We start from the raw sequence: 72089 nt of genomic DNA, 5'->3' as shown, positions 1-72089 counted from the left end.
AAAGTTATGTAATTAAAATAACAGAAAGTCTATTTAATCATCACATCATAAATTACATGAATTTAACTCTACATTGTTTTTGAGCTAAACTTTTTTATTATAGGTAGAACTCATTAATATGGAGGTGACTGTTATATTGGATTTTGCGTGTTCTTCTATGTGTTCCTCGGAGAAGATAGGAGGAGTGTCCTCGATTAAGCACTTGACCGCTTCTCGGTTGAGTTATTATTCCTCGAGAAGATGAATTCCTCAAACTACCTCGATAATGGGCCCAAATGGTTTATTCTCAATGGGGGGCTCGTTGGTCATTTACTGGTCTTTGGGCCGAGCCCATTCAACAGATGGAGCTTCTCAAGATTTTCTCTTTGGGTCAAGGTCCTTGGGGCAGATTAGGTCCACTCCCCCACCATTAGATTTCTCAATAAATTTCAAATGATTTTTGTATTGGATGATAAAACACAAACATATTATGTATTCAAGAACAATAAATTCAATACAAATAGGCGTACTCCAAAAGTTACAAAAACAAATTTGATTTTTTTTCTCCTTTAGTAACAATTTGCAGGGATTGGGTAATCAACCAAAAAAATTGGTATGATCTCCGAAAAAAGGTCTTATTAGTTACATATAACATGGCATTGTAATTTAATTCTTTTATCTCCATGTTACTGCTTTAAGTTCATCACTCCATTGACACAATGGACATTTATAAGGACTTAAGAAAGTGGAATAACTATTGCCCCCCCCCCCCCCTCCCAAAAAAAAAGTGGACTAACTTTGTGTTCATATATTAAAGAACCTAGAATAAGAAAGTGGGGTAGAAATTAGTTGGGCTTAAATGATCAGATTCACTGGCCCAAAGACTAGATTTAGATTTGTTTAGCCCAGGCTTTTCTTATAAATGAGCTAAGCGGGAATTGTTTATGGGACTAAAATGTGCTCCAACCCTAAAGATTCAACAACTAGGATCCGAGAAAAAAAAAGGGGGGGGGGGGAGAAGTGAGTGGTTAGGTCCATGTTTATGGGCTGGCTAATCACAAACCATTGTAATGTTTAGAACTAAGTTTGTCTACTTATTTGGTAACGGGCTATACTACTGATCAAGACAAATCAGGTTAAAAACAATAGAAGACTCAAGAATGTAGAAACTAGACAACTGTTGTGTTGTATTTCAACTTCAACTCGATAGGTTGAAAACTCAAGAATGTAGAAATTGGACAGCTATTGTGTTGTATTTCAACTGCAGCTCAATAGGTTGAGAGTCATTTGACTTGACCGGTTGAACTATATGTCTTGACCAATCAAGACTAGGGCAGATTGGGTATTCAACAATTTTTTTTTTTCAACTGTTGGATGTAGGGTTTTGTGCAACTCAAATACACTATATATAAAACCCTAGACCATGTTTTAACATCTACAAGAGGGTAGTGTTTTTGTACACAAATCTAGAATTTTTCAAGCTCTCTTGAAGCATTAATCTAAGACTTGCACGCATACAAAAGATGTTACTAGACAAATCTTTGAGATTAGATCTCAAAGTCACAATCTAAGAGTTTGTGTGCAACAAATTAGTATAGAACAGTCCGTAGATCTTGGAACTACAAGTAGTCATGTCAGTACGCACTACATGAGGTAATCTTCTATTCTATTTTAATGAATTTGCTGTCTTGAGGTTTGATGATTTAATCCCTTCAAGTTTATACTGTGAAATGGTTTGTTTCATCAATTTCCCTAAGTCATCAATTTGGTGTCTTATGTGATTCATGTTTGTGTGATGTTAATCAATTCATATCTAAAACATAATTAATCTAATTAATTACTTGGTTAAGAATTGGTTAATATTGTGACTACTGGGGCCTAAAACCCTAACAATAACAAACAAGAAAAAAAAATTGTACATATAATTTAAAGAATAAAGTAATAAACAAAGACAGATTTAAAATAGTTTATTAATTTTAAGGTCATGTTAAAAGGTGTCCTTAGGACAGTTGTTAATAAATCATTTTAAGAAAATTTAACACAACTTTTATAAGTGTGAGGACCCGAAGATCCGAAGACCCGAGGACCCAAAGATCTGAAGACTCGAGGACATACTGAAAGGCATAAGGAGTAGAGGAGAATAAAAGTCACTGTCCCGAGGATGAAATGGGGTGGCCGGACAAAGGACGAAAGGTAGATTAATGATATATGGGGTATATTGCAAATATCTAGGTGGGGGCTGGGTAACTATGAACGTTGCATTGAATGTTCTACACCAACCATTCTGGCCGCATTGAATAGGGAGTACCAGTTTTATCCGTTGCATTAATATAGAAATGACCTGAACAGTACAGAGCTAAAGCTTCTCTTCATTACCGATTACAAGGGAATGGACAAGTGTCAGTAGAAGGGGTGGAGTAGATGAAGAGGTGTAGGGCTGAGATAGTAAGGGCAAAGAGTATAAATAAGAGAGGAGAGACACGGGAAAGAGGGACGTCAAAAGCTTTGTTGTTGCTACCCTCTCTACAAATTCATTGTTTTAGGATCTTTAATCATAATACGTTGTGGTGGTTGCTAAGTCTTTTACATGATTTTTGGTCCTTACAATTGGCGCCGTCTGTGGGAACAATAAAGTGGGGCGTTCTGGTTTAAAAGTATATGGCGGAGGCAAGTCAAGAAAGGGAAGAATCAGTAAGTTCACAAAGGAGAACCCTAACTGTAGATATACAACGGGGAATTGGAAAGAAACACACCCCAAGTGTGGTGGTAGAATTGCATCATAGTGGTCAAGTAGCTGGGCAACGATCATCGACCGAGAGGCCAATGTATCGCGATGATGTGTTGCAACAAATGCAGTCCGAGATAGATTACTTGTGCAAGCGGTTAGATCGTTAGAAGCGTGGTAGAAGGAGCCCGTCTTACTCTTCCAGTGATAGTTCTGAGGAAAAACCTGGAGGAAAGGAACTTCCTGCACTTGAGTCTCTTCACAGTGAGGCCCGTTTGGGCACTTCTTCAGGTGCTAGGGCAAAGAGGCAGGAGGAGGCGCAAGGTCAAAATGGGGCATACCACGGTGAGGGGAATGATGTAATGGGTAAAGCTTTGAGGCAAATTTCTAAATCCCCTTTCGTGGCCAGGATAAATAAGGCAAAACTCCCCCGGTAGATTTTCTCAACCTATATTTACTATTTATAATGGAAGGACTGATCATGTAGAACACGTCAGTCATTTTAATCAAAAGATGGCAGTCTATTCGAATAATAAAGCGTTGATGTGCAAAGTGTTTCCCTCCAGTCTGGGACTGGTGGCCATGCGGTGGTTTGATGCTTTGGCGGAAAGTTCCCTAAAGTCCTTTGAAGAGCTGACAAGGGCATTCGGGGCACGGTTCATAACTTGTAGTAGGATCCCAAAACCCTTGGATGCACTACTATCTATGGCTATGAGGGAAGGAGAAACGCTCAAAACTTATTCTGATCGGTATTGGGAAATGTATAATGAAATTGACGGAGATGTTGAAAATGTGGCTGTAAGAACTTTTAAGGTGAGGCTTCCTACGGAGCATGGATTGAGGAAGTCCTTGACAATGAAGGCAGCTGTAGACATGCGCCAGCTTATGGACCGTATAGACAAATATAAACGGGTGGAGGAGGACCAAATTCAAAGCAAAGGAAAAGCGAAGATATATCCCGAGAAGAAAGATCTTCGGGAAGTGGGTTTCAAGGCAATCGGCCTAGGCGAGACTTTCTAAGTCGTCCATTGCCAGCTGAAACTCCTTTGGTTAATTCACTGTTCAAGGAGCCTATGCATCACATATTGGAGAAAATTCGAAATGAACCATACTTTAGACCACCTAACAAGATGAGTGGAAATGCATCTACGATGAATCAAAATCTTTATTGTCATTATCATCAAGATAAGGGACATACCACAAAAGAGTGTCGGACGTTGCGTGACCATTTGAACCAATTAGCCAAGGTGGGAAAAATCAATCATTTCTTGTATTGGCTAGACGGGCAAGTGGGACATTAAGGTACGCGAAGGTATGGTGGAAATACTCCTCAGCCGGCTTTAGGCACCATTAATGTTATTTTGGCGCAGCCGAGAAGAGAGGTCGGGGATCCTTCTCGGATCATGTCCGTGCATAGTAGCTTTGGAAATGAAGTCATGGAGGGAAACAACCAACTGGCTAAAAGATTGAGGTTCTCGGCAACACCAGTATTGGGTTTTTCTGAAGAAGATAAGGAGGGAACCTCTTAACCCCATGACGATGCATTGGTAGTAACTATTCGTATCGGGGGATATGACGTGAAACGAGTCTTGGTGGATGATGGAAGTGGTGCAGAAATTATGTACCCTGACTTGTTGAATGGTTTAAAGTTGAAAGAAGAGGATTTGGAGAAGTATGATTCCCCGTTAGTAGGCTTTGACGGGAAACAGGTGATTCCTCGGGAGATGATTAGGCTGCCTGTACAGGTGGAGGGTACCGAGGTCCAAGTTAATTTCATAGTAGTCAGGGCGTATTCACCTTACACGGCCATTTTGGCTAGGCCTTGGCTCCATGCAATGGGGGCAGTTTCTTCAACTTTGCACGTAATGGTGAAGTATCCTATCCAAGGAAGTGTGGGGATATTACACGGCAGCCAGTCGGTAGCTAGGCAGTGTTTGATGTCTGCAAGTATTAGAACAGGGCAAGGTTTATCAACGAGGACGACTCCGGAAGCATTATAGCAATTAAAGGAACCTGCTCGGGGAATAGGTGTCAATGGGAATGGAGGTTTCGCTGAAGAGCTGGACAAGATATTTATAGGAGAAGATAAGGAGAAATATTTTCAGGTGGGATCCCAATTACCAGTGCCGGAAAGGGAGGAATTAGCTAAGTTTTTACAGGATAACATTGATGTTTTTGCATGGACGACCTATGACGTCCCGAGAATTGATCCAGATTTCATTTGTCACCATTTGAATGTTAGTCCCAACGCAGTGCCCCGTAAGCAGCCTCCTCGGCGTGCGTCCCAAGAGCATGCCGAGGCAGTTAAAGAGGAGGTTAACAAGTTAAAGCAAGCGGGGGCAATTAAGGAAATTTTTTATCCTGAGTGGCTGACCAACACTGTTGTGGTTAAAAAGAAGAACGGAAAGTGGAGAGTTTGCGTCGACTTCACTGATCTGAATAAGGCATGTCCAAAGGATCCTTTCCCTATTCCGAGAATTGATCAGTTGGTGGATGCAACTGTTGGGCACCCCCGGATGAGTTTCCTGGATGCTTTTCAGGGTTATCATCAGATCCTTATGCCATTAAGTGATTAGGAGAAGACAGTTTTTCGTGCTCCTAATGGCAATTATCATTATCGAGTAATGCCCTTTGGTCTTAAGAATGCAGGCTCCACTTATCAGAGGATGGTGACTAGAATGTTTGAGTTGTAGTTGGGGTGTAATATGGAGGCATATATCGATGACATGATGATCAAAAGTAAGGAGGTGGGAGACCATGTGAAGGACTTACACGAAACCTTCTCAATCCTTAGGAGGTACAAATTGTGTTTGAATGCTTCCAAGTGTTCTTTTGGAGTAAGTTTGGGAAACTTCCTCGGGTACATGATAACGCACCGGGGAATTGAAGTTAACCCTGATCAAATCAAGGCTATCTTAGGGTTGCATCCTCCTCGGAATCCTAAGGAGGTATAAAAGCTAGCTGGAATGTTTGCAGCCTTGAATCGGTTTATATCACGGTCTGCGGATAGGTGCCGACCTTTTTATCGCCTTTTGCATAAATGGAAAGATTTCCAGTAGACTGATGAGTGTAATTTGGCCTTTGAGGATTTGAAGCAATATTTGGCGAATCCGCCAATATTATCACGGCCGGAGAAGGAAGAGGTGTTGTATGTCTATTTAGCAGTCACGGACTATGCTGTAAGTCTTGTCCTAATACGGAATGATGATGGGGTTCAAAAACCGGTATATTATATTAGTAAATACTTACAAGAGGCTGAGCAGCGATATTTACCTTTGGAAAAAGCTCTTCTAGCCGTCGTACATGCCACAAGGAAGCTTCCCCATTATTTTCAAGCTCATACGATAGTAGTACTTACCCAATTGCCTTTGCAGACTATCATGAGGAAATCTGACTACACTGGTCGCGTGGCTAAGTGGGGAACTAAGCTTGGAGCTTATGACGTTAAGTATATGCCCCAGACGGCTATTAAAGGGCAGGTTCTTGCCGATGTTGTGGCCGAATTCACTGAAAGTGGCACTAAGCAAGAAGATGTTATGCTAGCCGTAATGTCTATTGGGATTGGAGATGTCCTCCTTTGGGAAGTGTATATGGATGGGGCATCCAATCGAAAGGGAGCCGGGATTGGAATTGTGCTGATTACCCTTGAGAAATTGATTATGGAAAAGTCACTACAGCTAGGATTTGTAACCACTAATAATGAGGCCGAGTATGAAGCTCTCTTGGCAGGTGCTCAAATGGTTAGGCATCTGGGAGGAGAAGTAGTGGAGTTGTATTATGATTCCAGATTAGTTGTCGGGCAAGTTAATGGAGAGTTTGAGGCACGAGATGAAAGAATGAAAAAATACCTCGAACAAGTCAAAAGGGTGTTAGGTCTGTTTAAGAGTTTTAAAGTACGACAAATTCCGAGAGGGCAGAACGCTCATGCCGACTCGTTGGCCATGTTAGCCACATCCTTGGGCTCAAAGTTACCATGAACAGTAATGGTAGAGGACCTGTTGACCTCTGGCCTTACTGGCATCCCGGCAGTCGAAATTCATAGTATTCGCGTTGGCCCGAGCTGGATGGATCCGATTGTGACATTCCTACAGTGCGGTGTGCTACCCGAGAATAAAGTGGAAGCCGAGAAGGTACGGAGAAGTGCCCCCCGATATTGGCTTTCTGGGGAGCATAAGTTGTACAAACGTTCCTACTCGAGGCCATATTTGCTCTGCATACATCCTGAAGTTGTTGAGCCTTTATTGGAAAAGTTACACGAAGGAATATGCGGAAGTCATACGGGGGGAAGATCATTAGCCCACAGAGCCATGACTCAAGGGTATTGGTGGCCAAATATGCAGAGGGCCTCTCAAGAATATGCAAGGAAGTGTGACCAGTGTCAAAGGTTTGCACCAAACATTCATCAACCAGGGGGAGCCTTGAATCCATTATCTAGCCCATGGCCTTTAGCTAAATGGGGCTTGGATATCGTCGGACCTTTTCCTCGGGCGATCGGTAATAGAAGATGGCTCCTTGTCGGCATGGATTATTTTACTAAGTGGGTGGAATCCGAACCATTAGCTAATATCAGGGATACAGATGCTAAGAAGTTTATTTGGAAGAATATCGTAACTCGCTTTGGGGTCCCGCATACTTTGATTTCTGATAATGGACTTCAATTTGATAGCAAGGCTTTCCATAGGTATTGTGCGGATATGGGAATAAGGAATGGATATTCAACACCGGCCTACCCTCAAGGAAATGGTCAAGCTGAGGCTACAAATAAAGTTATTCTGGCAAGATTAAAGAAGCAATTAGACGATGCTAAAGGAAGATGGGTAGAAGAGTTGCCTCATGTGTTGTGGACTTATCGTACTACCCCCCGAAGATCAACAGGCGAGACACCCTTTTCAATGACATATGGAATGGAAGCGGTAATCCCATTGGAATCAGGCTTTCCCACCTTGAAATCTGATCAGTATAACGATACGAGTAATCATGATATGTTGTGTGATAGCTTGAATACCATTGAAGAAAGAAGGGAAATAGCCAGTGTAAAGACGGACAGTTACCAACAGAAACTCAAGCAGACATATAACAAGGGGGTAAAGTTAAGACCTTTAGTACCAGGAGACTTGGTATTAAGAAAAGTGGTAGGGACAGTGAGAAATCCTGCCTGGGGTAAATTAGGGCCTAATTGGGAAGGACCGTATCGAATTACATCTGTAGCAGGCGTGGGGGCTTATCGTTTAAAAGATTTAGATGGAAGGGTAATTCATCGCCACTGGAATGTAAATAACTTGCGACGTTATTACTATTAAAGGAAGAGCCTTCTTTTGTATCACTTGTAGGCTTATTTTGTTCCATTAGTCTGTGTGTTCTCTTTTACTGGAATAAACTATACTCAAGTGTTAGGCTGACCTTAAGCTTGTCCGGCTCCTCGGGCCACAAGTCTAAGAGAAATTAACAACCTATAAAAATTTAAGTGTTAAGCTGACCTTAGGCCTTGTCTGACTTCTCGGGCCACAAGTCTAAGAGAAATTAACTACTTATAAAAATTTAAGTGTTAAGCTGACCTTAGGCCTTGTCTAGCTCCTCGGGCCACAAGTCTAAGAGAAATTAACTACTTATAAAAGTTAAGTGTTAAGCTAACCTTAGGCCTTGTCCGGCTCCTCGGGCCACAAGTCTAAGAGAAATTAACTACTTATAAAAATTTAAGTGTTAAGCTGACCTTAGGCCTTGTCCGGCTCCTCGGGCCACAAGTCTAAGAGAAATTAACGACTTATAAAAATTTAAGTGTTAAGCTGACCTTAGACCTTGTTCGACTCTTCAGGCCATAAGTCTAAGAGGCATTAACAACTTATAAAAAGTTAAGTGTTAACTAATCCTAATTCTTGGTCATTTCCTCAAATTATAAGTGTAAGACAAAAAATGAACATCGTTTACTGTTGGCTTATATTTCAAAATTGATCATCATGATCCATGTTATGTGTGCATGAAAATTTATTATCTTTGCGGTAAGGCATTATACTTGGCAAATAAATAGAAACAAAGTAAATACTTGAGTATTGCAATTAACAACAATATGCACGGCACGGCTATTCATTCCTTCCATTCAGTTTATAAAAAAAAAAACGGCAATAAGAAAACAAAAAGAAAAAATAACAGAATTAAGTGCTTGTTTGTTTGTCTTTAGGGATCTTCTTCTCTGCTTCTTTCCCTTTTTTCTTCTTTTTTGCCTGTCCCACTTCCTTCGGGTTGGCTTCATTTCCTTCATCCACTGGCTTGGTATTAGGAGAAGGGTTTTCAGCTATTTCTTGGCCCTGGGAATGAACAGCAGATGGATTAGGATTCGAAGTAGTTGCAGCTGCGAGAGGGTCACTTGTAGGTTTAGAAGGAGCAGGAGCTAAGTGCAAAGCAGAAGGGTAGTAAACACTGTCGGGAGCTCGAAGCTCAGACTCAGTGTATACTCCGGCAGCGTCTAATGCCCACCCCACACTTCTAAACAGAATGCACGAGCAACCCCTTTTAGTAGAGCGATGAGGCTGTCAGTAGCCTTCTTCATTTCGGCATCATATGCTGCTTGCTCAGCATCAGCTTTTTCCTGCTCTTTAGAGGCTAGTTCCCTTTGTGCTTGCTTAAGCTCCACCACAGTAAGAGCAAGTCTGTTTTGAGCTTGTTTTCGGGCTTCAAGAGCAAGATTAGCCTGCGACTCATAACTCTGCAAGGCAGACTCTGCGTTTTTGTGAGCTTTTTCTACCTCGGCTAGGCGAATGAGGGTCTCCTTCAGGTTCTGTTCCGCTTCATTCTGAGCCCTCGCAGCTACCTCGGCATTGTGCTCGGCTTTCCCAGCTAAGTCCAAGGAATGGTCCACCCATTCCTCGGCCATGAATGAAGCCTGGACGGCCTATAACGTACATAAATTACGAGAGTTATATGAGTAATACTTTTAAGAATAATGAAGATAAAGTGATATAGAACCTGGAAAATACCTTAGCCAAGTCCTGTTTTAGAGACAGGAATACTTCTCTTTTGCGGAAAGACCGCAGTTCAGCCATGTCCTCGGGAAGGCATAAGGCCTTTTCCAAGCACTCGGCCACCAAGCTTGAGCTTCCCTTTTTCGGGTCTCTGAGATTGGCATCATCAAGAACGGGGCTGCCTGAACTTAGGGTAAAGTTGGGGCGCCAAACCGTTGCTTTTCTTGTTGGCTCGCCACTAGTGTCCTTAGAAGATCCAGTATGAGCAGGCTTCTTGGTACGGGCTTTCCCTGCCCTATTATCTTTAGAAGGAAGGTCGGGGTTCTCTCCTTCTTCGATTTCTATGACGTTTTTGCTACTTTGACCGCTTTTTCTTTTTTTGTCCACGACCTCGGAGGGAGGGGTGCGTGTCACGGCGGGGGTGATTGGACGAGGGGGTATGGCCACAGCAGGGGAAGAGCTGCCTGCATGTGCTTGTAGCAAGGCCAGAAGATCGGGTTCTTTTTCCTGGAAGCCCATATTGCTGGTTGAAGGATGTGAAGTGCGAGGGGCATCTTCGCGGTAAAAAACTTCAAAGTCTTTTTCCGCCACCTTGGGGCGACTGGGTTTGGGAGTTGAAGCTTTTTCTTCTACCACTAGATCGGTGGATTGCTCTTGGGGGTAAAGTAATTTGGCTGCAAGAGGGGCTGGAAGTTGTGCGTCTTGGGTGCCTGCTGGAGGAGGTGTAGGTAGTAAGAAGCCAAGAACTGCAACGTCAATACGAGCTAGCCGAAAATCCCTGGCTTGTATTACGTTCTTTGGACTTTGAAATCATTTGGTGGAAGGGGTGTAGCCGAGGATGACGTGGGCTGCCCGGAGTTGTCCATCTCTGTGCAAGAACATTTCTGATCGAAGAATTCTGTTAAAATCTTGACGGTTCACAGCAGCTATGTTTGGAGCGGTGTGGTAGTCGTCTGCAGTAAGGAATAAAAACCATTAGGAAGAGTTAATCAATGTTAGATCATAAAAAGAAGACGGTTATTCCTAAGTATTATATCGGTCCTCGGGAACCCTACTTGGCACCCCATCTTGGGTAGGGCAGTGTAAGCCGTCATGCCAATTCCCCGAGATGATGAGGTAATCCTCGTCCATGCCTTTGCTTGAGTCAGGCAAGCAGGAGATCAACCTAACGGCGGGGACCCTACACTTCATGTAATATTTGGTTTTTTCCCCTTTCTGGCAATTATACACCCAATTTACGTCATGCCAAGTCAAGTTGGTTCCCATTTTACGATTTAGGGCATCTACACATCCTAGAATCCTAAGGACATTGGGAGAACATTGGACTGGGGTAAGTCTATAATTCATAAGAAAATCCCGGGTCACCCTACTCATGGGAATTTCCATTCCGCCTTCGATAAAAGCGATCATGGGAATTAAAACTGACTCGGGTGGCCGTGATACAAGTAGACAATCTTCTTCCTCACAATATTGAATGTCTACATCGTCAGGAATCCTATATTGGGTCTTAAAGGCGGCCTTCGCCTCGTCTGTTTTTACTAGTTTAGCATATCTACCCATTAACCCTTACGACAGAAAAAGAAAAAATAAACAATCAAAAGAAGCAATAGGAGAGCTGACACACCTCTGAAGAATGCTTAAAACTGCTCCTTGGGAGATCCTTTTTCCTTTAATCCTTCAAAACGCCAAAATAAACCTCAGCCAGCCTGAAGGTTTGCTTTTATAGGGGTAAAAAATAAAAATAAAAATGGAAGGGCGGTAATTTTCTCGCTCATAATTGAGATCGACATCTGAGCCATATGATGCTCATCCAGCCGTAGAACGTGCGTATGTAAGGAACCGCCTGACACCATAAATGCTCCATCGTGGACTCCGAAGCGTCAGAAGCGTGTCATGGGCAGCGAAAAGACGTCCGTACGTGTGAAAGCAAAATGCACGTAAGAGACGTATCCGAGAAGTTAAAACTTGGCTATTAATTCGTGATTAATAACTCAAGTGTTAAGGGGCTGTTGTGAGGACCCGAAGATCCGAAGACCCGAGGACCCAAAGATCTGAAGACCCGAGGACATACTGAAAGACATAAGGAGTAAAGGAGAATAAAAGTCACTCTCTCGAGGATGAAATGGGGTGGCCGGGCAAAGGACGAAGGTAGATTAATGATATATGGGGTATATTGCAAATATCTGGGTGGGGGCTGGATAACTATAAACGTTGCATTGAATGTTCTGCACTAACCATTCTGGTCGCATTGAATAGGGAGTACCAGCTTTATCCGTTGCATTAATGTAGAAATGACCTGAACAGTACAAAGCACAGAGCTAAACCTTCTCTTCATTACCGACTACAAGAGAATGGACAAGTGTCAGTAGAAGGGGTGGAGTAGATGGAGATGTGTAGGGCTGAGATAGTAAGGGCAAAGGGTATAAATAAGAGAGGAGAGACACGGGAAAGAGGGACGTCAAAAGCTTTGTTGTTGCTACCCTCTCTACAAATTCATTGTTTTAGGATCTTTAATCATAATACGTTGTGATGGTTGCTAAGTCTTTTACATGATTTTTGGTCCTTACAATAAGAATATAAAAAAGCTATAAAAAATAATATATAAAAAAGTCAATACTTTTCTCTTTTCCAAATAAAGTTTCTAAAAATAATTTTTAAATCAAAACCTTTAGGGTATTCTTTAACTTTTTCCTTAATATGACTAATCACATTAATGAATTCCAATTATCTCATTTGATAAAGCCAATAAGGGATACAAGCTTCAGTCACGCTTTCACCAAAACCAATTGGTTTTTTGACGCAATTATCATGGAGTCTACAAGTCCAAAACATCTATCATAAACAACATCATCTAGCTTGGTCAAAATACGAAAAAGAAGACCACATCATAACTAGCCTGCTAGAGAAGCAAGCATGCCATGAAGCTCAACAGAGCCCATATCACGAAAGAGTTTTATAAGTAGATAAGGAATCCATATGCCAAGGAGTAATCAAACATAAAAGAGAGACGCGAAGAGCCATAGTTTGATGTTGGATAAGGGAGAAAAGACAAGTTAATTAAAGGTGGTTTGACAAAGTGAATACATAATAAAACAAAAAAGTTTGGGAACAAAATGATAGCTAGTTTTCCAAAGATTGCTTTCAATATGCGCTTTTAGGACTTAGAAGAGTAAGTAAATATGTCAAAGGTCATTTCCATACAATTATGTTAACAAACTTCAAACAAAGTTACTTGCCCTATAAGGGCTACAAAATCATGTTAACAAATAATTAACAGGACTCAACCAGATTACAAGGATCACAAAAACAAATAACTTAAGAGATCCAAAGGCAGCAAGCCCCAGCAAACCAACCTATTACCATATGTAACACACATCACCAGCCACTATAAACTTTGCCAGATAAAAGAATGTGAACCAAAAACAATACACGCATGCACACATTATACAATTATAACATTAGAAGATCAGTAAACACTCATTTTTCATGCTTAGATTAGATCAGACATCCTTCTTCTATGACGACAAATTGTAACTCTCAAATTTGGATCTGATGAAGTGACAATCTTGTTTCTTGGCAAGGGGTCCACCTTCAAATCTGAGCCATTGCATTTGGGACTGTCTCCAGGGAGAGTATTTGTCTCAGCATATCGAGATTTTCTACTTGAGCTTCGTAAAATTGCCCTGAAACGAGGTTCTGAATAACTAAGTGATTGGGAAGGTGAAAACTGGTTTGAACTTCTTATCACTGATCTAAAACTTCTTGCTCTTCCAGCAACCTCTTTTTCTAAAGCACTGTGCCTTTCACGACTGGCCGCAGTAGAAGTCATGAAACGAGGCTGAGAATTGGAACAATTTCGTTTAATATTTTTCTTGGTTGTTTGAGGTATTCCAATAGCTTCTTTCAAATCTACTTTGGGGCTTATGGGGATCTTGGCTTCTTCTTCAAGAAGACCATAAGTAGTTGAGAATAGCCCTTTGTTTTCACTCAACAGAATTTCAGCCTTGTGTATTTGATTCCTAATTTTCTGGCTTTCTTCTTCAGCTTCTCTTATGTCTTCTTCAAGCAATATGATCTTTTTTTCTCTTTGCCTTTTCAATTCCTATATAAGCATAGATACAAAAATTGCGCATGAAAATGTGTTACCGAAGAAACCAACAGTTTCAAAGAATTTGAGAAGCATACCTCTGGAAGTTCTCTATATGACTCTATTCCTCTTGCTCTCTTAGCAAAGCTCAAAGAGCAGATGGTCTCTGCAACATCAGTTTCACACGGGCTTACATGCACAAGCATTAAAACTTTCGAGTGATCACCTGTAGCAATTGGTTGTAAAACATTTTTTCGATGAGGATGTTGTAACTTCACATAAAAATAAATTTTTGTTTAAATTTTTTTTTTTTTTTTTGTTAATATCACAAATGCATAGTTTATAGTGGATTCGTCAACCTAGAAAGCAACTAGATTTGATCAATCATAATTTTAGGATCTCAATCAAGCTAAAGAATAATCTCATTCAGAAATGGTATCAAAACTAGTGCATTGCTTCAAATGTTATGAAGATGGTAAATAGAAGAAAGCAGTATATTACCTAAGGAATCCTTGAGAAGTTGAGTTAGCTTGCTATTTCTGCAACCAAAGAAACAGATAATAAAACTGAGCCACGTTACAGTATAATTGGTAGGGAAAAGGAACACCTTAAAGGGCTTATCTGCTAGCAGTTAGAAACGTAAAGCCCATGTCTAGCAATTTCAAACTTAGGGACCACTGCTAGCTTATCTAACAAGAATGAGTAGATAACTAAAGCTGAGAATCAAACAGGACTTGCCTGTAAGGAACATGTGCCTTCCTCTTCCTCAAAGCTGCAATAACATCACCTAAAGCTGAAAGAGAGAGATTTATGGCTCTTCCTTCATCAAGTGTTAGTCCAGTGGCTCCTGTTTTCAATAAGCGCTCGCTTCCTCCTAGATCAACCATCCACAGTTTGCTTACTGGTGCTTTAGGTTCCAAAGCATCCCCACGTCGATAAATGGTGATCCTCGTTAAGCTAGATATATAAAGCTAAGCAGATAACGTAATTATCAAACCAAATTAATCCACCAAACTATCTAAAAAATATAACTAGATCCATAACCCACCAGTGTGACCTGCTAGATGCCTCATTCACATTAGTCCAAGCAGTGGATCTAACACGTCTCCCCTTAGTATACCACCATCCGGCCTTTGCAATATCTGGAATTGGAACATCCGTGAGGCCTTCAATTTCCACCGATCCCTTTGAATCTGTTTGAATGTTGAGGTTGCTGTAGTAGAGTTAGTCAAAATCATAACAAGCAAATTTCTGCATGATGAATTGATAATGTGGATTGGGTTGAATATAATACCATCTTCTTAGAGCTTCATATGCTCTATAGAGTGGTTTTGGAGCCAGCAGATCTCGAACATAACCCATGTAAACCTCCAACATGCTCATCGAAAATGATAAAGAATACGAGTTATCAAAAGAGGCTTGATGGAAGAGCTCATTCAGAGCTCGAGGAAGAATTCCTGGTTTCTCATCTGTGCCATCCTGTAGATTCATTTGAGTCCATCATTGTTCAACCACATGAAAGAATTATTAACTAAATCCAAATTCCAATTACTGACCATGGTAAATGTCTTCCCTGTGCCAGTTTGACCATAGGCGAAAATACACACATTATGTCCATCAAGTGCAGATTTGAGGATTGGTTCCACCTCAGCAAAAACATCCTCTACAAAAATTTTGAAACAGGATAGACTCTTGTTGCAACTGGCATTAATTTTTTCAAAGTAATAATCAGAACTTAAAATGTACATTGACATTTAACACTAACCTTGGCTTGTTTCTTGTTGAAACACTTTATCAAATTTGAATTCTTTCCTTGTTCCAGCCAACTTAACCGCAATCTTCTCCGATCCAGCTGAAATGGGTTCATGAATTCTTTTCTTGTCTGTCAACAGCATTGGTCGAACTCGACAAAATACCCGAACGCTGCCTGAAAATTGAACTCAATTCTTATATTAGAAGGAAAACAAAGAACATTTTCCATATGATTAAGCCAACCAAGACCATTACCTTTGATATCTAATATCTTGTTCAATGCTTCTCTCCGTTTCTCAGCCAATGACCTTCCCTTCAGCCTCAACCGTGCAACTTCCCCTAATGAACCAATTCAATGAAAGCTATTAACATTATGGCAATGACCACTACTGCTTGAAATCAAAACAACAACCTCAGGTAGCTTCAAATGTGATTGAAAATCCTACCTTCTAGATTCAGTATTGACTGCTCAAGCTCATGCTTTTCTTGCTCAGGGACAACATTGACATCGGTACAGATGACAGGAATAGATGGTGAATCGTGCAATTCAGAAACTGGTGAGAACCCATCAAGGGAATCTGGGTTTGATCCCATTGGGGATGATTTCAAGGACTCCATTACCTTTTCTGAAGGCAATGGGATCTGTTCTTCCTCAGTGGAAATGAACATTTCTTAGCCCAACAAAGCAATCAACCACTCAAACCTTTTCCAAAAAAATGCAGAATTTGAAACACAAAGAACCTTTTTTTGGCTGTACAATGTTCCAACTAAAGCACAAATGAAGCAAATCTTTTTTTACTCTCTTTTTCTTTATAGGTAATGGATGAAGCTAAAATCTAAATATACTCTTATGCACAAAATCCATAAATAACAAAAATTTATCACAATGACAAAAGTTATATCTCAAAAATAGACAAGAAAAAGAAAATCTATCTCCAATGACCCCGACAAAATTTAAGACCGACCCATATAAAGACAACAAGGGAGACAATTTTTTTACACCTCAAAACAAGGACAAGAAGAAGCTATCATCACTACCTTTGTTAGCATGAGATCAGCTATTTAACCCAACATAATCAACTTTGACTGACCCACATGAAAACCTCAACCTTGACAACCAGAAACACCTTAAATAAAAGAAGAAAACAAATCAAAGCTCATGTATCAGAGTAATAACCACACTCAAAGTACCTGCAACTAAAAAGCAATGGCTTTACAAATTCTAGAAGGTAAAGAAACTTTTTTACAAGATGAGAACTAGAACTGGGGATAAGGATGCAAAGAGAGTGACTTTGAAGCTTAAATAAAGTTACAGTAGCTATATAATTGAGTGGCACAAAAAAAATACTATTTTTCTTGAAAACCCAGAAGAAATCAGGCTAGAGAACAAGGAGAAGTCAAAACTGAGCACAGATTTTCAAAGACAACCTTAGGAAATCCGGGAAGCCAGAAGAAAAAAGCATGTGGGTATTAGTTATTTTCAATGATTGAACACTAAAGGGTCCAGATTAGAAGGTTGAAAGTTCTTGTACAGTTAAGGAGGATACAAAAGTCAATAAAAAAAAAAATTTTTAAAAAAATCTAAAAACACAAAAATTTTCACAACCAAAGATTGCAGATTCCTAATAATAACAGGAGATTGCTAATCAATAGTATCAGGACCACAAATTATTCCTTAAATTTTTTTCTATAATTTTAATGTTACGGTGAATAATTAATCATTACTTACCTTATTCTTCAAAAAAAAAAAAAAAATCATTACTTACCGATGGATTCGTCATTTTTTTTTTTTATCGGTCACACTCTGTCATATCATAATTGTGACAAAAAATTGTGAAAAATTTTGTGATCTTAAAGTTTTCTATAACTACTAACAAGTAAAAAAAAAAATATTGTCGATGTGGACTCAAATAAAAACTATTTTTTAGATAGCTTCAACTTTTTTTATCACAATTCTATAATATGGTAGACTGTGAGTGATTTTCACTGATCACACTCTGTCACATTACAATTGTGGTAAGAAGTTGTGAAAATTTTTGTAATCCTAAACTTTTCCATAGCTAATAACAAGTAAAAAAGAATAGTGTCAATGGGAACTCAAATAAAAACTATTTTTAAGATAGTTTCAACTTTTTTGTCACAACTTTAATCTGATAAATTGTGAGTGATTTTTACCAATCACATTCTCCCATATTATAATTGCAGCAAAAAGTTGTGATAGGTTCAAACTATGGCAAGTTAACCTAACTGGAAGCCGCACATTAAATAAGAACAAAGAAGAATTTTTCAAAAACTTAACTATTATCACATTGATCATAATAAAAAAAATACTTTAATGTAAGAATCTTTTTTGGTTGGTCCAGATCTCAAACCGAACTGTAAAGTTTTTTCTTTCAAAGAGGAGCGTGAGGAGCGGAGGGGTGACAGTGAAATTAAAAGTGAAAAAGATGTGCTTTTTGGTCACATTGTTAAATTTTGGTGGTTTTTTTTTTTTTTTTTTTTAAGGGACTTTGGCTTGAAGGAATTGAGAACATGGATTCTTGTACTACTTTAAAACCATTGGTTAAAGTCTTGACACGTGGTGGGACAATAATTCATATTGCTGATGTGGCGAGATACAATTGGGGGATTGAGTGGTGGACCCTATGTTTTAGTACATGGGATTGTTGTTTATCAGTTAATTTATTTTTTTAACGGTTTTACCGAGATGGAACATGGAAGACTTGCCGTTAACGGTAAAGTTGTAATAATGGCGGGTAAAGAGTATAGAAGAGTCTAGAGAGTGATTATTGAGTGTTGGAATTTGAAATTTCAAATTATTCTGCTTGTGGATTTACTTTGTTGGAATCTTCATAAAGCAACAAGATTCTTTAGTAAGCTGATTCTTTATCTTATTAATCTTTTCCTTTTAGAGAAAACTAGAACCCATGCACCACGAATCTGTTTGAAAACAGTGTATTTGACTGAAATTGATTTTATTTTTTTTTGGTTAAAAGTGTTATAGATAAAATTAAAAGGTAGTTAAAATAATATAGTAAAACTTATAAATAATATCAAAAGGTACAATAAATCGCATGAATAATAATAATAATAAACAAAATAGTAAAAAGTATATATATTTAACCTAGTGCCAAATACATCCAATTTATGAAACTTTTGATGATGGAATTAATTGATGATATGCATTCAATATGAAATTCACGATCTTCCAAAAGTAAAATATTAGATTTTTTTGTATAAGAATAAAATATTAGATTTTGGGCCTTTGGGCACGGTTATGTTGCATAGAAATGTCCAACAGTTTAGTAAAAAAAAAAGACCATCTTGTGATATGTGAAACTATAAACTCAACTTTTACCTGACAGTGAGACTATCCTTCCACTATACTTCACTTTAGTTGAAAGTTATGTTTGGTAGGATGGTTTTGGAAGTATGGAAAAAAGAGAGTGATATTAGAGAGCAAATGCATGGGAGGGGTGTTTGGTGAGTCAAAATTTCCTGTCTTATTTTTCTTATTTTACTTTATACTCCCCTCCCCCCCCCCCCCAAAAAAAAAAAGGTCACATGTCCATCCATTTATGTAAAATGCTAGATTTATACCATTTTCTCATTTCAATTTCTTAAGATAAATAAATAAATAAAAAACCCAATGTATTCCTTCATCACCACCAACCTTCTTTGGAGCCACTATCAAGAGCCTGCCAACACCATCAACACCTCTGGGTGTGGCTCCATTTTTTTTAATCTGAATGCAATTTACAGTGTGAGGATGTGTTGTTGTCATCGATGTTAATGAAGAAGCCTTGGCCCATAAGCCTGTTGTACAAGGTGAGTCCAATCAAGAGCTGTTTTTTGGGTTTAGAGTTTGGGATTGAAGGGATTCGTTTTGGAGTGTCATAAGGCTGGTTTGAAGGCTTGAAAAATATGAATGGGACACCTTAATAGAACGTTCATTCTAGTGTTGGGTGGATTTTTTTTCTTGGGTTTGATAGGGACTGAGTGGGGGGTTTTGTCGGTAGCTGTGAAATTGGTTTGAAATTGAAGAGGACAGTGACCGGTGGTATTAGCTTGGCAACGGCAATTGACAGTGACCGGAGGTGTTAATGGCATCGATGGACAGCCACTGCGGCGAAGTTGGTGGTGATGGCGGTGGGAAGATGAATGCGTTTTCTTTTAATTAAATGCTCATCTAAATTTAAATAATAAAAATTTTGAAATAAGAAAATAGCATAAATCTAGTATTTTAATTAAATTAATAGACATATAGCATATTTTTATTTGTAAAGTATAAACTGGATCAGGAAGTGTGAAACTGAAGATTTGGATTCGTGTTTGGTAGGGAGGAAAAGGAGAAGAGAAAAATGATAAGACTCAGGTATTTCTTTTTGGGCAAAAATGCAAAACTGACTTCTAATTTTTACCTTTTGTTATTTCAGTCCTCTAACTTTTAGTTTTGTCATTCAGTCCTCTAAGTTTTAATTTTTGTCAATGTAGCATTCTGTTAGTTCTCAATTATTGCTGCCATTAAGTTTGACCCATTTGTTTTAAAAAATAATTTTTGTAATTAAAAGAAAATAAAAAAAACAGTAAAAAAAAAGGAAACAAAAGAAAAAGAAAACAAGGAAGGTCCCTTGCTTCAGTCTTCATCCTCAGGCCTCCCTATTCTCTGCTCTCTCTCTCTCTCTCTCTGTAGCATACCAAAAATACTCAAGACCAAAACCGAGTAAACTTTAACCTGATAAAACTTAAATCGGCTCTAATTAAACCCACGGCAAAATCATATCCTCACTCCTCAGCCAAAAAGCCCAAAACAAATTCCAAAGCTTCTCGAATCCAGCCTCTCACATCGGCAACACTGGTGGGGTTTTTTCCAGGCAGACTGTGAATGGTTTTGGGCTGGGTCTGGGTTAGGCAAAAAAAGTGAGTTGGTTTTTTGTTTTTGGTCGGATATGGGTTTTGTTTTTAAGATGGGTCAATTAGGATCATCTTCACAAGCTAAAGAAGGTGGGTAACTCAAATGGAGCTGTATTAGGTTACCTTCTGCGAGTATAGGTCGATGGGCTTGGTGGTGCTGTGTCAGATTGCGACCATCGATGGGATTGCAGCTCTCTTTGGTGCGGTGTTTGCTTTGGGTTTGTTTGTGTGTTATGGGTTGGTTTGTTGAAATATTGAAGTTTGGTGGTTGTCTGCTTTAAAGCATAATGCATATATGATGGTGGATTTGAGAGAGAGAGACTGATCTTGAGAGAGAGATCAAGATGGACTTTTTGCGTTTTTTGGTTTTGATTTCAGGGAAGGGGCAAAACGTTGTTCCCCTTACAATTTTTTTTACAGTTTTTTTTTTAATTTTCTTTTAATTATGAAAATTATTTTTTAAAAAAACTTAACAGAGGAGTAACTGATACCTAATAGAATACTAAATTGATAAAAATTGAAACTAAGAGGACTGAAATGACAAAAACTAAAAGTTAAAGGGTCAGTTTTGCATTTTTGTCTTCTTTTTGCGTTTATATATTGAGATTTTCAATAATAATATTTGTTTAGATCTTGGAAAAATGTGAGAAACTTGATAAAAATATGTTTTCTAGAGTATTTTCAAGAATATAACTAAACACTAAAAAATATTTTTCAAAACATTTTTTGAAATGCAACTAAACATCTGAAAATGTTTTTCTTTCCGAAAAATATCTTTACTTTAAAATTTTTACATATTATCAAACGCAGCTTTAGAGTAAATATGGGTTGCACATTTTTGGACTAAATTGCCCATTCCTCACTACCAACGTGAAGCCTTTATTCTTTATTTTTTTTTCGGCCATTGTTTCTTTTCATTTGTCCGTACTCTTTCTAGAAAAATACTCCCCCTCTTGCCGACGTTGACAACCCTTTTTTCATTAGTATTTTTTTTATAGGTGCTATTCACTTCTCTCTCTTTTTTTTGCCATTAGTTTTAGGTTTTTGATTTTTTTAGGCATTAATACATTATTGGTTTCTTTTTTTTCCTCATTTTTTTTGGTTTTATATAAAACAATTTTGGGTTGTTGAATTTCTTGTTCACTTTTTATTTTATAAATGAAGTTCCTATTCATATATAAATATTTTAATAAAATATAAAAAAATATAAATTTTTTTGTTTTATTTAATAAGGATATGATTGTAAATTTATATAAACAATATTTTATATCCTCCCATTTTTCTCTCAATCAAATAAAAAAGTTCTTAAACCCTTCATTTTTCCACTCTTCCAATTAGGGGTGTACATGTGTTGGATTGAAGAGTCTTTTCAACCCAACTCACCTGATGGGTTAAAAAACATTCAACCCATCATAGGAGTCCAATCTAACCCACGTGGATCCGGTTGGGTCTAGTTGGATTCATGGGGTTGGACAACTTTTTTTAAGTATTATTACTACTATTAAATTGAGTATTATAATAACACCAGCACAAATAAGAGTAAATTAATAATAAAATAATCATAAGCATAACACTAAACAAATACAAATTATATGAGGAGAATTTTGGGTTTGAGTTTTATTTAGAAAGAAGGGCAAAAAAGTAAATAACAAAATTATATAGTAAATTTTTTAAAATTTAAATATATATTAAATATAGGTAGGTCGGGTTGGGATTTGTGAATCTTATAACCTGAACCAACCTGACCCACTGTATAAAAAAAAAATCATAACCTAACCCAATCCATCAACCCTTAAAAATCGACCATAGAAAATATAATAGTTTCTTTTATTGGGTCGGGTCGATTTTGGCAAGTTGGTGGGTTCGCTGTACACCCTTACCTTCAACCAAAAACAAATGAAGGAAACTAAAATATTTTCTATCCTCAAACTTTTGCACCCCCTCTCTATTTTCTATCCTCTCTATTTTCGATCTTCCTATTTTTCTATCTACCCAACCAAGCGGACCCTTAATTGAACTGTTAAGCTCTTCTATGAACTTAGCATTGCTGTTTAATTTTGTGTTAAATATCTTTGCATACATATTCATGAATTTAAACTAAAAAATATGAAGAAAAAAAAAACTCAATCTTAATTTATTAACTTTCTGTGCTACACTATAAATGTGTTCACCCGACTTACAAATTAAAAAAGAAAACAGCAGTTTATCAAATAATGTTTTTATTTTCCTTTTCTTTTTACATCACTTTATTTAGTGAACACATGTTGTTAAATATGTTAGCAATTTGATGTGTTATACCATGTTGCATATGCTAGAGTGAATGCGGAAGGAGAAACATAGAATAGGAATATCGAGAATACAAGGGTTGCGTGGTTCAGCCTTACGATCTATATCCACGAAAGAATCCCTTAAGGGCTACATCTTTATTATGTAAGAGTGTAGTACAAAAATTTGTGTTGCAATGAACCCTAACATATGTATATATAGGCAACTAAACCCTAAACTACTAGTACAAGTAGGAGTGAGTTTGAACCTCTTACATTGAGTTAATATGTCTAATATATCTCTGACACATGTAAAGAGCACTTTAGAGTGTTTTTTATATGATATTCATGGAGAAGAACCAATGATTACATAAGTTACCGTGCCCTTTTTTTTAGTAGAAATACCAGGGCTAAATTAGTAGAATTATACACCGTAGTTGAATCACATGTCAGGTATTTAGCTAATATAGCAATCTATATATATATATATGTGTGTGTATATGTGTGTGTGTTGCTTTTTTCGCATATACCTGGAGTTTATTAATTATGTTTGGATAAAGAGAAAGAAGAACATATGTTTTTGAAAATATCCAAAATTTTATAGAAACTTAGGCTGCGTTTGTTTTGGGTGTAAACAAAATTCGGAAAATATTTTCCACCACCAGGGGTGTTTGGTTTGGCCGGAAAACTAAGTCAAACGGAAAATCATTTCCGTTGACTGTAAAATAAAGCCTCTTCAGCCGTAAATTCATTTCCGTTTCTATTTTCACTTCAAACCATTTCCGGACTCAGACGCGCAAAGAGAGAGAGAGAGAAGAGAAAGTAGAGAGATCGCACCCCAACTCGATGAAGCAAAGATTGCCTCCGCCGTGAGATCTAGCCTCTGATCAAACCCAGTCGCCCCTAATCGCGCGATCTCACCTCCACCTAAGATCGCGGGTCGTGCCTTCGCCTGAGATCGCGCAATCTCGCCATCGCCTGAAAATCACGCGATTTCGCCTCTCTCTCTTCCTTCTTCTCTCAACTTGACCGGATTTGATGAATTTGTTTTTTGGGTTTTGTTTCTTTTATGTAACTTTGCCGAGAAATGATGATATATATTTATTTGGATGCTGAGAAAATGTGAGCAACAAGTAGAAAATGTATTTTCTATGGCATTTTCAAGAACACAGCCAAACACTAAAAAATATTTTCCAAAATATTTTTTGAAATACCACCTAACTCCCAAAAAAAATTTTCACCTAAAAATATTTTACATTTAGAAAATATTTTACATAGAACCAAACACAGCCTTAAGAGGCACATCACATACAATCATAATTTTTTAATTTAGAAGTGATACTTTATCCACATAATCAGGGACATACTCAGGACGGGGCCTAAGGTGGCCCGGGCCTCTCTTGGCCCCAAAAAAAGCTATATTTTGTCTGTTTTAGCTGGCCCCTTTTCTTTCAAAACCGTAGCTTCCATTAGCTAGCCAAACTCAAACCAACCCAAACCATTTTAATATTACATGGATGTTTATTTGAATTTTTTTTTACTTATTCTCCGGCCCTTGCATATAATTTAACTTATATTCTATTCTAATTTTGTGTCCAACTTCCAAGTTTTATTTTAGATCTACTCTAAATTTATGCTGAGTTTTGATTCAATTTAAAACTATTTCAAGCCCATTTAAAATCTAAACACCTAACCAATGAATCTTTTACCATTATAATATATAGGTGGAATCATGGAAACATAAATATTAATCAAAATCATAAAATATTTATTAGTCATAATTTAGCATAATTCCTAAAGATCACCCCACATTAGGCTAATAAAATCATAATCAAAGTCTATCACTTTTTCTTTTTGAGTAAAAAGTCTATCATTCGTTTAAAAGTTCAAAGAATAGATACCTCGTTACCAATTATCTTGCGATGGTTATGAATATGATTCATGAGAAAAAAATTGCACACTTTTCTCTCATGTCTCTGTTTAAACCTACAAGCAGGCCTACTATGCCAGTATGATTTCTAGATTCAGACAATAAAAATAAAATCATGGCTTCTTAATTAGTGGTAAAAAAAAATTAATTAAATGGGAAATCTATTAAAAATTTAAAAATGCAAAGATGTACTTTGAGAAAATCATTTGGCATGTGAACTGCAAAGAAGTTGCTAATCTCGTGGTATCCAAGCCTCCATCGACAACCCAATAAACCTTAGAAAGAGAAAGAAATCTGAAGCTTTGGCCAGATTTATGTAGAGAATAAGAATAATATTCTGATGCTCCAATGTACATAAATAGACCCTATATTTATAGATGATGCATTACTGCTTGATTTTCTTGTTATAAATGGATCAGATATTGGTCATGATTAATATCATTTTAGTTTTATTTCATTTCCTTTGCTAACAACAATATCATTGAAGTTGTCCATGTTCTTAATTATAATTATCCTCAAGGATGTCTACCTATAGAGTTACTACTGAAAGCATATAGAGAGTTTTTTTTTTTTTTTTCAAAGGTGTACAATGTGAATAAGATAAGTAAGCATGCAGAGTCATAAATAAAGCCTTGAAGGAATATTGGAGATTCAAATGAAATAATCCCTTAAGGTACATATCATATGGAATAAATGTGCTTATAAGTTGTTATATGTGGATTCTTTCTCAACTAGAAGGATATAAAAACCAAATTGATAAATCATTTTCACAGAGACAAATAAACTTGCTAGCTTCTCCTCTTTTTCTCTCTTTCTTATTGTCTGTGTAAGAAATTAACTCGTTACAAAGAACCCTTAGGCATGGCTAGCCACAATGATTTTCATCTTTCTTCCCCACCTGCCGATTGTGTTTGCGTGTGGCAAATTCTTCCTCCACAACCAGAAGCCAATGATACTAACCCCAATCCTAATAATCTTGAAGTTGCAGTACCCCAAACACTTCCACCAGCCATTGATACTAAACCCAAGCCTAAAACCCTGGGTGACAAAATTGGTGTTCATTGGTTTTGCATGTTGATTTTGATTTTGATTATTGTTGTTATCATTGCTACTGTCCTAGGAATTTATTTTGGGAATGCCCCTCGTCCAAATTTGCAAGTTTATGCAGTCTTTGTATGTCCCTTTAACATTTCAGGCTCTTATATAAATTCCAAGTGGGATCTTTATTTGTTGCTACGAAACCCTTATCATAATAGTTTCTATTACAGTCTTTTTGACTTGTCTTTGTTTTACAAAAGCAAATTCCTCTCAGGCAATTCTATTGAGCCATTTGTTCAGCCTAGAAAGGACCAAAGAGCAATTAAGGTAAAGCTTGATACTTCTTCAATGTATGTGGAGAATAGAGTAATGGAGGATATCATTGCAGAGAAGAATACTGGGGTAGTCAAGTTTGACCTTAAGATGAAGGTCAATATTTGGACTAGATGGTTTTCTACAATGGATAAAATGAAATTGAACATTATATGTGAGGATGTTATGGTTGGTGTTCCATCAAATACGAGTGTGGGAAGATTTTTGGGCAAACCAAGACAATGCAAGGTCAGGAGGCGGTAGTTTGGTCAAGACCTTTGTAACTTGGTGATATAGCTTGGTATACTTTAATTATTAAGAGAATCATGATTCGAATCCCCTTCCCTATTATTGTAACTACTTGAATTATCAAAAAGAGGCAGTAGGTTTAAGTTTTCTCAAGTTTTAGAGTGTCATTATTTCTTTTTTTTGCCTTTGATATCGATAAGTCATGAACCAAATGCCAAAATTCAGATTGAAATACCAACATGTAAGAGCTGAGTGCTTCCTGTGCATGCATGCTTATCATGTTTCCCAGTAATTGTTTTTGATATTTTTCTTTCTAATTTTTGTTTTTTGTGTTTAATTTTATTTATGGTATTATTTGAATTCAGGATTAATCTGTGCTTCTGTTATAAATATCACGTCTCTACTTCAGTTTCAAGGTTTGATTTACCTGAATTCCATGCGGAAAAAAATAGGAAGAAATTAAGAAGAAGTTTCTTATATGTGATAAATTACACATTTTTTGGATAGAATAGATAGCTTTCATTGATGATTGGAGAGGTGGGCATTTTTTTTATGAATAGAACAGATAGCTTTCACTGAGAAAAGTACACATTTACATTACACGTCCTGCACTACAAAATCTGGCAATGTGAGAAGGAATTTCTTCTAAACAAATTAACACTTTCACTACCAAAATTATATGCATTGCTAAAGCAACAGCAGCTTTATTACAGGAATCTTGAATCCATCTAAATGAAAAGAAATCCAGATCATGTGCCTCCAATTTTGCTTCTTCCACAATATTGCCTACACTAGACATGTATGTACTCACCATCTGAATTAAGAAATCATGAAAGGAGCAAATCATTGTTGGAAAGTATAATTCACTGAATTTCCATGAAAGTAAAGACCAAATCAAGATATTAATTGCCAAAGAAAATGATAGGATTGGTAATAAATTGAAAGATTGCCTGCTAGAGAAAATTATGAATTTGAGACAATAAATTGTGGCTGGGACAATAAATTGGGACACACCACAAAAAATTGGTTTGGTTACAAATTTATACTCAGTTTTCACTTTTAGCATCCAAAAAAAGTGAGTTTGAATATAGAAAATGAAAAATACTTTGGTTGTTTTCATTTTCAGCAAAAACAAATACAATGATATTTTTGTATTAGATTCAAAATTTTTGGCCCTCACACTCAACTTTAAGCCTTTTCTTTACTCCCCAACATCCCTCTCTCTCTCTCTCTTCTTGGTCAAGATTAAATTCTCTCTCAGTTGAGTTCAACAATGGTTTAAGTTTTTTTTTTTTTTGGCACTAAGCTGATTGGGTTTGGTGGTGGTGAATCTAGGTTGTGGGTGTGGGTGTGGGTGTGGGTGTGGTGATGGTAGTGTGGGTTTTGATTTGGGTTTGGGCATGGGTTTGGTTGTGGTGATGGGTGTACCGAGTGGGGGAAATGGTGGTGGGTGTGGCTATTGCCATTTCGATCTCTCTCTTTCTTTTCCACTCTCTTTGTGGGTTTAGTAAACGCGGCTATACGTCCAGGGGTGGAGCTGCGTTTTCTGTAAACGCGGTTCAAAATAGGGTCTATAGTTGCGTTTTACAAAAACGCAGCTAAAAAAGGAGGCCCAAAAAAGCGTTTTTTGTAGTGTGGTGATGGAGGTGGATGCTGGAATTGGTCTTGGTTTTAATTTGACTATTGGTGTGAGGGTGGTGTGGTGAATTTTTAATTGAAATACATAAAGTGGTAAAACAAACAAAAACTAGACCAATTTTTTTTTTTGCCAAACATAAAATGGGTTGGGTAGAGAAAATGAGTACAACATTTGAGAAATAGAAAATAAGTCCAAAAAATGATAAGAGGAAATGAATACACAGCCAACAAGAACCAAACAGCACCTAAATATCCAATTCATATTTAAATTATCTTTGACTTTGATGTGTAACGATATAAATATGGATTCTGTTGTAATGTATTGTAAAGAAAGGGAATGAGATCCTATTAAATAAAGTTAATGAGAAAATTTAACCCTTTGAACTCTTGTCATGTGGATGTAAGTCATAAGACCTAACCACGTAATTCTTATGTTTTCTTTTCTCCCTCACATTGCAAATTCCTACGTGGTATCAAAGCAGGTTGACTGGGCCTTACTTAAATCTCTTTGCTCATATGATTTTCCTCTTATTGGTTGTTTTTAATATAATTACCTTCTCAATAATCATTTATTATCTTTCCTCTTTCTTTTCTTCCTATTTTTAGTAAGAGAGTAATTTTATCTACGCAATTCTCCCTCTAGTGTCTTACTTCATAGAAAGGAATAACCTCCAACATTATCGAGCTAGAAGAGTTAGATTAAACGTTTTAGGGCCCTGAAATCCCAAACCCCTCCAAACAGTTTTGCAAAACACTGTTTCACCTAGCTAACCAGTGACACTTATGTTAATTTTGTCTGTCCCCACAAAAAAATGACTCATCATCAAAGTAAGTTCCTTGCAAGTAATGACTATCTAAAAACAGAAGTGATTCATGGCAAATAAATATAATTATATGTTGGAAGTGTTTGGGCCACTGCTTTGATTAGAACATCCTTCCTTCCATGCTTGAGATAATATTTTGGATTTCGATCCTTAAATGTCACCCCACTTTTATTTGCACAAAAAATAAGGAAAAAAGAAGAAGAAATATTTATCTATTCCCAAATTCTTGTTTAATTGTTTTATTTATTTGTTAAAACTTAAAACTAATATTTACTGTGTGTTGAGAATAATCATCAAAATTAATAATTATACAAAGGTTTTTATCATGCTTGGTATTTTTGCCTGATGGTAGTTTAGAATGATCATGGAGGTCGAGCTCAAGCTGTTAATATAATCAAACGAGAATAGAGCACAGGGGTGGGTAGGAGAAGGACATGACATAAGACACCATGCAGCCACGCTACATTAATAGCCTCAAAGGCATATGACAAATTGATAATTCATTACCCGTCTTGCTAAAAGCCTAAAACTACTCTTTCATGGCATATTTAGCTTTATATCAATTTTAAATATCTTTGAACTATTGAATCCTCAAGGTCCCTAATCGAAGTTGATACTGAAAACAGCATAATAATATGCATTACATTAACCTTTCTTTATTAACATACTATCCAGATTTGAGTTTTGACAAGAGAATTTACTTGTTGAGTTAATTGAAACTCACAATATATATATATATATATGTAAGTGCACAATTGCACCTGGACCCAAAGAAGATTATGGGCTCAGGTCCAATGAGCCTTAAACAATAAAATTTGTAGAGTGTGGGCTTGAAATCTAGGTTAAAGGTACTGAGAACTTGACAACAGCCTGAGTGTTACAAACACTTGTGAATAACAATTGTTAATTGTAAATAGGCCTCCTCGGATGTAAGCCGAGGACCAATTCTGTATTATTTCTCTTTCTTTCTTACAGGTTACAATCCTTAATTTCTTTTCTTTTTCTTTAGAGAGAGAGAGTAAGCCAAAGAGAGAAAAAGAGAGAGAGAGACCTCCCTTCTTTTGCATTCCTCCCCCTTAAATACCCCTTTTTTAGATGCCTTTTGGGACCCTGACTAGAAGTTTCTGCCCTACTGTTCAGGGGTCACTTCCCCATTAATGCGGCCAGGGAGGTAGGTGCAAAGTCTTTAATGCGGAGGTGGCAGCCTTTGCTCTAGATATTTTCCTTAACACTAGTGTATCGAGAAGGTTCAGGGTTTCCCCCTTTAACCATTAGTCTTTCTAGAGTTGTGCTTTGACCTTCATAATGAAGCTTTGAATTCTCTTGGGCTTGTCCGAGGAGAAGCTCGTCCTCAGCTGCACCCTTGGACCCTCGGCGTATTGGCCAATTCGTAGAGTTCAATTTTGGGGCAGGTCGGCCCTCCATGCTACAGCCCAAAGGCCCATATGCCCATTTGGGTCCTTTTACTCCCCACAATAGCCCCTCAAAACTCTATTTTTCATCATCCGAGGAGAAAAATAGGGTTTTGATCCAACGAAAACTTTCCCCACACGTTCCGTAAATAACTACATGTGTGAAGACCGTTTCGCGTCCCAGAGGATGCCACTTGGCAGTTTTATTTTCAAAAACGCGCGCATTTATTACCGTAAGTTATACCTTGTTTCCCACGTTCAACGGTGAGATGAGCATCCAACGGTTCTTGTTACTCCATGAAAATTTGGGCGAGACAAATGTAATTTCGAGGCCGCTTCCCGCACGACGTGACGCTTCGGGAACCTACGCCTTCATTTATTTCTCCAGAGGCTAATCCCATCAAAACATCAGCAATCACCTTTTGTTTGCAGAAATCCGTGGAAATTTGCACAACTCGAAATTTGTAAGTTCTCATTTCTTTTCTCTTAACCCTTTCTCCTCGGACCCTGTCCTCGGCTACTCTTATAACAGTTCTCACCCTTAGAACTTAGTTTTTTTGTTTCTTTCTGATGGGGAAGTTCAAGTGTCTAGTTGATACCGCCGCTGGGATGGAAGGCTTTAGAGCCAAGTACCGTATTCCCAGCGACGTAGGTTTAGAATACTGCCCGGCGGAAGCCGTGGCCGGTTCTAGGAAAACCGGAGAGGTCATCATCCCTATGGTCGCCTTTGTAGAAGGTGGGATGACCCTTCCAATGAAACCCGTAACTAGGGAATACCTCTGCAACCATCGGTTGTGTCCCGATCAGTGCGCTCCAAACGTTTTTAGAGTTTTAGGTAGCGTCGACGCTCTAAATGAGCAAATGGGTCTGAACCTCACCTGGCATGACGTCGTCTTTATGTACGAATGCCACAAACTCACTGGAGTAGGTTACTACATCAAATCTCACTCCAGCGTAGTTAGGTTGATCTCCTGTTTGCCCAAGTCCAATAAAGGCATGAAGGATGACTACCTCATCATCTCTGGCAACTGGCACAACGGCCCCCACTGCCTAGTTGAGTGGGGAGATCCAGGTGCGACACCTTTAGGATTTAACTTCCCATCCCATAACTCCTTGAATCATCTAGGAATGTGCATTTGCAATTTCTTAAGCGTCTACCTTTAATTTGTTATATGTTTTGTGCCTCTGACCACGTTTGTTTATTTGGATGTTTTTCTTTGTAGATAAGCAAAACGTACGCCCTCGCTTGAGCCACTGCAACGTTGCAGATTTGAACAGAGTGCTACGTTCTGAGGTGTTCGTCAGCAGAGACTTACAACTTAGGGCGGCCCACTTGATTCTGGGGTACAATCCCGTCTCCTCGGACTTCCAGGAGATCGAGAACGCAATAATCGCGGGTGACCGAAGGTGTAGGAGAATCAACGTAGCCAGACCTCACTTTTTGGCCAATCACGACATCCCTGACGCCCCAAACACCGTATTGTACACACAGCCCATCGTGGCCATCCCACTCGCCGTGCACTCTCAGGCAATTGCTGTCCCAGAGGAGCGAGTGTCTTCCTCGAACACATTGGACGAGGAGATAGACCAGTTTCGGCTCGAGGACTCCCCACGACCTCGCGGAAACCCGTTTGTCATCCTTTCCGACGAGGAAGAAGAAGAAGTCGAGGCCTCTGGGATCGCGGGTCTAGTGATAGCGCGTCCAGACGATAGTTCCATTGAAGAAGAGATGGACAAGCTAAAGGACCTTATGACTGATAGAGGCGCCCGAGTGGCAAAGAAAGGAGCAAGAGGGTCCCAAGCTCCCCCCTCGCCTTGCCACCACCCCCTCCTCCAGCTCGAGCCAAAACCTCCTACCGACGATTCTAAGAAGAAAAGAAAAGTGGATGCCACGGGGCCGGTGGCGAGAAACCAAAGAAGCCGAAACAAGCCCACCGCCGGCCCACAGCCACAGTTGGACAAGGGCAAAGGGCGCGTCCGCTCGCCTGAGAGCCGGGGAGATCGTGACGTGGCCGAGGTGCGCCGAGCACCGGCCCACTCGGGGTCTCTTGACTTGAGGCTAGACGCGCCCCTATTCCCCGCCACTCCAAAGGCATCGTGCGATCCAACAAGGCCACGCCCACCACTTAGTCGAGGTGTTGGAGCGTCCTCTTCTGCTGCCCAGGGACATGGAGTCCTTGGAGAAGATGGGCCAACCGCAGCTGTTCCTCTCGTTAAAAAGGGGCTTAGCTCTGGTAAGTTCCATCTTACACATATATTCTATATTTATTTGTAAGCACTTCACTGCTTTTAACCTCCTAACATATTTGCAGTCCATCCAAGAGGTTTTCGCAGCCGAGAAGTTCGTGGAGGATTCTCGGAAGCGCGCTGGGATGGAGCAAGAGCTAAGACAAGAGGCAGAAAGATCCCTGGGCCAGGCCTTAGCAGAGAACGGGAAGATCACGTCAGAGCTGGCCGACTTGAAAAGAGAAAGAGATAGTGACAAGGCCAGCCTGAAGACGATGGAGGGACAAGTGGAGGGGCAGCGTAAGCTTCTCCGCCAAAAGGATGACGAGCTTGCCCAAGTCCAACGGGCACGCTCTGACTTAGAAAAGGAGCTTACGCGTGTGAAGGATGAAGCTCGCGCCCACAAGCACACCCTGGAGGCCGCGAAGAAGGCAGTTATCAGGAGGGGGTGACTAGAACACAAGAAGAGCTGACAGAGGCTTTTGCGGCCTTGTGCCGAGAGTACTGTCAGCTGGTCTGGGGAGAGGCCACGAATGCAGCAGGGGTTCCTCAAACTTCCGAGCTGAGGAAGCCCGAGAACATTTGGCTCTCCCTAGACATACAGGAAATTGAAGACCCTCCTGTGGCTGCCTCTCCTGCCCTTCCTCCTGTAGTGCAAGAGCTTGTCTCTGCTCCTACAGAACCTGAAGGTTCCCATAAAGAGAAGGACGAGTGCAGTGGTGCCGAGAAGGAGCAGATCCAAAGCGTGGAGCCCTTCATTCCTTCTATAGACAAAGGGAAACAAGTCTTGTCCACCTTTGAGCTGGAATTGAAGAGTACTGAGGCTGGCAGCAGCTCCCTTCAAGACCCCCCTTCCCTAGTTTAGGGCCTAGTATAGGAACTTTCTGTACTTCCCTTCTTTGTATATAATTAATGAAGAAAATTTTTATTCAACTTTCGTTCATGTTGTCTTTATTTTACTTTATTCTTTTTGTGCTTGCCATAAAAGTTTTTAATTACAAATAGTTAAAGGGAAAACAGTGTAAATAAGTATAACGCCACTATGCAAACCACTATGACTTCAAAACAGCCACATAACTTAATTTAGACCTCAAATAATGTCATACTTAGACAACTCACATGACGGTTAAACCTTTGTAATCTGACATATTGTTTTCAGTAGGATGCAAGGTCCGAAGACCATTCCTTACAAAAATTTGTTTAACACTTAAAAATGAAGAACTTGAGATCCAAATTAATGAATGGTGAGATAATGATTTCCACAAAACGGGTGATAAGAATAAAAACAGTGACAAGATATTAAGAATAGTAACAAGGTTTGTGGTCCGAGGACTATACTTAACCAAGTTTCTGTTTGATTTTTAAGAATAGTAACTTCAAATGTTAATTTTCCCAAAGTAGGAGGTCCGAGGACCCGGCATAACTAAGGTTCAGTTTAACAAATGACAAGATATCAATTTCCACAAGGTTTGTGGTTCGAGGACTACACTTAACCAAGTTTCTGTTTGATTCTTAAGAACAGTAACTTCAAATGTTAATTTCCCCAAAGTAGGAGGTCCGAGGACCCGGCATAACTAAGGTCTCGTTCAACAAATGACAAGATATCAATTTCCACAAGGTTCGTGGTCCGAGGACTACACTTAACCAAGTTTCTGTTTGATTCTTAAGAACGGTAACTTCAAATGTTAATTTCTCCAAAGTAGGAGGTCCGAGGACCCGGCATAACTAAGGTTCTGTTTAACAAATGACAAGATATCAATTTCCACAAGATTCGTGGTTCGAGGACTACACTTAACCAAGTTTCTGTTTGATTCTTAAGAACAGTAACTTCAAATGTTAATTTTCCCAAAGTAGGAGGTCCGAGGACCCAGCATAACTAAGGTTCTGTTCAACAAATGACAAGATATCAATTTCCACAAGGTTTGTGGTCCGAGGACTACACTTAACCAAGTTTCTGTTTGATTCTTAAGAACAGTAACTTCAAATGTTAATTTCCCCAAAGTAGGAGGTCCGAGGACCCGGCATAACTAAGGTTCTGTTCAACAAATGACAAGACATCAATTTCCACAAGGTTTGTGGTCCGAGGACTACACTTAACCAAGTTTCTATTTAATTCTTAAGAACGGTAACTTCAAATGTTAATTTTCCCAAAGTAGGAGGTCCGAGGACCCAGCATAACTAAGGTTCTGTTCAACAAATGACAAGACATCAATTTCCACAAGGTTTGTGGTCCGAGGACTACACTTAACCAAGTTTCTGTTTGATTCTTAAGAACGGTAACTTCAAATGTTAATTTTCCCAAAGTAGGAGGTCCGAGGACCCGGCATAACTAAGGTTCTGTTCAACAAATGACAAGACATCAATTTCCACAAGGTTTGTGGTCCGAGGACTACACTTAACCAAGTTTCTGTTTGATTCTTAAGAACGGTAACTTCAAATGTTAATTTTTCCAAAGTAGGAGGTCCGAGGACCCGACATAACTAAGGTTCTATTCAACAAATGACAAGACATCAATTTCCACAAGGTTTGTGGTCCGAAGACTACACTTAACCAAGTTTCTGTTTGATTCTTAAGAACGGTAACTTCAGATGTTAAAGGTACTTATAACTTTGAAATGATAACCAACAAAAGCACGTTTTATTAATAATAATACCTTCTAAGGTTATTTACATTCCACGGACGTGGTACAATTCTTTCATCTAGGTCAGCTAGCCGATATGACCCCATGCCTGCTACTGAAACAATGCGATAGGGGCCTTCCCAGTTGGGTCCTAGCTTACCCCAAGCTGGGTTCTTAGAAGTCCCTACAACTTTTCTTAGTACAAGATCACCAGGTGCAAGTGGCCTTAGCTTCACATGGGCATCATATCCCCGTTTTAGCTTCTGTTGATAGTAAGCCATTTGGACCATAGCCTCGCGTCGTTCCTCGAAGTAAATCAAGACCTTTCTCCGAGGAGTCCATTGTTATTCTCCGGGATAAAAGAGCTCGTCTTTAGGGTGGGAAAACCGTATTCCTGAGGTATCATCGCCTCGGCTCTATAAGTCATAGAGAGAATGGCGTTTCTCCCGTGGACCGTGCGGTGTGGTCCGATACGTCCATAGAACACGAGGGAGCTCTTCTACCCATCCGCCTTTCGCATCGTCCAACCTTTTCTTAAGCCCACCGACTATGACCTTGTTAACGGCCTCGGCTTGCCCATTTCCCCGAGGATAAGCCGGGGGTGGAGTATCCGTTTATGATACCCATGTCACCACAATATTGCCTAAAAGGCCTTACCGTCAAATTGAACGCCATTGTCGGAGATAAGTGTGTGTGGTATACCGAATCTAGTGACAATATTTTTCCCGTACAAACTTCTTGGAATCAACATCTCTCGATATTTGCTAAGGGTTCGGCCTCAACCCATTTGGTGAAATAGTCTGTTCCCACAAGAAGCCATCTTTTATTTCGCTCGCTCTCGAAAATGGCCCCACTATGTCCAATCCCCACGCGCAAAAGGCCAAGGACCGGAGAGAGGCCGAGAACCTCCGTTGATGAATATTTGGGGCGAACCTCTGGCATTGATCACATTTTCTGGCATAGTCCTGAGCCTCCCTCTGCATGTTGGGCCACCAATAACCCTGAGTCAGAGCCCTATGGGCTAAGGACCTTCCCCTAGTGTGGCTTCCACAAATCCCTTCATGCAGTTCCTCGAGAAGTGCTTCCGTTGATTCAGGGTGCACACACAACAAGTACGGTCCTGAGAAGGATCGTTTATACAGTTTCTGGTCCTCGAATAACCAAAACGTGGCGCCTTTCGACGCACCTTCTCTGCCTCAGACTTGTCCTCAGGAAGGATGTCGTTCTTAAGAAAAGATACGACCGGGTCCATCCAACTAGGTCCAAGCCTTATTAGATGGATGCGTGCCGCCTTGGCGGGGATAAGAGTTGGCTCTAGCAAATCCTCCACAAGGATAATCCTGGGAAAATCCTGAGCCGAGGACGTTGCTAACGTAGCCAAAGAATCGGCGTGGGTGTTTCCACTCCTAGAGATGTGAGTTAAGACAATGGAGTCAAATTCTGCGTGCTGACGCTTGACCTGGGCCAAATATTCCTGCATTCTTGGGTCCCTAGCGTCCATGGTCCCCATGACCTAGCCGACCACCAACTGAGAGTCCGAGAATGCGTGGACTTCCTTTCCACCCATCTTATGTAACATGTTCATGCCTACCAGAACGGCTTCGTACTCGGCTTCATTATTAGTAGCCGAGAATGACAGCCTTAGAGATTTTTCGAAGATAATTCCCTCAGGGGATATCAGAACAAGTCCGACACCAGACCCTCTCTGATTAGCTGCCCCATCCACATACAGCTTCCAAGTCGAAGGCAGTGCGGCTGTGATCACACTAACTGATTTTTCATCTATGTGTGCTTCTTTTAGAGTTTCTTCTAGCAATGATTCAGTAAACTCTGCCACCAAGTCAGCGAGGACCTGGCCCTTCACCGAGGTGCGAGGCTTGTATTTAACGTCAAAAGCTCATAAAATGGTTCCCCACTTTGCCACCCTACCAGAGTAGTCGGCGCTGCGTAACACTGCCTTGAGAGGCAATTGGGTCAGAACCACTACAGTGTGAGACTGAAAATAATGAGGAAGTTTGCGCGTGGCGTGAACTATGGCCAGAAGCGCTTTCTCCAACAGCAAATAGCGCACCTCGGCCTCATTCAAAGACTTACTAACATAGTAGACCGGTCTTTGTACCCCGATGTCATTCCTTATAAGGACCAAGCTGACCGCATGGACGGCCACTGCCAGATAAGCAAACAAGACCTCGTCTGCCTCGGGGCGAGACAAGATGGGTGGCCGAGAAAGATATTGCTTAAGTTCTTGGAAAGCTAATACGCGATCCCTCGGTCCATTGAAACCCTTTCCACTTATTCAACAATTGGAAGAAAGGACGGCATCGGTCAGCTGACTGAGAGATAAATCTATTCAATGCAGCAATCATTCCGGTCAATTTCTGGATCTCTTTTGGGTTCTGAGGCGGCTGCAAATCCTGAATAGCCTTGACCTGTGTTGGGTTCACCTCTATGCCTCTGTGAGTAATCATGTATCTCAAAAACTTTCCGGACCCCACGCCAAAAGAGCACTTTGAGGCGTTAAGGCGCAGCTTGTACTTTCTTAGCACTTGGAAGGTGTCGGCTAGATTTTTGACTTGTGAAGGTATCGTTTTGCTCTTTACCACCATATCGTCTACATACACCTCAATAGTCTTCCCCAATTGCTGTTCGAACATCCTGGTCATCATTCTTTGGTAAGTAGCCCCAGCATTTTCAACCCAAATGGCATGACCTTATAGTGGTAGTTCCTCGTTGGAGTAATGAAAGTCGTCTTCTCTTTATCCTCCACCGCCAAGGGAATCTGATGGTAACCCTGGAAGGCATCCAAAAAACTCATCCGAGGATGTCCGACAGTGGCGTCCACCAGTTGATCAATACGCGGCATTGGGAACGAATCCTTGGGGCAAGCCTTGTTCAAATCCGTGAAGTCCACACATACTCTCCACGTTCCATTCTTCTTTTTAACTACAACCGTGTGCGCCAGCCACTCAGGGTAGAAAACTTCTTTAATAGCCCCAGCCCTCTTAAGTTTGAGCACCTCTTCTTTTACAGCCTCGGAATGTTCTTTGGAAAAATGCCGAGGTGGCTGCCTTCTTGGAACAATGGCAGGGTTGACATTCAAATGATGGCAAATGAAGCTCGGATCTACACCTGGAGCCTCATACGGGTCCCACGCAAAAACATCAATATTGTCCTTCATAAATTCCAACAACTCCATTTTCTCCTGGTGAGGTAAACGTATGCGGACTTGGAAGAACCTCTCCGGATCATCGGCTATCGAAAACTTCTTTAACTCCTCACAATGAGCCTCCTCTCCTGTCATCATTCCAGATGCATCAGGAGCTGTTAACTGCTATAAGTCTTTGGTGATCAAAGTCGAAGACTTGGCTTCTGCCTGGTGTAGCACTGCAGCCGATATGCATTGCCTGGCCACCGATTGGCTACCGAGAACTTCCTCAACATATTCCCCCGAGGGGAATTTAACTTTAACGTGCAAGGTAGAGGAGACAGCTCCCAGAGCGTGCAACTAAGGCCTGGCGAGGATGGCTGTGTATGGAGAGTACGCGTCAACCACAATGAAATCCACTTCAATCGTTTCTGAGCCGGATTGAACGGGCAAACGAATCTGTCCCTTCGGCACAACGGCCCTCCCTTCGAAGCTTATAAGTGGCGAGTCATAAGGAGTAAGATCTTCCAGCTTCAATCTTAACCCCTTAAATAGATCAGGGTACATGATATATGCACCGCTGCCCTGATCTATCATAACCCTCCTCACATCATAGTTCCCTATCTTAAGCGTAACTACAAGAGCATCGTCATGGGGTTGGATAGTCTCTACCTTATCCTCCTCGGAGAATCCCAAGACGGGCAAATTTAGCTTCAACCTTTTCGGCCTGCAGCCTAACTCCTCGGCCTGAGGATGTGAAACTGTCATCACCCTGGTGGGAGCTGTCGGCCCCCAGTGCGGCAAAAATAACATTAATTGTTCCTAACACCGGCCGAGATGAATTATTCCTCCGATTGTTCGAACCAGATTGCCCTCGCCCGCTAGGTTGGCACGGTCCGTGCTTCGCTTTTCCTTCATCGACAAGCCGCTCCAAGTGGTTCCAAAGGGTCCGATAGTTCTCGCAGTGTGTGGTCCACATCCCGTGGTACCGGCAAAAGAGGTTCTCGATTCCTCTTCGCAGGTCTCCGCCATCTTATCGTGCCATCTAAAGAAGGGCTCCTTACGAACTTTCTCCAAGAATCGATGTCATCGGTTCTCGGAACACAAGGTTCACCGCTCGAGGTGCCGCCGAGCCTGACCGCCCAACGTAATCTCGCCTCGGCTTGTTATCGTGGTACCTCGTCCGACCCGAAATCCCTTCTCTCCCGCGGATAACCTTCTCCTTACCCTTTCCTTGCCGTTGGTCTTCCTCCACTCTCTTGTACTCGTCAATTCGGTCCATGAGGCGACGTACGCCGGGGACGGGCTTTTTAGTCAAAGACTTTCTCGGTCGTGATCGCAGGAAGACCTACCTTAAAGGTATTTCGAGCGCCACCTCATCAAAGTCGCCATCTATTTCATTAAACATCTCCCGCAACGGTCTAGAGTATGCTTTCAACGTCTCTCCATCCCTCATAGTCATGGATAACGGCGAGTCCAATGGGCCGAGGTACTCTGCTACATGTGATGAACCGCGAAGCGAATGCTCTAGCCGAGCTCTCCAAATGAACCTATAGACCCCGATTTAAGGCCGTTGAACCACCTCATAGCAACAGTCCCAAGCTAGAGGGAAAACTTTACACATCGAGCCTCATTATGAGAGTGCACCGCCATCCTCTCGGTTAAAGTGACTCACGTGCTCCGGATCAGTCCGGCCATTGTAGATGGTAAAGGTGGGTTGAGTAAACCTCTTGGGAAGCCTCCCCTTCTCTATCCTCCGTGAAAACGGAGATTTAGAGAGTTGATGCAACGCCCGACTCATAGCATCGTTCCCTAAGCCCCTAGAAGGAAACTTCTTGCGTCTGCGAGCTGGTTGGTTATCCTCCTCGCCAGAGGACATTGCACTAGGGGGTGAGCATGACCTTGAGCTGTAGCTACCTCCTCGTACCTCCTCCGAGGAAGGATTAGATGAGGACGGTGAAGACCTACGTCTAGCGCGGCGTAACTTTCTTTTCAGACGACCAATCTCCCTCTGCATGGCCCTAGCACCATCCTCGTGGGTGGTGCTACCCCCGCCCTGAGTATGGCTAGCCCTGGGGTATTCTGTATGGACACTTCCCTCACGATCCCTTTGACGCTCAAGGCGCTCGAAATGATCATTCGGTTGTGATCCCTGTGACTCTGCATGGTGAGAACCTAGGCCTGCCATGATATCCCAACCTTTTCTAGACTAGATTTCCCACAGACGGCGCCAATTGTAAGTGCACAATTGCACTTGGACCCAAAGAAGATTATGGGCTCAGGCCCAATGAGCCTTAAACAATAAAATTTGTAGAGTGTGGGCTTGAAATCTAGGTTAAAGGTACTGAGAACTTGACAACAGCCTGAGTGTTACAAACACTTGTGAATAACAATTGTTAATTGCAAATAGGCCTCCTCGGATGTAAGCCGAGGACCAATTCTGTATTATTTCTCTTTCTTTCTTACAGGTTACAATCCTTAATTTCTTTTCTTTTTCTTTAGAGAGAGAGAGTAAGCCAGAGAGAGAAAAAGAGAGAGAGACCTCCCTTCTTTTGCATTCCTCTCCCTTAAATACCCCTTTTTTAGATGCCTTTTGGGACCCTGACTAGAAGTTTACGCCTCTCATCGTTCGTGGGTCACTTCCCACACGCGGCTGTGGAGGTAGGTGCAGAGTTTTTAATGCGGAGGTGGCAGCCTTTGCTCTAGATATTTTCTTTAACACTGGTGTATCGAGAAGGTTCAGGATTTCCCCCTTTAACCATTAGTCTTTCTAGAGTTGTGCTTTGACCTTCATAATGAAGTTTTGAATTCTCTTGGGCTTGTCCGAGGAGAAGCTCGTCCTCGGCTGCACCCTTGGACCCTCGGCGTATTGGCCAATTCGTAGAGTTCAATTCTGGGGCAGGTCGGCCCTCCATGCTACAGTCCAAAGGCCCATATGCCCATTTGGGTCCTTTTACTCCCCACAATATATATATTACATTAACTAATCTACTTAAAAAAAATGTATTCCTAATTGATTACATTGTTATACTACTAATTTAGTATTTTAAATATGAAGTTTTAATTGAATAATTCTTTAGCTTTCTGAATAATTGTCAAATTATAAAAAACAATCAACAATGATCTGAACTTATGAATTTATAAAGTACGAAGTATGAACAGAGTATTGTAAACATTTTTCATTTAAAGTTCCAAATTTCAAAATTTCCTTGTTAGGCATTAGATAAGACAAAAAAATATTGGTTAAAAAGATTTTATAGTTTTAAAGGCTTTCTGAGGTTTTACTTACGACAAAGCCAAACAAAGCCTTATCTAGCTACCTAGGCCATGGCAGCCCAACATGGGTACGCAACCAAAGCATGACATGCCAGCATGCACTCTCCTAAAGCCATGGCAGCTCCCGTGGACATGATGCCAAGGCCATGGCATACCTGCGTACATTCTCCCAAAACCATGTTAGCCTTCGTGGGCATGCAGCCTATTTCATAACTTTTCGTTAAAAGAATTTTTTATAAGTCAATCGTTTGATTACATAATCTCTTTATGTACTCCATGCTTGTAAAATAGCAAGATAATAAAAGATTAATAACTATCTTATTATAAAATATTTAAAATTAAAATTGTATGTAAAATAAAAGTTTGTGGATCACATAGTAAATAACACTCAATTAATATTAAATTTGGTATGCATAATAAGTATGACGAAAATATACTCTTTCTGTGTATTTTCTTATCTCATCACTCTTCCCCTATGTGTGTGTGTGTTTCTCAAAAAAAAAAAAAAAAAAAAACAAAGAAGAGAAAACAAATGAGGCCAAAAGTGTTAAAAGAATACTGTCCGTGTAATGATAAGTTTATGATTTCAAGTTAACATTGTGATTTCAAAGATATGTTAAGACCTTTTTTGATTAAATTCAAACATATGGTTGCATTAACGAATAATAAAATATAAAGTGTGATATTTTTCAACAATAATTGAACTCATGTAACTTTGTATACGAATTTAATTATAGAACCTAATACTTTGTATAATAATAAATAAAAAAAAACTATTATTAGTAATGGTTTTTTTTTTTTTACACAAGATAGGATTCTACTCTAACCTAATGTAAGTGTATATGTGTGTGAAGCTCCCTCCTGAAGACTTGAACCCGGCCCTTGCCTCCCATACTCTACAAGCACATGACCATCGCACCAAGGATATGCGGTAATGTTAGGATCACAATTTTTATCATAACTTACTCACATAGTAAATTATGAATAATAAAATTGTGGACCCATCACTTTTACTCCACTATTTCGTTACTTACAATTTGCCATATAAGCAAATGGTAGCAAAAATTGAGGCCGACATAGCGGTGTGGAAGGCTTCAAAGCATTATAAAAAGACATTGTCCACTGTAACATCTGATTCTGGCCTTTACTCATAGCTTCCTTTGACCACCAAAGAATATTTCACCCACAGTACATGTGCATCTGCAAGCACACCAGTACTATGTGGCCCCTGTTTTAAGAAACAACAGGCAACAGCTCTTTGCTCACTGTAATTCCAACTCAAAAGGGGGAGATCGGATCAGTTAAGACTTAAGAATGAAGTCATCTAGAGATTGCCAATGCAACGTGCCCTTTTGCCTGTAAATTACCAATGCACAAATTTTAATTACAAACTTAACTATTGGGAGACCTCGTTATTTGGTCCTTAATTAATTTCTTTGTTGTCTCAAATCTTGGTTGTCCATTTGTTGCAAGATAATAAGATCACTCCCAAGTGGTGGTGGAAAAATTTATGTATATTTTAGTATAAGAATTTTTTTTTTCTATATTTGTGCGTATTCAAAAGAAGTTGTTGGGTCCAACTTCTATCTGGGCTCACAATTTATTTATTTTGTGGGCTTTTGGATTTATTACAATGGGTGATCTTATGCCCGGCAACGCAAATACTCTTGTTTCTAGTACCCTCAAAATTGTTCTCTCTATCTTTTCCAGAATGATCACCCTCTTTTCTCAGTGTTTACTCTCAAATTGCCAATCTCTTCTCTCAAATTCTCATCCCTTATTTATAGCCCAAGACTAGTGGAAGGGTTATGATTGTTTTCGTGATGAGTGGGAGGAGAGGTCCAATGCTATTACCCTTGAGTGGGTGTTTAGTTGGGAGTGGGAGGTTGTGAGAGTAGCATTAGAATTGGTTCCACCGCTGGATGGACTGCTCGGCAGCGATACTCTTTAGACTTCATTGAGCTCACTAGGACTCATATCCTCGAGAAATTGCATTCCCTGACCAAATAGGACTTCTCCTTCACGGTTCATGTTGTAATTGGCTTCGTAATGCTTCCCGACTTTTTGGTGAGGTGATGAGGATCACCCGAACCATGTTCGTGGCCTAATAGAGTATGTATTCGCGCTCGATACTTTAGGATTTGAGGTCCAACTAGTTTTGGGCCCTGAACTCGTGGCATTATTGTGATGGGCTTCATGGGTATAAGGCTTACAGAGAAGTAACGTTCTGTATAATATTATATACTCACTTTTCAAAACATTTCACATAATTATTTACTTTATACTACATTTTATTAAAATATCAAATTTTCTTAATTTTTTAAATTGTTTATCTTTTTTCACACACAATAACCACCACCTACTCTCCTCATTTATCCTCTGGATATGTAAAGAAAAGATTAAAAAAAAAAAATGAATAATGCTAGTATAAAATTTACACGATTATTGTGGCAACTTTGCAAGTTTACACATCTTAATTTGATTGATGTGGATGATTTTGAGGTTTGAATGTATAAAATTGAGCCATTTTTTCTATTTTGCATTATTTGATTCAAATGCTCTAAAAATAGAAATAAATGAAACACAACTCATTTCTCTTTTTCAATTACTATATTATAAAATTTGAGCTATTTCTCGTTTTGCTTTTTTCAGAAAATTGGTAAGGGAAGTGAACACGGAATTCAATTTGGAAAAGAAAATTTAGACAATACCATACATATCATCTTCAAAATTCTTTGTTTGTTAGTTATTACTATTTTTAAAAAGTGATTAGTCCCTTTTGGCTAATCAATTAGTTAGAATAATTAGTAGAAGATAAACTTTATAAAGTGTAAGGCTTAAATTCACCTCAAATGTTGTATAGTTCCATAATAAACTCGGTGACACAATTTTGGCCACAACATGATGGAGTGATTAAAAAATAAGCGGCGAATTCATGTAAAAGTAAATTACACCACTCACAATTGATTACTTTATCAAATTCCAATAAAAGTTGTGTCTTTAAACTTATTGATAGTTCCTTGATTAGTATTATATATTTAATCCTCCATTAGCATCTTTAGATATGTAGAATAATACATTTTAATAATGACATGGAGCTTTCAAAAAAAAAAAAAAAAGACTAGGAAGAAATCATATAAAAATGAAAAGAGAGAGAGAGAGTCATAAATTAACATTTTTCTTACGTCATTTTTAAAATACTATTCCAAATTTGTTTTTTGAACCAAACGTGCCTTCAAGTCGTTTTCATTCTAACAACAAAAAGGAGTCATCTTCTCTACCATGTGAGCCTTAAAGAAATAAATGTCAATAATATATTATTAGTGATTAGTCCCTAAGTATTAAGTTTCTCTTGGTGGGTTTCTAACTATTGGCTAATAAAGTTAAAGACAAAAGTTAAAGGCCAAAAAAAAAATCACTTTTACTCTTCTCCTTTTAGAGAAATTACTTATCTATAGTCCCGAAAAATACAATATTTTATTAAGTTCAAAGGCAGAACAAATGAAATATTTATTTTTTATTTTTGGAGAACAAATGAAATCAAAACTTAAGTATACCCAAACCATATAGCAGAGCATATATGCATGTGAGCTTTATACAAAGAGATGTAAATTACAATAAAGGATTTTAAGTTTCAACTAATGGTCCAAGTCTTCCATCCCCTCATTCTCAATTTGTCTTTAAGAAAAAAAACAAAAAGCTTCTAGGATCTCGTGGTTGTGGGTGAGAATTCAACATTGTTAAAGAAGGATAGATGGTGATCTATGAATACTTAAATTATCTTAGGAGGCATACCATAGTATTTTTAATTGAGTTTGGGGTTTATACTTGTCAATTGTGATTCTTTCCTCTCATTGTCACATTTTTTTTCTTAGCCCAAAAAAGAAAAGAAAAGAAAAAGACCAATAATCAAAGTCTTTTTTTTGTTGTTGATGGAAACCAATAATCAAAGTCAAGTGGACAAATCAGCAACTTTTGAGTATTGGATTCGCAACCATCACATTTTGATGTTTATTTCTAGTGTCTGTTTGTATTATTCAATTTCATAAAAAACTGTGATACTTCTTTTTGTTTTGGGGTTTCACAATGAAACTATGATTGTCGCTTAATTATACATTTTTATACCAAACCTTAACTTTGAAAGAATCTCGCACTAGTTAGTGAAAAGAGGATCAATCCAAACTTCCAAAGCTGTAAATTCCGCCCACAGAAACAATATTTGGTGGAGGATACATTCTTGAGTTTCATTTCAAATATGTGGGCATCTCTTCACTACATTATGTGGGTTTTTTAGTTTCACACTTTAAACATTTAAGGTCTAGAAGTTGACCTTTTCATGGGTGTGTCTAAATTTTTTGGAGGCTAATTTTTTTCTTTTTTGGTTATGAAATTTCCTTCCAATTCTATTTGCTAATAAATTAATGTTTAGGGGATTCAAATAAGAGAACTGAATGTACTTCATTAGGTAGATTTAGCCAAAACCAGGAATCGATCTTATCAAGATTATAGTAGTGGTAGGCATCTTGACTAAATCACATCGTGGTCCTTAAAAATTAGAACTAAGCTCCACCAAATCATAGAGGTTGACCCTTTATAAAACTCTTAATGGTTTTGATAATATCTAATATTAATCAAACTTGTGATAGATAATAGATGGTCATATTAGGGTAGCCATGTACTAGTTGGTTTGGATTAGATAAGCTTGAGCACCATCAATATCATAACCTATTTTGTACCTTTCTAATCTTTCTCTATCTTTCTTTGGTAAAATATTGAAACCAAATCTCTTCCATAATTCATAGAGCTAAGACCCAAAAGGTGAATCATACCATACATATTTTAACAACAATTTTACAATAAAAATTTTAAAATGTTAGATAGCAGGTTATTACTGATTTTAATTTGAGTATGCTATTTTATCACTTTTTTAATTACTAATAATAGTTTATCAGCCTTTTATTTTATTTTTTGGACTATTAAAAAAAAGCAAAAACAAAAAAACAGATAAACCATAGATTCTAAAGAATATACACAAATAGCTAAAAATTGATTGCCACCACAATTACGAAACTAACCTTCATTCACCCCTCAAAAACCCAATTCACACAACCCCATTCATCCAAGGTCAATACCGTAATTCGACATCCACTTCATTGAATGCACGCCCTCTCTTCCCCGACCCCACCTACCAAACAGACGGCCAGAGAGGCGAGTACCTCAACATCTCCAGACGCAAGCGCGTACAGCTACGTCTCCCCTTCATATAACTCTATCTGTTACAGACTGAAATGACCATTATACCCTCTGATCAAAACCCCTAAAAACCGAGTCAAAGGACCTTTTTGCCATTCAATAAAATATATCGAAACCCCCACACTCACACACACTCTCTCTCTCTCTCCATTTTTATTATTTTTTCCACTTTGTCTCTCTAAAAATCACTTTCTCTCTCTAGAAATTGGAACTTCGGCCACTGATAGAAGAAGAAGAAGAAGAAGAAGAACACAAGCTTGAGAGATATATAGAAAAAACAAGCTTCAATTGTGTCGCACTGATTCGAGGGTTAGGTTTTTTTCTATAATCTTTTTCACTCTATCTCTCTTGTATGTAATTCAAATTCGTTCTTTAGTTTTTATTGATTGATTTATATATTTAATTTTTGATTATGTGAATTTTTTTTAATTTTTTAATTTCGGGTTGATTTTGGAATTAGCTAGTTACAGTTCAATACGTGTTGAAACCCTAAATTTTGTGATCCGATTGTGTAAAATAGGTGACGATGATCAATTGGTTTTTGGAGGGTGTGGCTTGAAATCTTTGTTATTGGGTTTAGTTGTTTTTTTGATGGTGGGATTTTGTGATTGTTGGGGTTTTAGGTTGGAGTATTTGGAAGGGTTTTGTGAATAGGTAGCTTTGGGCTTTGTTTGGTAGCTGAGAGAAAATGTGTGGAGAAGATTGGGGTTGAGATTTTTTGGGTGTTGAGAAATGTAGGGGTGTGGGGGAGGGGTGTAGATAGGCTAGGTAGAGGAGAGTGTTAAGCTGAAATGGGTCTAATTGAGCTAAAAATTTGGAAGATTATGGTTCTATTTGGACAATGGAACATTGACTTTTGGTTTATTAGGCTGTTGGTATTATATGCTTGTGGTAATTAATAGGCTTCTTTCACTTGAAGGTCTCCAGCATGAGTTATGCACATGAAGGTTTGCTCCCCCCCGCCCCACACACACACACACACACACCAAAAAAAAAACCCACAAACTAGACTTAAGCTCATTGATAGATCTTTCCAGACCCTTGAATGTTCAATTTTTCTGCTCCCCCAAAATTGCCCTCATAAAAAACAGTGAGGAGTTACATTCCACATGGTGCTATTGCTGTATCTTTATTGGCTTATGAGTTTTTGAAAATTGAAGGGTCGATGAGTTAAGTAGTAGATTACATCTAGGAACTGTCACTCACACGAGGAATTGGTAAGATAGGTTATGTTCTATCTCATATGGTATATGTATTATGTAAACTCTCCATATGGTTGTTTTTCCCATACTAATGCAATAAAACTCATAACTAACAATCAAGCCAACTACAAGCGCTTAAACATGTAAGATTTTACAACACATTTTTTAATAAGCAATGAGATTTTATAAGTAGAGAAGCTACCTCATGTACAATGTGAAAGTAAGATGGCCTAACAAATGCCAAGATAATGAAATTACTAACTGGAGCAAAGGGGAATCAATGAAATCTACTAGAGAATGAATATCACGAAGTCCAAAACATGAGACCATTCAAACAATGATCAACTTCAATTGAACAACCAAATCCTTCAAATCATCAAAAGTATGGTGATTTCTCTCGATCTCCATATTGTGTCCACAGCAGGCTCAGGGGACCTAGATTTCAAACAAAAGAGGATTGTTGGCCACATTTATTCCTCCTGCCAGATAAGAGAATAATAAACCTCCTTGGCATCAACAAGCTCATATGTACAAATATCCTATAATACCTGCTATTCTACCACTTCCCCTCTTCTCTTCATTTCCCTCCTCATACAAAAATACTTATATTAGAATTTTTTATTTATAGAAGTTTTAACTAATCTGGTTAGTAGGTCTGAGATTGTAACTTCTTGTAACACTTTTTTATAATTAGTTTTGTCAGAAAAATGAAGTTATGCAGTGAGAGTTTGAGCATCATTTTCATTTTAAGGCAACATTTTTTAAATGAAAGAAAAAAATATTACAAAGCATGATCAGAGATAGCCTCCTTCTCAACTACACTATACAACATTAGGAGGGCAGAGGCCCACACCAAAACTGCCAAAATACCGATGGCTTTCAGACCATTTAGCTAGTTCAAGAGCTGCCTTGTTAGCCTCAAGGTAAACCCATTTAAAAGACACTGAACCAAAATCTACACATATAACTTGAGCATTCTCAATGAAATTACTTAACCTCCATGGAACATGATCCCCACCAGTTGAGATGGCATCTATACAGATTTTGGAATCACTTTCAATCACAAAATGAGATGCATCTACTTTCTTAGCAAGATGAAGAGCCCGGAAAATTGCCTCCGCTTCAGCTTGGACAGAAATGTTGGTATCCACCCTCTTCGAATAGGCAAAAACCAATTTCCCTCTCCAATCCCTAGCAACCACAGCAATACTTGAAGCTCTAGTTCCTAATATAGCATAAAAACCACTTTTGTATAATATAAATAAAAGTATTTACTGTGCACATATTTGTCATTTTTGACTAGTAAGAGTTCAAGCAGGGCCATGCTAGGCTTGGTGTTGCTGATCTCTCTCCTCTTGAATTTCACCTATTCTTATAAGGTCCTCAAAAAATTGTCTTCATATAATGATGTGGATGAGATAATGTTCATAAATTCATAATGCCAAACTTGAATGTATTTATAAGAAAATGTCAATTTTTGATTTGTTGGAGGGGTGCAGAAGATTAGATTTGTTGGAGGCCTAGGTGAAATCCTTTTATAAGGAACTACATACTGGTCCTGGCTCCCTGTTTCCCTGGAAGAGTATGTGGAAGGTCAATGTGCTGCCAAAGGTAGTGTTTTTTACTTGGATACTGGCTTTGGGACAGATTCTTACTTTGGATAATCTTTGAAGGCGCAGAATGGTAGTTATAGATTTGTGTTATATGTTTTATCAAAAAAAAGATTTGTGTTATATGTGTAAGAAAGCCAAGGAGTTGTTGTGACCATGCGGGAGTTGTGGTCTCTGGTCTTTTGTCAATTTGAGGTTCAATGGGTAATGCTTAATAGAGTTTTTTAGCTGTTGGAATGGGAGATTCTCTAGACATGGTCCTGGTGCACACTGAACATTGTTTGATGGAGCTAAAGTTGATTATGCAATTTTTTTGATTGGATGACAGTGTTACCAGCTCATCACTCTTCTGCTTTTTTTGGCTTTCTAGATTGCTGTCATAATAGTTATTAAATCTGTACCAACTACCAAACCACTAGTTAAACTGTGAAACTTGTGAACCAAAGCATTATTCAGAATGATTTGGCGTAAAATACCTTATATGCAATGACCCATTATCAAACTGTGTAAACTGACGGATTGCACGGGTTAATCTTTTTAACTCGCGGATAAAAGGAAAAAAAAATAACTTGTGTATCTGTGGAAAAAAGATTGAACTAGACTACTGAAGTCACTGAGCAGTCTGAATTTTCAAGTCTGGAGGCTCTAAACTGAATTACCAAACTACTGAAGATTGAAAAGATAAATTGATAAAGACATAAAGTGATAAAGATTAAAGACCAAAGAGATAAAGTAAGAGTTGTACCATGAGATGAGAGTTGAGATTAAAGAGATAAAGAGATAGTGATGAGACTGAAAGGGATAAAGAGATAGTGATCTGCATGGAACACAGGCGACTAATGTCACAACGATAACACCTGATTGATTTTAATCATCAGCTGTATTTGGAGATCTAAATAATTTTGTTATCCTCTAGGATTTAATGATTAAGCTAAAAATTTATCTTGAATTCATTGAGATATGTTGTTTCAAGACTTTTGGACTATATATCTTGGTTATTGGATGATTTACATGAATATTGTGTTTATTTTTTTTATATTCTTTAATTTTATGTCATTTGATGTAAGTTATATATTAATTTACCTAAATGGAGTATTTTTATTTTATTTTAGTTGCTTTTTATAATTATAAAATATATTATTTAATTAATTAATAAACCTACGATTCAACCAATGAACCACTAGTTGAGCCAATGAATCAATTTATCAACTGGATCAACCTCCGGTATGGGTTTGATAACTATGACTAATTTGGCATTCATGGTATGCTTCTTGGATACTGCAGTTTCTTTGATTTTCTATAATAAAACCCTTATTACTAATAAAAAAAAAATGTAATTTTTTAACTGCTGATCTTAGTATTTTATTCTTATGATCAACCTTTTAAAATGCCAGTTTGAGCTGTTCAGCATAATAACCTGGGACAGTGGAAATTGCTGCTCTTGGGCCTGTATTCTTTTAACCAGTCTTCTAAACAGCTACTTTTTATCTACATGGTACATTGGATAAGTATTAAATCATTGAATCCCAAATGAAAAACCAAAAAAAAATGGTAAGCTTATGGTCATTGTTTGTTAAAAGACTAGAATACCAATTGTGCGACGTATTTGTAAGAACAGTGACTGTATCAATTCTAAATAAAATTAGTTGATTAACTTTAAGTTTTTGTGGTTTCATTATTTTGATTTATTTGTTTATATATGTTCCAGTGGTTTCTGCAATGCACCGTGTAGGTAGTGCAGGGAACACAAACAATTCTTCTCGCCCTCGTAAGGAGAAGAGGTTAACATATGTATTGAATGATGCTGATGACAAAAAGGTATATTAGTTTTAAAATAAACTCCCACTTAAGGTTTTGTTTTTGGGGTCAAAGAGTCGCCTTCACTTGTCTCCGGTCATAGAAAATAAGCTTAATTGTTCTTATACCTAAAAAAAAAAAACAAAAAACTTAATTGTTCTTATAAAATTGCTTTTTTTTTTGAGTAATCTGTCACTAACATGTCCTGGTGTGCCTTTCTTTTCTATAAATCCCTGGCTTCTCCTGATTTTATTTGAGTTCCTTATACTTTAAATAATAAAGAAGGACCCTTCTTGTATCACCTCTAAATATGTTGAAGATCCTTTCTGCTGGAGATTGCTTTAGACCCTGTATTTGGATGGCATAGCTGTCATAGTGATGCCTTTTGTGCTTTATAAATAAAATTTGTCTGTGTAGCTCTTGCTTAGACATCAATGATCATATTCTATTATTAGGGTACCGGCGTTGACCTTTTCAATATTTTCAAAATTTCCTGCTGTGATAAAGATAGTAAGAAATTAACTTACTATCATCATAAAAAGTTATGGGACAGCAGTTTTTTTTTTCCCTGCTCTATTTTTTAGGGGAAAAAAAGGCTTAAAAGAACCTTGCTACTTCTATCTCGTGTTGGAAGGCCATTTGAAATTTAGAGGTCTTCTTCAACAGTTTAGCTATGAATGTGTGGGCCCATTAAAATGCAGCCCCCAATAAATTAGGAGTTAATCCCAGTTGTCTGGGGATTTAGAAGGGAGAAGATATTCTTTTCTGAATTTTTAGAGGAACTGTAGGGTGATTACTTTGCTACCCTTAGTTGTCTTATAAATTCTCATATTACTATGTTTTGCAATGTTTCTCTATCTGCAGCATTGCGCAGGTGTAAATTGTTTGGCTCTATTGAAGTCATCAGGAACTGATGGCAGTGATTACCTCTTCACTGGGAGCCGTGATGGCACACTTAAAAGATGGGCTTTAACGGATGATGCAGCTACCTGTTCTACTACTTTTGAGTCTCATGTGGATTGGGTACTGTTTATTTTTTTCTTGCCTTTTCCCCTTGTTATATTCATTTGTCATTAGTTGCTAGAGGAGACTATTGCAACTTTACTATTTTTTTTAGCAATTGGCTAGGAAGCACAGGTATGGCACCCAAAATGAAGTGTCTGTGCTTCCTAGCTATTGGATGAAGGAGCCAATATAAGTTGTTTTTTCTCCAGGTGAAATCCAGTTCTATAACTGGCTGTTAGACCTGATGAACAGCCTTGCCAAAATAAAGTAAGGGAAAAAGAATAAAAAAGTATTAGACATGTGAAGGCAGACTTTTTTGTTTTGAAAATTTTCACCCCTTATATTCTTAGATTAATATATTCAGCCAAGCCCATGTGGGAAGGAGAAGGAAAAGATAGGGTATTGCATATCAAACGTTAATATCTATTTTCATAGTGCATATCAAACATTAATATCTATTTTCATAAGGTTCTTTTACTTTGATATATGGAGTCTTCTTCTTCGATCTTTATAATACAATTGCTCATGCTTTTACTGTATTCTGCATGTATAATTCACAACAATTGAACATGTGCTGAATGTCTATGGTTGTACAGGTTAATGATGCTGTCCTTGTTGGTGATAATACTCTTGTTTCCTGTTCTTCAGATACAACCCTTAAGGTTTTTTAATCATTCTCTTTTTTTTTCTTTTTTTTTTGGGGGGGGGGGGTCTGTTTGTTATCTTTGGCTGTTATATTTTTTACTGATATGGTTATTTTTCATAATATTCATGATACGCCAGACATGGAACAGTTTGTCTGATGGAACATGTACAAGGACTCTCCGTCAACACTCCGACTATGTTACTTGCCTTGCTGCAGCAGAAAAAAATGTAATTTCTTTTTCAATTTTTTCTTGGATATTAAATGCATGAATGAAACGTTCCTGTCAGTTTGTCCTACTAAACAACTTTTGTATTCAATATGACAACACATATTGTCTTGCGGTATAGTATCATATCACATCAAAATCATCTTCTGATCCTTTTATAGTGTCATGCATTTTAGAGCAATATTGTTGCCTCTGGTGGCCTTGGGGGGGAGGTTTTCATATGGGATCTTGAAGCCGCACTTGCTCCGATATCAAAGTCAGGTGATGCAATGGAAGATGATTGTTCAAATGGTATCAATGGCTCAGGAAATTCACTACCAATTTCAAGTTTACGTACCATAAGCTCAAGCAACAGTATTTCTGCGCACACCAATCAGTCCCATGGATATGTTCCAATTGCTGCCAAAGGCCATAAGGAGTCAGTTTATGCATTGGCAATGAATGATAGTGGAACTCTTCTTGTCTCTGGTGGAACTGAAAAGGTATGCTCTTATATATGGTTACTGTTATATTTTGATTTCTGACTTGATTACATTTCTGCATTACCTATGAAATTATTGGAGGTATTTGCACTTGGTTGAATTGAATATCTTGATTTTTATCATTGAATGTGTCATTCATCTCTTTTTTTCATTTTCTCTAGGTTGTTCGAGTTTGGGACCCAAGATCTGGTTCAAAGACTATGAAACTACGAGGGCATACAGATAATATTAGGGCTTTGATTCTGGATTCTACTGGCAGGTATGTCTGATGGGTCTGCAGTTCTTTCTTCAATTATATACTAAAGTTGCATTGGTTAAATCTTAAAGAATTGGTTTTTAGTTCTATCTTTAATGTAAATAGAAGCTTTACAACTCAATATCTGTAAAACGTAATAGGAATCATATCTGAATAAGACTGAAAAGAATTTAACTGAATTTCTCTGATTGGATTCAATTTACTGGAATATAATTTTATCTTAAATTTATTTTAATATTATGAACCAGAAACTGCATTAATTGGATTGTGTGTGATTCTGAAGTTGCTTTGAGAGGTTGTGTTGTAGGTATTTGTGTCTACTAGTAGGGGTTTAGATGTGAGCAAGAGAGAGAGAGCTTTAACATGTTTCTTTTTTCTATAGAAAAGATGTGGTTAAGTCAGACCAATTTAAGATAATAGTATCCCACAGTTATTGTTATGGATACAACTTAGTAGATCTCCACCAAAAAGTTTGAAAACTTTTCTTAGTAATTTAAAAAGAAAGGCATAAGAGGGTGCTTATTTTGATAAAGTGGTTAGTGGAATTTAAGTTAGGCTTTATATCTACTTAATTGTCCTTGTATATGCTGCTTTAATATTCTTTTTGTGGATCTGCTCTAGTGTGATGTGTTTCTGAAGTAAGTTGCCTTTTGGATGGTTGTATGCGCCTTATGGGTTGAAGGCTTTACTCTCTCTCACAATTCCATTCTTGAAAAGTGTTTGCTTAATTATGCAACGTCCGACCATTATCTTCATCATACAATATGCAAAGGACTAAAATATTTCAGTTGGGGCTCATGCTTTTCTTGAAACCTGGTTTAGTTGGTCGTTCGAATTTGGGCTATTAGTTGGCTAGTTTTCAGTGGATATATAGGTTGCCAATTTTTCACTTGTCAAATTGCAACTATCCTAACATAGAATTTTTTTTTTCTAAAATTTTATCCTATGAGATTTAGCTGAAACAGTACCTCCTTTAGAGTAGAAGGCTAGGTTGTAGGTTCAAATCCCAATGGGTGTTAACATATTTTCCTGATAAACAAAAAAAAGGTTCCTCCATACAAACTCACACACTCTTACATCCATATTGAATGGATCTTTCTTAGATCAACTATTTCAACCATCCTGGTTGGATGTCTCTTCTCTACAGCATGCATATACGCTATTTCATAATATTTTTATTTCTTGCATATTGATGATGCTTTTGTATTCTTGCAGACTATGCTTATCTGGATCTTCTGACTCTATGATCAGGTTAATATCTCTCACCTATCTTCTTACTGTAAAACAATGACACAGCATGTGCAAGCGTACAAATGTGTCAACAATATAAGCACTCATCTTTTCATTTTGGTTAACTAATTATTCCAACCATCTTCATAGACTCTGGGATCTTGGTCAGCAACGATGTGTGCATTCCTACGCTGTGCATACAGATTCTGTTTGGGCACTTGCTAGCACTCCGGCATTTAGTCATGTTTATAGTGGTGGGAGAGACCTTTCTGTGAGTATTGTTTTCTTTTATAAGCTAACTAATTCAAGTACTTCTGTCTTGTGTAGGTTTTAATGTCTTTTGCTTTATAGCTTCAAGCTCATCTTTTTGATGCCCAATTCTGTTTATACCCTCAGTTATACTTGACAGACTTGGCGACAAGGGAGAGTTTCTTGCTTTGCACAGGAGAACACCCTATTTTGCAAATGGCTTTGCATGATGATAGTATATGGGCTGCTACCAGTGATTCTTCTGTTCATAGATGGCCTGCTGAAGGACGTAACCCTCAGAAGGTCTTCCAAAGAGGCGGTTCATTCTTAGCTGGAAACTTGTCATTTTCGAGGGCAAGGGTCTCCTTAGAAGGATCTGCCCTTGTGAGTAATGCTTCTTTCTGTTTTTTCATAATTTGTATTTTGATCTATTAATGTTATTGCAGTTCTTAGGTGGTTATGTGTCCCTGTTGGACACTGGTATGTTAGTGTTTTGGAGTATACTCCTTTTATTTGTGTTTTTTTTTTTTTTGGGGATTTTTAATTCTTGGATTTGCTAATTTTTTATGTTTGCATTTTGGGGATTAATATTAGTGTTCTTGGCTCATTGAGGTACTGGTTTTTCAACAATGTTGTGTAGGTTCCTGTTTACAAAGAGCCAACACTAACCATTCCTGGAACTCCTGGAATAGTGCAGCATGAAATTTTGAATAATAGAAGGCATGTGTTGACTAAGGTAATTGTGACTTCCCTCATACTTTACAATGAAAATGTGTTACTCTAACTAAACAAGACCTTTAAAATCAACATCTTTCATTGACAGGATACTGCTGGTTCTGTGAAGCTGTGGGAGATCACCAAGGGCATTGTAGTTGCAGATTATGGAAAGGTCACACTGGTTCTTTTTCTAGTTGTGTTTGACAATAATATATTTGTTGACATGGTAGGAGTGCCTGATTGGCATAAGGGCCGGGGTAGTTCTTCTGATTAATACTGGCAATATTTGTTTATATATTAAATTTTTATAAATTTCATTTTCGGAGAGGATACCTTTGGTTATCATCCATGCTTTTGAGTTTTGATGTAAAAGAATTCATGCTTTTGATTTCAATATTCCAGGCATCATTTGAGGAGAAAAAGGAAGAACTATTTGAAATGGTACGATGCTTAGTCTATATTAGAGATTAGTAGTTTCATTTTGACAGTATTGATTGATTTTAATTTTAATTTTTGAACTACTTCAGGTAAGCATTCCTGCATGGTTCACTGTGGATACCAGGCTTGGAAGTTTATCTATCCATTTGGACACCCCACAATGCTTTTCTGCTGAGATGTATTCAGCAGACCTGAACATTGCAGGGAAACCTGAGGATGATAAGGTATATTCTTTTAAATTCACAGGACCTTCTTGTTGCTCTTTTTATCTTTTTGGGGGAGTGGGGAGGGGGATATGTTGTATGCTCTAGCATTCTATATTGAGGTACCTCATGTAGTATGTTATTTGTTCTTTGTGGATATATCAACTTGCATGAAAAGAAGATAAATTACTGGTTGAAATATTTGGTTAATTTCTTTTTAACACTATATTTTGAATGACTTGCTTATATGCCTGCTATTAGCATGAGCTGATGAATGTATTGTTTTTTCAACTCAACAAACAAAATATTTGTGTACTTAATTCTTTTCAAGTTTTATCCTTACTGGTTGAAATATATGGTTGATTTCTCTTTACCTGTCTCTACTGTGAATGGCTTGCTCATTTGCTTGCTATTAGTGTGAACTGATGAATGCAGTGTTTTTTCAACTCAACTAACAAAATATTTGTGTATTTAATTCTTTTCAAGTTTTAAGAATTTTAACCTTAGTTTAATTTGTTTTTCTGTCTTGCTTCTTTTGAATATCAAATTAGTTTAATTTCTTTTGAAAGAACGAATGTCTTTTTGAATTTATTGCTTCTCTTGGAAGAACTCTGTATACCTGGAAGATCAGAGCATAGTCTCAAATTCTACAGGTCTTCTGTTAGGCCATAATATTGTGATATGCTGTGTATAAGTTTCTGAGTGTTATGATCCTCTGGTTTCCAAAGTTATTTTAGTTTCTAAAATGTGATGGTCCTTTGAAAATTTACCAATCACATTTTGTTGGTATTGTAGCAGAATATTTTTAATGAACACCACTACTAGAATTTTAGAATGCAGATTCACAATCTACCTTTTTCTTTCTGGGTCTGAGTATAATTATCTATTGATACCATGAAAGCTTCTCTAGAAGATTATGTTGCATTCTTGTATTTTTGCAGGTTAATCTAGCTCGAGAAACCCTTAAAGGACTCTTGGCTCATTGGTTGGCTAAAAGAAAGCAAAGATTTGGATCCCAGGCTTCAGCAAATGGGGATTTGTTATCTGGGAAGGATGTTAGCCATAGAAGTCTTACCCATTCAAGAATTGAGGCTGATATTATTGCTGAGAACGACTCAATGGTGTATCCTCCATTTGAATTTTCAACTGTTTACCCGCCATCCATTATTACTGAGGGCTCTCATGGAGGTCCATGGAGAAAGAAAATTACTGATTTAGAGGGAACTGAAGATGAGAAGGACTTTCCTTTCTGGTGTCTAGATTGTGTGTTGAATAATCGGCTGCCTCCCAGAGAAAATACCAAGTAAATTCTAACATCCAAAGATATTTTGCTTAATTTTGGAATGTTACTTGCCAGAAAAGCTGCATAATTGCACATACACCTTATAAAATAAATGAGAGAGAGAGAAGGGGGAGGAGGAGAGAGAGAGAGGGGTAAAGCTGCATATACACCTTTTATCATTGCTGTTGTGTTCTTTGGAAGATGCCTGCTGCTTTCTCTGCTTAGTACCCATTTGGTAGGGCAGTTTCAAACCAAATGTTTTCAAAATACAGTTATTTAAAACTTCTGTTTTTTCTAGGTACATCCTTTTCAAACAACCCTATTTTCAAAATGATGAAAATAAGCTGTACCAAACGGGCACTTGGTATTTTAAAAAATTCAATTAATTTTTGGGAGTCACTATTGGTTAAGGACAATGTTTCAATATATATCAAGTTAATTATATCCACGTGTTTTGCACAAAGCACTTGATGCTTGTGAAATTTTTTAAAGATTTTCTCCCTCACGTCCTAAGGACTTTGCTGCTTGGCTTTTTCTTGTGGCTGCAATTTCTTCATATTCTTTGCCCTTTTTATTTCCCTGAAGACACGTTTAAGTTCTCATTTACTAAGATATAAAAGAAAATAAATAAAAGGTGTCTGTGAATTCTTTTTCCCAACAAAAATTTTATGTATTTTGCAGGTGCAGCTTTTATTTACATCCATGTGAGGGTTCAACTGTCCAGATCCTCACACAAGGGAAACTAAGTGCACCCCGTATATTGAGGATTCATAAGGTAAGTCTGTTCCTTCTATTGGGTAGAATATGATGGATAAAAGTTTTCACAATATTTGTGTGTTTAAAGCACTCTCTATGAAGAGACTATTCTGTTTGGATTTTGCTGAATTATGGTTAATTGCGTACTGTATTTTGTTCTGTCGTTGAAAATCATACATCCTTCTATTTTAGTGAAACAAACCCATTTTGGTGGTTGACAGTGATCTGAGCTCTAATTTATTTATCAAATATCTATAAGATACTGATATGACCTTTGAATCAGTCATAATTTCTCTATTATGCATTATATTAATGCCAAGACAAGATGGAAGAAAGTGGAAATTGGCTAGCACGTTATTTTCTGCTAACCGTGATGGGTGCCTTGTTATCTTCACTATAGGAGTCAAAACATAGTAGCTCCTTTATCATTGGGCTTACATAAAATAATACTCTTATACAGTCATATTCTAAGGAACTTAGTACCAAATTTTAGTAAATATTTGTTCCAGCAGTCTGTTGGTTCATTTTACCTTCCATATCTCTGAGCAGCAGTAGCTTGGTAGTAGCATAGGGGACCCTGAAGTTCAAAAAAGAAAAAAAGTAAACTCGAATTAGAATTCACTGTGTTTGACATTTCAGTTGCAGAAACCAGTAAAAGAAGTGCATCAATGCCTGTTTAAAGTATTTTCTATATAAAATCTAAGTGTAACACTGAATTTTCAATTGTAAATGCTTCTTGTTTTGCTTTGGTCCATTGTATGTCGTTTATATGTGCGTGTAAAGAGAAAAAAAAAATGATAATAATTTTTAAGGTTTCACCACATTGTTAGTTGACATTAACTGTACATGAATATTTCTGTAATGGAATGTTAATATGAGAAGTCTTCTGTAGGATGGTAAAATATTATAGCTGTATTCTAATGGATATGGCATATGCACAGGCACATGACTCTGGTTGACATTTATTGTCAGAATGCAACTTTCATTGTTTGAAAAAAGTATTGGTTTTTTTGCTTCGCATAAATGTTGTGTTTCTTTATTGTGCATCTTCTGCATGGAAGAATACATTGTAAATAAATGGCTTTTTGTGCTTTGAAATGTAGGTCATTAATTATGTCTTAGAAAAGATGGTCCTTGACAAACCCTTGGATGGTGTAAATCCCGATGGAACGTTTGTTCCAGGACTGGCTGGAGGGCAGTTACAGCATTCAGTGATTGGAGATGGAACTTTTCGGTCTGGATTGAAGCCTTGGCAAAAGCTTAAACCCTCCATAGAGATATTGTGCAACAATCAGGCAAGTGGATTTAGACCTTGAATGTATAAGTTTAACAACAGATGAACTTTTGCTGAGAGTCTGGCATATATACCATAATTGTTTGCATTTCTTTGTTCTTAAATTTTGAATCTTATTTTTTTAAATGTTCTTTTATATTTTTGGATTATATACTTGATACTTTGTTTTTTGTTACAGATTTTGTGTTCGGTTTTATATATGTTGATTTAGTAAAGTATAGGAATTGAATCTGAATACTCAAAAATCACCATGAATCCAAACAAAATTGAGCTACCTTGTTTTAGAGTTAGATTCAGTTCCTTGGAATGCAAAAATATTGGAACCTTGGGGAGCTCATGTATGGGTTAAAGCAAGAGCTGAATGCATTCTGAAGACATTTGATTGATTCCAAGTTTTAACATTCTAGAAAGTTACTTTCAACGTTGTTTTCTGTCAGGCTTGGTGCATATCTTTGAAAACTGTCTTGCTTTTTTCCAGGTCTTGGCCCCAGACATGAGCTTAGCCACAGTGCGGGCTTATATATGGAAGAAGGCTGATGACCTTGTTCTCAATTATAGATTGGTTCAGGGCAGGTGATGTGTATGACATCCAGGAGGTGTGTACTGAATTTTACTATTGGTTGTTTCTCTCTCTCTTTCTCTCTCTCGCTCTCATAACCATCTTTACTGCAATATTGTTCTAGTGTTAGTGCATATTTGATTAGGAGAGGAGACACTGAGATTGTAGATTTTCAGAAGATAACTTTTTTCTAAGCACAAAGTAGAGAAAAAGGAATTTTAATTTGAGTGATTTGGAGATTTCCAATACTGACCTGATAAATTTGTGTGCTTAGTTTTGAAAAATAATTGGCCGTCCAATCTCAAGAGATTACTAATGTTTGTAGGTGATCTTCTGCTTGTGTAAAAATACTGGGGAATATGATTCTACATGGGGTGCTTATGGTGATCAAAAGTATTTATCAGATTTGTAAATTTGGAAAACAAATTGATTGCTGAATATAGCCGCATTCTCCAAATGTGCCAAGAAGTTTCCAGGTCACTGTTTCCTAGTTGAACAGATGGTGTTATAAATTTTGAACTTTCATTGCCAGCATGCCAGCTTTCGTTGGATGTTGCAAAGTTGTTATGGACCGAGTCTGCATGCAACAATAGAAGATTTTTCATTCTGGAGGAGGACAAAGGCAAGTTCCTGAGCTGCCAAATTAGGGAGATATTATGATGTCGAAAGATTTGTAGATTTGTATTGTGGTTACATACTAGTCATAGAAACTCTATTGTGAAGGTGATTTTTTAAAATTTTATTTAAAATTTGTTCTTTTGGAAATAAAACATTTCCCATTTGTCAAATTAGTTATTTGACTTTACTAGATATCTTTCTTCCTGCTCTTCTCTCTTATGTAATTTGTCGCTCAGAGGAATTACTAAATGCTATATCATAGCTGCCGAAATCTGGCATGAAAGTCGATACAGGCTACAAGGCTACATATTAGCTTAGTTACAGAGATGTATCGTGTTTAATGCTCTTAATTAGCAGTGTTTTTGTGTACGTTTACTGCACTTAGCATGGAACTACTTTCTTTCTGGCTAAGCCTGAAAACTAACTAATATTAAACTATAGGCAATGCATTCAGTGATGGATTCTACAAATACGGGAACATTTGGAAACCAAACTAATAAGAGAAAGTATAGAAATATAACTTTTGTCACAACTTGCTGAAGCTGTCAAATTGGGTTCATGTGAAAGTGATTGGCCAAAAAAATTAAATTAGTAATTATGCTATTTATAAATTCTTTTTAAACATTGGGTGACCTATCTTTCAATGTCTAATGTATGCCTTTTGGAAGGACCAGTTTTGATGCACGTGCAAAAATACTATCTAACTTCAAATAAATATTTTATGATATAATGCTGAAGTTTATGACTAAATCCTGAATGACTATAAACAACGATATCACGTACATTCACCAGTTTGGTCTTTCTCAAGCCATATCGCAGCTACTTGTGAAGATGGAGTAGAAGGAGCATTATATTATATATAAGTTGATCTAATCTAGAATCAGATCATATAACAACTTGATGATCTTTCACGTTAGATATATTCTTAAGACTACGGAAGAAGGAACATTATGGATTAATCTCTAATAGATCAATGAGCTGACTAAGTAGTTCTAAGTTTAACCTATCAAAAATATGGATTCTATTATCAATCTCATGATCAGCATTGTAGAAATATAGCTGCAAATAAGAAGGATGACCATCTGATGGTATCAAACTATCAATTCATTAATGTAATGATAAACCTGCCCTTGAACTCTAAATGTATATATTCCTGTCTCTTTTGCAAAGATCTTTATCATCTTTATCATACAATGAGTGACTAAGAGAGGTAGCCGAAATAGAGATTGGCTCTAGTAATTTTGTCTTTCTTTTTCTTATCTCTATCCCTCTCACCGTCTCTCGTGTTTGTGTTTATCAATAGAAAGAAGATAAAGTCAAAAGTAGCTGGGATTTTTCTGATAATAAAGGCAAGAAAACTCTAGAATTGAAGAGGAAAAGACCAAAAAGAGCTCTAATTTTTTTTAACTCAGACATACTTTAGGATCCACATTTCATCCTTTCCATTTCTTCTCCCGTAGCTTCCTAAGTTCATGAAATAACTTAGTTTTGTAGCTTTGTTGTTCTTTGTATTTTAGTCTCTTTCGTCTTTTAGTCTTTTACATTTGGTTTCGTCCTCTTTCACTTACTTCTTCGTCCACTTCTCCCTATATGTGGTATCAGAGCCTACCTTTCACTGTGAACTAACAGTTTTATGTTGCCTACCTTGTACTCAACATCCATATCCATGCAATATTTTCCAAAAACTGGTAAAGCCTCAGAATCAGTTTCTCTCTCCTTTGATTCGTACACTTGAATTATTGTCCTGATTAGTATGCTCTGTGATTAACAGTTGCCACTTATTGTGGATCCTCTGTGATAATCACATCAGAAAACGGGATTTGATAATCAAGTAGAAAACTAAGGAGTTGTACTAAAAGTGTCAAAGAATTATTTTTCCTCAGTAGTCTAGTGGACGTGAGCCTAGGAGTGGCGTTTTAGTCCTGTCAGATCTTAGGAAAATTGTTCTTCATTTTAGAAACAGTCATGGCCAGTTCCAGTTCATCATCCTCAGCAGTCACATCCTCAGCAGTCACTGATACCATTACCACTTCTTGTGATCTTTCCCTTAGAAAATCTACTGCAAATAGATTAGAGTATCTATATGAAATATCCCATATTCCTGAAGATAGTAAAATACCTATTACAGACTTTCCCATTGTAAATCCCTATACTGTGTTTGATAAACCCCAAAAAACTTTCAAAAAATCCATAAAAAAATTTCTAGGTCCTTCCCAACCCTCTAGTGCCAAAGAGTATGTCCAAGCTTCAAAATTTGACCAGTTTAATATTCCAGCCAGTGAGAAAGAAAACTTCATCACTCTTGCCCTTTCCAGAGAGTTTGTCATTCCATGGCAAAGACAAGGTTATACTCACCTCCATTTTGGTGCAGTAAGACTTGCACTCACCTTTCATGGCAGAAAAGGACTCCCTATAGCTTCTAGAATTGCTGTCCTTGATTCTAGATTTATGGAATATCACAATGCAGTCATAGGTACAGTCCAAACTACACTTAATGCAGGAACAGTCTTTGTCACCCTTTTTCCCAATTTCAACATGTCTCTTAGAGATCCTCACATATGTGATGCCCTCAAAGTCCAAGTTCAGATTACAGGAGCCTCTCAAGTACCAGATACTTTTGCTGCCACACTTCACTATCAACTTGCTTACAGACTCCAGAACCATGCTTTTGATGTAGCCATACCAGAGTTTGCCCAGTCCAATGATGCTCTTTTGATCCAAGTTGATCCAGGCATGACGCCTACGTGCACATTTGTTCCAAGACAATTGAACAAAGACCAGATGAAAAAGCTCTTTCCAGAGTCATGGATTACAAAGTATGAGATTCTCCATCAGGTATCTCAGCCAATCCAGTCCAACACTCCTTTTTTCATCAGAAACCAGAACGGTGAAGTTGAAGTCAGATTTAGGACAACCACACCAGAAAAAGAAGAAGTGACAGTCTTTCCAACAGCTATGATCCAGCCAGTTTCTTATGAAGGTCTTGATGGTCTTCAGATCAAAGCATTTCAAGAAAATGGAAAACCTGTCTATGAAGGCAAATCACCCACAGGCCATATATGGTGGGATGTTTGTGATTGTGAAGAATGCAGAGAAGAAGAAATATTTGAAGAAGATAAGAAAAGAAGAAAGAAGAAGTCTTCCCAGCAAATTCTCAAAGAAAGATATGAAGCAGGAGACCCAGAAGTCGACCTCCTTGGAGAACCCTCAGGAAGGTTTGATTACTATGTCCTTTACCCCAGATCCAGAAAACAAAAAATTCCATCCCTTTCCCCCTGCAAAGAAAGTCATGATCAAAACCAACAAAACCAGAAACCACCCTTAATCCCATATTACCAGAAAGTCCTTCCCCAAATACAAAAGTGTCAACCTAAGTCTCCCAGTCAAACCCACACACAAAAGATCTTACCCTGTTACATGTTTGACCATGCATCACCCTCATACTCACACCATTTTCCTCCCTTAGAAAGTTTTGACCACCCACAAGCCAATGTAAAACATGTTTGGAAGATAAAAAACCCTGTTGGAACCAATCCAGATGGAAGTAAAAAACAGGTCTCATCAGCTGAAGCAGCCCTCAATTGGCAGGCAGAAAATGCTGTAGCACAGAATCAAGTCCTTTCAAAAATTCTTGACAACCAACAAAAGTTGACTGAAGCGGTATCCAATACCTTTTCATCCTCAAATTCCCTCATTGAAGATTTGAAGAAGAAGATAAAGTCAATTGAACAAGAATTGGAGACGATTGTTTCTACAGTAAAGGATTTGTCTGTATCCTTTCCCCTCATCGGGCAAAAAGAAAAGGAAAAAAAACAGTTGTTGATGCAACTCCAGTCTTTGGAGAACTCACAGAAAGCAGCTACTCAAGCTCTTCCAATGCAAGTTTATATGTCATACCAACCTCGTCAATCACTATATAAAGATCTGTCCATACCAGTACTCTCACCATTTTCCCCAGTTTCCCCATACCAAAACCTCCAACCATTAAACATGACACATCCAGCTCAAAATCCTTTTAAACCATGTGGAATTTTTTCCAGCACAACAAACCCAATACCACCACCTCAATCAGAATCTCAACCCAGACCAGAACCTCCAGCCAAACCACAAAATCAACCTCCTCCCATCAAAAAAGACAAAGAACCATTATACCAACCACCAGATCCAACCATTGGTGCTTCCTCCAGACCCCCAGATATGAATCTGTTAGCCATAAACACTGACCCTCCAAACCCGATATCATCATTCCTCAGAACTTTAACTCTTCAAGAACCAACAGAACCTTTTGTCCTCCCAGTCATTGATGAAGCAGATCTAGACTTGTCTGATCTTGACTTAGATGAAGTCTTCATGACTGAGCCAAAAGTAGAAGAAGAAGATGATGTCCTTCGTCCTAAACAACCTCCACCTCCACCACCAATATTCCCTACACCACCTGTCATCCCTGATCACCACACAAGATTAACCTACTCATCAACCACAGATTCAAAACACCTGTTCACCCTTGATAACAATCCTCCTTCAAAATGGCATGAAGAGATTTTCAACATGTACTCATGGTGTACAGCTGAACTTCAAGCCCCAAATAATACAGTTGCACAGATAATTGCTAAATTTGTAGCAAGACTCACAGGTAGACTGAGACAATGGTGGATAAATCTTGGAGAATACAGGCAAAGACAAGCAGCCCAGAGTAACACACTCGAGGATTTTTTCACGATCCTCCATAATGAATTTCTTGGTTCATTAGCCCATTATACTGAAGTAGCCAGAGATGAGTTCTTATTGATGAAATGCTGTTCTTTTGAAAGAAAAGATTTGGAGAAACATTTTGACAGAATGTCAAGCAGATATTATGCCTTTAATGGCATGGATGATGTCAATTCCAAGCACACTTTCTTGAATTCTTTTCCAGAACCACTTGGTGATGAAACTCTTCGCATGATGAATTTTCAAAAAATCACCTTGCAGCAAGCCTCTCTTGGAGAAATCTATCAACATGTCCTTATTGCTTTGGAAAAACTATGCAATCAAAGAAAGTTTCTTTCGGAGATTGACAAGATCCATAGCAAGCTCAAAGACAATTGCAAAAGAAAAGATTTGCAGATTAAGTGTTATGATAAGAATTGTTCTTGTCCAACCAAGAGAAGAGATCATTACAAAAAGTATTCTTGGAAGAAGAAGCATTCTCATCCAAAGAAGAAGTTTTTCAGAAAAAAGAAATGGAAGTTTCTCAGAAAAAAGCAGTTCAAAGGAAAAAATTCAAAAGTCTGTTTTGTATGCAGAAAGCCCCGGTCATTTTGCAAAAAATTGTCCAAAGAAAGCCAAAGCAGCAAAGCTTTTGGAGCAAGCCCAGATTCATGCAGATGATACCCCATTTTCAGATGTGGAATCACTCTTTTCACTTGATGATGATTATTCTCCCCAAGCCCTGGCAGCCATAGCCTATTCATCCTCAGAAGAAGAACCAGATTCAAATATTACAGATGATTCAGATCCAGAAATCCAAACCATATACACATCTCAGCCTCTTATAGCCCCAATAATTGGCCCCACACCAATAGCCCAAGTTCACATCCTCCTTGATACCTATTCCAGACCCATCCCAGTGATAGCCCTGTTTGACACAGGAGCAGCAGCAACAATTCTTCATCCTAAGATTCTACCAGAAAATCTTTGGATGTCCCATCATCAGATGTTCCGAGCAGCCAATAGAGAAACATTCTTGATCACCCAGAAAAGTAAACCCATTCACATTAGAATATTCCCAACCCTTACCATTAAACACCAAGTCCTCGGATCCCCTCTCACAGGCAGAGACCTCCTTATAGGATTTGACCTCCTCCACCAGATACCTAGCCTCAGATGGTCTTCAAAAGGCCTCTTGCATAAACAACACCTTCTCACATGGACCCAGGTACCACATTTGTTTTCACTAAACCCCTTTGATTCCTTGAAAGCCCAGATTATCAATGAATGCTGTGCAGCCACCCATTCAGAATTCCTTCTCAAAAACCCAAACCCACTATGGAAAAACCCAGCTTTTTTCATAACCCTCCCATTCAAAAAGAATGAGGATGTTAACCCTACAAAAGCTAGTCATAGAGGTATGAATCCAGAACACTTATCCCTAGCTAAGCAGGAGTTAGCCACCCTTCTCTCAGAAAACCTCATTGAACCCACAACTTCTCCATGGGCATGTGAAGCTTTCTATGTTAACAAGCATGCAGAACAAGTTCGAGGAAAGCTTAGATTGGTAATCAACTACCAAGATCTTAATCATTTCCTTGTTGATGACAAGTTTCCACTGCCAAACAAAAGTGCTCTTTTTCAGCATCTTTCCAATGCCAAAGTATTTTCAAAGTTTTACCTTAAAGCAGGATTTTGGCAACTTGGAATCCATCCGGAAGAAAGATACAAGACAGCTTTTTGCATTCCGGACCACCATTATCAATGGACGGTAATGCCTTTTGGTCTAAAAAATGCTCCATCCCAGTTCCAAAAAGCAATGGTAACTCTTTTTCAACCACTGTTGTCAAATGCATTGATCTATGCAGATGATATCCTCCTATTCTCAAAAGATGCAGAATCCCATGAAAAATTGCTTACTGAATTCTACAATTTAGTAAAAGCTCAAGGGATAATGCTTTCAGAAAAGAAAATGGTCATAGGAGTATCCTCTATTGATTTCCTTGGAGTAAACATTTCAGATGGAAAGTATACTCTGCAGCCTCACATAGCAGTCTCTCTCAGTGAATTTCCAGATATACTCACAGGCACCAGGCAGATCCAGCAATTTCTTGGAATTGTTAATTACATGTCAGATTTTATTCCAAAAATTTCCAGACACAGAGATTGTTTGTCCAAGTTGTTGAAAAAATCTCCTCCAGTATGGAATTCAGCTCATACGGAAGCAGTTCAACAGTTGAAGAAATTAGCAGAAAAGCTTCCCCCTTTGCAGATTCCAGGCGCAGGAAAAAGGATTTTACAGACAGATGCAAGTGATGAGTATTGGGCAGCAGCTCTCTTTGAAGAAACTAATGGAAAAAGAAGCATTTGTGGATACAAAAGCGGTGCATTCAAGCCTTCAGAACTCCATTATCATTCCACTTTCAAAGAAATTCTGGCAGTCAAACATGGTATTGAAAAGTTTCAGTTTCACCTTCTTGGTCACACTTTCCTTGTAGAAATGGATATGTCTTCCTTCCCAAAAATGCTCCAGTTCAAAAGAAAAATGCTCCCCCATCCCCAGTTACTTAGATGGTCAAATTGGTTTTCACAATGGTCCTTCTAAGTCAAGCACATCAAAGGTACAGATAACCTTATCACTAACTACCTTTCTAGAAAGCCTCCAGTCCTCCATACCACAATAATTCCTCCACCCTTATGTGTATACCCAATAACCGACCCATCCTCATCCTCAGGCCCATCTTCAGTTTCACCTTCTTGGTCACACTTTCCTTGTATGCCCAGTCCGTTTGATTTTGATGATCCCTATTACCATAATCCTGATCCAGATGCAGACATTGATGAAGAATGGTTTCAAGGAAGAGATGATTAGAAGAAATTATGTACAAAAAGGATATATATATATATATATATATATATATATATATATATATATATATATATATATAAAATGAAAAATGATGAATGAAAATTGTGGGACCCACTTTGGACCCACTTTTGTCTTGGCCTCCTTTTCCACCTTGCCGTCACCCTCCTTTCCAGCATGCATGAATTATAACTAGTCCTTTATTTCAGTTCCGGGATTTCCGATGTCAGAAGAAGATTTTGCAGAAGAAATGGAAAGGATGAAATGTGGATAAAGACGAGACAACTACAAGACGAACATAGGAGGGTGTAAGAAGATCATGGAAGCTTATTAATGGCATATATTGCTAAAATACTATAGAAAATAACTGCAGAATATGGGATAGAACACAGAACAAGATACAACAAACTGATAGATATTATTATAATTCAAGCCCTCTGGCAACACTATAAAGTTGAATGGCTGACAACATCATAAAGTTGATAATAAAAAGACAAAAAAGACCCCACTTTTTCTTTAGCTAACAAATGAAGTTATGAGCAACAAAGTAATTTTAACCAAATATGTCAACAGAAAATTATAGAGGAAAAGACCAAAAAGGGCTCCAAGATCCAACTTTTTTTTTGGCTCACGTATATCTTTAAGAGCAACAATCTAATTTTACTAGTCGATTCTCAAAAAAAAAAAAAAAAAATTTACTAGTCTATTGAGCCTCTACCGTTTTAATTTTTTTAGTGTCTTTGCCAAACACAAGCAGCTTAATTCTTCTTTTTTTGATATAGAGTATAGATATGTGAGATAAAGACTTTTTGGCCTTTTGGCTTAGAAAATAAGAGAATACAAGAAAAAAGATACTAGAAAGTAAGGTTCAGGAATAAATATAATTTTACTGTGCAAGAGATGGACTACGGAGTGTTGGGGAGGGGGGGGGGGGGGGGAGAGTCATGGATTTCGAAGAATATGAATATAATTTATTTTTATAAAATGTTTAAAAATATAGTACTATTTTATAAGAAAGTTTATTTTTCGAAAAAGTTTCAAAGGCGTCCAATTTCTTTTTTAAATAAATACAAAGTATCAATATGTACCAAATAAAAACTGCAATGACTTGTATTTGTTCCTGGCCACTTCAATTTATTTTAATAAATATTTCAAAAAGGTGCATTCTTATAGCAGAAAAGGCCAATTAACCATAATTTTTCTGTTATCCATTATCTAAGAAAAACTACAATGCCTAAGTCTTAATTAGATATAATACTTTAAGATTATATAAATATTAATGAGAAATTTTCATATAATATTGAGAATTTCGAAGATTTAATGTTTATAGTAAAAGGTCATTCTTAAGATAATTTCTTCTTCCTTAAAAGTTTGACACTCTTAAATATTTACTTAACAGATCTAGGAACACATCATTTACATGAAAGGTGCCAAAAAATATAGCAACAACTCAAAAAACTATTTTATCTCTTTTAACAACTCACTTTACAATACACCCAATACTAAATATTCTATTCTTTTACCACTTCATTTAAATATTATTTATTTTACAACTCAAGTCTCTCTCTCATTTAAATAATATTGTATGTGTTAAAAAAAATTGACTTTGGCACCTGTGATATAGTGTGGGGGTTTTAGTTTTTTGCTGCTCAGCTTGAAGTTTTTAGTCGGTCAAATCCCCAGCAAAAAATGTTCAAGAAGTTTTCTTTTTCCCTGGTTTTTAATTTTTTTTTTAACTTTCTAAAATATAATTTATTTTATTTTAAAACCACTTTTCTTGATTTTTGGGTTACAAAATTATCAATTAATTTTTTTTAATTTAGATTTTATTAAGATCTATTTTTTTTCTATTAATTATAGTAATGGACTTAATATTCATTTGGCATAATTGAACTTAAGTAGGATTTTCTGAATTTGAATTTCGAAAAAAATATATTTATGTAAAATAATTGTAACAAGTATAAAATGTTTTTTTTTTTTTTGTAAGTGATGCATGCATTTGGAATATTAAAACTCTTTTTTATATAGTAAGAATTTTTATATTACACGTTTGAACATTGTTAATGACTTTTTTTAACATTATTTTACGCAAGCAAAAAATAATAGGGTTTGGGTTCAAATTTCTTTAAAACCCAAAAAGGGTCAAATTGTATACAACTACACGGATTAGGTTTTCTTGTCAAGCATCCACATATTTTTGGATCGGGTTCATGGCCATAAATCTCTTTAGCATCAGGGAACAGGTCCATAATCAACATCGTTTTCAAAAGCCTCTATTATTTCTCAACTTCACTAATTGGGCATAATAGTCTTTATTTTCTATACAGCATAAGTTGGATTCGTGGCCTATTACTATTTCTCACCTAATGAAATTGACCCAAAGCTTTAATCTTTGGTACTTCACCGAATGGGTTCAAGGTCAAATTTTGAGCACTTTACAAAATGGCTTCAAAGTTCGAATCTTGCTACTTCATGTGATGGGTCCAAAGTCCAAATCTGCTACTTCATAACTTTCACTCATGGCTTGTATTTCTCTTACCATATAGTTTGGGCTTGAAGTCAATGTCTTTTTTTTTTTTAATTAAAAAAAGATGAAATCAAGGCTAAGGGCCCACTTCATCCTTTTCATGGCTACATGGTGGACTCCCCAATAAGAGCCCATGCTTACACAAAATGGGCAAGTTAAAATCAATTGGGCTATTTAAATTGTGAAGCCCATGCAAATCTCTTGAATGACCCAAGCATAGGATCCATTTAAATAAAAAGGAGGTCCAACCATTCATGCCTAAGAAGTAAGCAAAATAGGAAGCAAGAGGAGAAAATCCATCCGTTTGACGGTTTGAGCATGTGTGGGAATAACAAGAGGAACCAACTTAGTTCATCTATCAGCACATTTTGGAGGAAAAGTACATAGCCCATTTACGCAGTTTCAGGGCCAAGCATGAAGAAGCTATGGCAAAAGCTTCACAAAAGCTCAAGACATCTACAACTTTCTGCTTACAAGTACGTGACTCATCAAAGTGAAAAATCATTACAAGACTTCATCTAATGATCAAAGCTCATCAGTTTTATTGGGGGAAACTAGGGAGTATGCTGTGGTTTGGAGGGTCAAGACTTATGTTCAATAAAGCCTCAACGTTTTTGACAAATCAACTTGAAGCATGGCATGCGTTCTTCAACTTGAACGTTGGCAAGCAGTGTTTGACCAGTATACCCTTACTTTGATAGCCCTTAGAATGATGAGACTATGCATTATTCTTTTCCCAAAACTTAATTAGAAATTTAATGCCCACAAAATGACTAGTCATTCACGAGTCCAGAAGTCTAGGTTCCTTACAATTCTTGTAGCAACTAGCAAAAGGAT

The 72089-nt window shown here is 37.9% G+C and overlaps 2 protein-coding genes across 4 annotated transcripts; one reads left to right on the top strand and one right to left on the bottom strand.

Moving 5' to 3' along the window:
- Positions 1-12834: 12834 nt before the first annotated feature.
- LOC142629426 (kinesin-like protein KIN-14U) lies at positions 12835-16995 on the bottom strand. The gene is made up of 10 exons (XM_075803416.1): positions 15946-16995; positions 15755-15838; positions 15513-15674; positions 15304-15410; positions 15042-15226; positions 14796-14960; positions 14486-14704; positions 14249-14286; positions 13846-13973; positions 12835-13762 (listed from the first exon to the last, which is right to left on the bottom strand). The coding sequence occupies exons 1-10, from the start codon at positions 16166-16168 to the stop codon at positions 13151-13153; spliced, it is 1923 nt and encodes a 640-aa protein (XP_075659531.1). The 5' UTR covers positions 16169-16995; the 3' UTR covers positions 12835-13150.
- A 29738-nt stretch (positions 16996-46733) lies between these two features.
- Positions 46734-61374, top strand: LOC142628040 (uncharacterized). Of its 3 annotated transcripts, none has more exons than XM_075801980.1 (19): positions 46734-46909; positions 51121-51230; positions 52074-52232; positions 52811-52876; positions 52998-53087; positions 53263-53568; positions 53730-53827; positions 55040-55075; positions 55205-55325; positions 55451-55687; positions 55944-56039; positions 56127-56192; positions 56423-56461; positions 56548-56682; positions 57603-57964; positions 58625-58718; positions 59803-59994; positions 60472-60589; positions 60878-61374. In XM_075801980.1, the coding sequence occupies exons 2-18, from the start codon at positions 51132-51134 to the stop codon at positions 60568-60570; spliced, it is 2295 nt and encodes a 764-aa protein (XP_075658095.1). In that variant the 5' UTR covers positions 46734-46909; positions 51121-51131; the 3' UTR covers positions 60571-60589; positions 60878-61374. The 3 variants fall into 3 exon arrangements, with proteins under 3 accessions (XP_075658095.1, XP_075658097.1, XP_075658096.1); XM_075801982.1 differs by having other exon boundaries at positions 46781-46909; positions 50807-51230; XM_075801981.1 differs by having other exon boundaries at positions 46799-46914.
- The last annotated feature ends 10715 nt before the right edge of the window (positions 61375-72089 follow it).

This window comes from Castanea sativa, chromosome 3 (assembly GCF_040712315.1).
Source record: "Castanea sativa cultivar Marrone di Chiusa Pesio chromosome 3, ASM4071231v1".
Taxonomy (NCBI): Eukaryota; Viridiplantae; Streptophyta; class Magnoliopsida; order Fagales; family Fagaceae; genus Castanea; species Castanea sativa.
Note: the sequence above shows the minus strand (reverse complement) of the source record. Positions and strands in the feature narration are given on the sequence as shown.

What these genes read in the sequence shown, in the direction of transcription:
- LOC142629426 (XM_075803416.1), bottom strand. Translation starts at nt 16,168, where the DNA reads ATGTTCATTTCCACTGAGGAAGAACAGATCCCATTGCCTTCAGAAAAG. An exon ending in GCATCTAGCAGGTCACACTG is followed by an intron (nt 14,705 to 14,795) that starts GTGGGTTATGGA and finishes TTATATATCTAG; the next exon opens with CTTAACGAGGATCACCATTT. An exon ending in AAGGCACATGTTCCTTACAG is followed by an intron (nt 14,287 to 14,485) that starts GCAAGTCCTGTT and finishes CTTTGGTTGCAG; the next exon opens with AAATAGCAAGCTAACTCAAC.
- LOC142628040 (XM_075801980.1), top strand. Translation starts at nt 51,132, where the DNA reads ATGCACCGTGTAGGTAGTGCAGGGAACACAAACAATTCTTCTCGCCCT. An exon ending in CTTCAGATACAACCCTTAAG is followed by an intron (nt 52,877 to 52,997) that starts GTTTTTTAATCA and finishes ATGATACGCCAG; the next exon opens with ACATGGAACAGTTTGTCTGA. An exon ending in AGGAAGAACTATTTGAAATG is followed by an intron (nt 56,462 to 56,547) that starts GTACGATGCTTA and finishes GAACTACTTCAG; the next exon opens with GTAAGCATTCCTGCATGGTT.